This window comes from Eubalaena glacialis, chromosome 13, assembly GCF_028564815.1.
Source record: "Eubalaena glacialis isolate mEubGla1 chromosome 13, mEubGla1.1.hap2.+ XY, whole genome shotgun sequence".
NCBI lineage: Eukaryota > Metazoa > Chordata > Mammalia > Artiodactyla > Balaenidae > Eubalaena > Eubalaena glacialis.
The window spans coordinates 22,951,547-23,012,494 of NC_083728.1; the positions used below are offsets into that span (position 1 = coordinate 22,951,547).

The window sequence follows — 60,948 nt, forward strand, 5'->3', positions numbered from 1 at the left end:
AAAGGTGGCTAATATCAACTGAGATGTGCTTTAAGTGGATTTCAAAGACAGTATGAAAAAAGAATACAAAATATCTCAGTAATGTTTTTTGTATTAATTACATATTCAAATAATATTTTGAATAGATTGGGTTAAATAAAATATATTAAAATTGAATTTCACCTGTTTCTTACTTTTTTGTTATGGTTACTAGAAAATTTTAAATCACCTATGGGGCTTGCATTACATTTCTATTGGACAGCACTGGTAGAGACAATTCTTTGAAGAAGTTTTGCTAATAAAGGGAAGCAGAGAGCTGAAGCCACTGACCAGATGTACCTATGTCGGTGATTACCCAACTTTTTCTATTCATGAACAGTTTCACCTGGGCCAGATACCCACACACATCACCTACACCACCACACAGCACCCCACACATAGCCTCTTCTTAGACTCTGAACTTTCCGAGAGGGGATCAAAACATTCTATATTTTGACTTGGGTAATGGTTACACTAGCTATACACTTAAGATTTGTGCATCTTACTATAAGTAAATTAAATCTAAAAAAAAAAAAAGTGAAACGTCTGGATGATGGGATGTGTGTTTGGATTAAAAGTACGAGAAGATTTGTAGCATCTCAGAGTTGATGGGGACTCAGAGGTGAGCAGTCCCATCTCTGGCCTTTTCCGACCTGGCACACACAGTGCTGCACCCGCATCCCGTGGGCCCGTCTCCCACACCAGGGCTGTAAAGCCAGCTCGGGGCTTCACCCGCTTCAGACCACCTGCTCTGTCTGGGAGCCCCCAGTTTGCCCTCCAAGAAAGAATGTGAAGCGTGGGAAAGGCTCTGCGGGGGGCCACCGTGGCTCCGTGGAGGAGACAAAACCAACAATGGGGAACAAAAGCCCCCTTCAGAAGAGAAGGCTGGCCTTTGAGGGCCGCGGTCCACTTCAACCAAGCTGAGCGGGCTGGCCGAGAACCTGCCAAGGAAGGAGAACAAAGGAGGAGGCTGCTGAATGGTGGTTTCGCCAGGCCAGCCCGAGCCCCCCCTTCCTTCCCCCAGACCCACCTGCTCAGCTCTTTCCTCCGCCTGGCCCGACAAAAGCAAAGACTGAGGGCTCTCTCAACTTCCAATGAGTTTTTCAAATGAAATAACGACCACTGGGCCCCGCTGCTACTTGTGGTTTTCGAGGTGAATGCCATTATAAAGGAAAAGACCGTGATGGCAACAATTCCGGTGCTTTATCTCCATTAACTACAACACTAATGGCAGCTTACAGGACTTAAACCCTCCCCACAGAGGGACTGGGAGTTTCCCATTCCTTTGGGGGTCCCACTTAAGACGGAGTGCTATTATTTTTTTTTTCCCTAAAGAAATGCTCTAATCAATGGGGGACTTGTTGCTAATGATAATCCCTTATGTTTATATTAAAGTTCACAAAGGGGTTTCCTATCCATTGCTTCATGTGCTCCCTACCACAGCCCTTGGGGGAGGGCAGAGCAGAGGTAAGAGGTTGGGTCCTACAGCTCGGAGGGGGCAAAGCTCGGAACAGACTCCTGATTCCAGGACAGTGCTCCTGTGTTGTTTCAAGCCTCCAGGCCCTTCAGGAAATGACAGCTGGGGAAGCAAGCGAATTCAACCAACCAACAAAGAAACGTGGACCTGGTACAAACTGCTTACTGGGCTCCTGCCAACGACACACAGGAAATAACAATGGTAATATCTATACTAATCCAAGAAAACTCTGAGTCAATGTCAGTGTCACGCACTGTAGTCTGTGTTTTGGATGTGACCTCATTTAACCCTTATAAAGCCGTCAGAGGTATTATCACATTTTTACTGATAAGAAACTAAGGCCCAGGGGGTTGAAGAAAGGTCGGTTGGACTCTGACCTGCTGTGCTGAGTACTCTTTATAGAGAAGGCAAGGCCCAGGCACTACTGAGGTGTCAAATGAAAACCAGAGCTGCACAGCAGTTAAAGAGGTAAGAACAGATTTTATTCAGGACTACTGCAATAGGGGGAAAGAGACCTCGTATAGAAGTGGGCTCAATTCTGAATACAGCATGGTCTAGTGGGAACTGATAGCCAAGGAGCAGGGTGGGGATCAGTGGATGGAAACTTACCAAGAAGATACATCAGGGGTAAGGGGATTCTAGCTAAGCTGACCTAACAGGATTCTGGCTGAAGATAGGCCAGGAAGATCAGACATCACCTGGGAGATGGTGGAGGGTGAGGAATCTGACCACATATCAGGGTGATCAGACATGGAGGTGGGAGGGTCTGGTTAAACTGCTTAGCAGGGTTCTTGCTAAAACTAGATTTTAAAAGAAAGAGTACAGATGGGCGTAGGAGAAATTTCAGGATCCTGACTAAAGTTTGGTCAAGCAAAGGATCTTTGCTAGTAGCAAATAATTTGAGCAACAAATCCAGTGGATTTCATTAGGCCTGTTCTCAACTGCAGCCTCCCCAGACATACCACGAGGCTACAAGCAAGCAGACTCTCTCCTGCTGCCTTCAAGAGGCTTCTCCCAGTGGGTAGGGCCAGAAAGACAGCATACGAGCTGTTTCTGCCTCTGCTATATCTCAGCATAAAATTCAAGTTCCCTTAATTTGCTGTCAGTCTTAAAATAAAATCTATCCCCTTTACCACGGCCCTTAAAATCCATATTTGCTATGGCTTCCAAGGATACTCTCTTCCTTGCTAGCTCCGCCCTAGTTACCCTGGCCTGCTTTCAGTTCAGATACGCCAAGCTCTTGCCTCAGAACCTTTGCGTATGTTGCTTCTCTGCCTAGAATGTTCTTCCCCAGCTCTGCAAAGACTGCCTCTTTTCCTTCGATTGTCAGCTTAGCCTTCCCAACCCCTCTAGATAAATATTCCTTTTCAGATTTGTGATTACTCTGCTCCCTTTCCCTTGTCCCCTCCGGGATATAAGTGGACCAAGGGCAGGGAACAATCTGTCTTGCTCACTGCCACAGCTGGACCAAGCACAGAGCCTGGCATGTAGCAAATGTCTGCTGTGCTTTATTCCCCAGCTCCTCTAGGTCTGCAGGCCAGCCCTGAACCAGCCATGGCGCCCCTGAGCCCTGCCAGCCCCTTCTCCAGGAAGCCGTTTCCTGATCTCCTGCCCTCCAGCCACTGCACTTCTATGCTCAGGCCCTACTGTCTCTTCTCTACACCTCTGTCCAGCAGGCCTCAACCAGTCTGTCTTCCAGAACTATACAGGTCTGGTTACAGGTGCGACAGTACCAGGTGGGTGGGTCTCCTGCTCTCCTCCCTTCCCCACCACTCTGAGCTGCTGAGGTCGCAGCAGCCATAAGCAGGGACACTAGGAGCCACCCAACAGCAGTGGGAGACCAACATCACCTTTTCCCATCAGGGTGGGATAAGAAGCTAAAATTTAAAAGCAAGGCTTTCAAAGTCATACGTCTACAGGAGCCAGGCAGGTACCAATCGCGCAAAGTTGGTGGGAGGACCGATGCCAGAGTAGGTGGAACCCGTGGGGGCAGGACTGCGGCAGACTGGAGAGTGCAGGCCCAACCCCAAGGCAGCAGATGCTATTCAGCTTCAGCTGATTGTTGTCATACAGGAATCAGGCCCAATGTTGCCGGCTCTGATTTTCTTTTTCCAGAGAATCCCAAACCCCCAATTGGATTTTTTTTAAATAAATTTATTTATTTTACTTATTTTTATAAATTTATTTATCTTTGGCTGCGCTGGGTCTTCGTGGCTGCACACAGGCTTTCTCTAGCTGCGGCGAGCGGGGGCTAGTCTTTGCTGCGGTGCGTGGGCTTCTCATTGCGGTGGCTTCTCTTGTTGCGGAGCACGGGCTCTAGGCGTGCGGGCTTCAGTAGTTGTGGCACGCGGACTCAGTAGTTGTGGCTCGTGGGCTTAGTTGCTCCGTGGCACGTGGGATCCTCCCGGACCAGGGCTCGAACCCATGTCCCCTGCACTGGCAGGCGGATTCTTAACCACTGCGCCACCAGGAAAGTCCCCAAATTGGATTTTTATATGAATTTTCTCAATTTGTAAATGTTAGCAACTAACTCAATTAAAAAAACCCAAAAAACACTATGGATCAAATAAAATATGGGCCACCGGTTTGCAACCTCTGGGAAAGGTGAGGTCTCCTTCCTATCTTAAGAGGCACCCCTGTTATTGCCCATATCGGTCTCTCCCCTGCAGAGTCCCATTCAGAACTAGCCGAAGTTCCAGCATCTCCTTTCCTCTTTCCCCAATTAAAATCCCCATTTTGAAGGGGCAAGTCCAGCTACGTTGGAAAGCACTCGATTAAAATAATTTCTACCCCCCAAACTCAATAAATACTCCTAGGATTACCTGCATTTCAAAAGTTATCTACTATTATGTTTCAATTAATAGAAGTAGAGGCAATGAGCCAAAGTACATAACTATGGGCCAATTAGGACAGATGCCAAGCACTGAGCCAAGCATTTCAGATGCATGAAACTCTTTCAGCCATATGAGGAGGTACTGTTATTATCTTTTACGGAAGGAAAAAAAGGAGGCTTAGAGACATTAAGCCACTTGCCCAAAGTCCTTCAGCGTGTAAGTGGTAACAGTAGGCCTGCCCAACACTGAAGTCTGCACACATAAACACTGCTCAATATTACTTCTCTAAGTGATATCGTATAACCTCCATGTAATGGTCGTCCCGGGCACAACTTCCAAAGGGGCATTCTTGAGATGCATGTGTCCCTCTAAGAACCTAAGATAGCTCATGGGTTCAGCCTTCTTTTAAGATAATCCCTTCCCTTCCCCACTGCACGCCAAGACCAAACTTTCAAGGCAAAAGCAGAGGGGTCCTCAGATATCGACAGGACATAGTTGGTATCCAGTGCTGGAGATGAAGAAAGGATTCTGGCTTTTCCAGGTAATCCTCGGCTCTGCTAAGAAAGAGGTGACAGGGGGCACGAGTCCGATCCCTGGTCGGGGAACTAAGCTCCCACATGCCACGCGGCGCGGCCAAAAAAAAAAAAAAAAGGTGAGAAGGACCAGCGTAAAACGTCCTGGAGAAACACCCCGGCCACTGTGTCAAGCATACTTCCCAACGAAGGCCTCATGTTACGTGCCCCGGGGATCCAATCAGCCCCAAAGTACCGGAAGAAACTCTCAGGTCTTCATTCCTGTTATTCTCTTTATTCCATAACAGATTAATTACAGATTTCAACTTTTCAATGCAACATGTGGGTAAGTTGGAATATTCACAGCATCGTGCTAGGGCACCATGCCAAAGAAACAGAGTATCTGGGCTCACAGGTACCTGCTCTGTGTTGGGGAAACAGAAAAACAAGCAAAACGATTTTGACTTTTTTCTTTTTAAATAAAGGTTTTTTTTCATTCCTCTTCTCAAACTATGAATTATTCTTGACTCCTTTTCTTGATATTCACTTCAGCTTTCAGAATTTCCTTCGTTTTTCTGGAACTAATGTGCTGTTCTGAAAGAAAATGGAGACAACACAAAATTATTGAAGATTTCAATTCAGTGTTGCAGCTCCTAACTGGTGACAACAGAGAGACCAAGGTACTAGGAGATCCCATTTATAAGGGAACAATCATTCATCTATTAATTCTATTTATTTATGCCCCATCTCATTTCACAAAAGAATATAAGACAGATAGCTCGAACTAAAGCTGACAACATCTTAAATAAACAATGAAACACACCTGATGATACCTAAGTGTGGTATGTGAAAACACAAGATGAGGTAATTCCAGGCACACCTCTCACAGTACAAGGCCAAAAAGACACTGTACATTTCAACTAGATGAATAGAAGAATGCTCGTCTTCAATTTCCCGGACTCCAGGTCTGCCAAACAACACATGCCCTCACGTAGCTTGGAAGATGACATTCTGACCTTTCGGTACAGAAATCTGCACCACATTCCTACCATGTGGTCATGTTCTTGTCAGTGATCAGACTCGATGTCTAAACTTAAGAAAGAATGATTCTCAAAAACTGGACTCAGCTCACAGAAAAAGTTTAAGAGGGGATAAAAACACTAACTCTCTTTATTCCTTCTTTCTCCACGGCTGCCCCACCTAGACTCCAGGAAGTGACGGGGAAACACAAGAAGGGAAATGACAATCTGGACAGACACTGTGCAACCAGAGGGTGACAGCACCAAGTAAGTGATTCAGACGGTTCTGGTGAGCAGAAGCAAGGTGCTCACACACATGCCGTCCTCAGCAGACAGCTGTCCCCAGTGGTGAGGGCTGATGTGATGACAAGGCGGTCTTGCAGAATGGCAGGCTCCAAACCAATTAATCAACAGTTCCAAGCGGCACGCATGCACAGGCATGGAACTCATCCTGAGGACCAAAGTGAGTGCCCCTAATTCTCTGCCAGCATTCAGAGGTTCCCAGGTGTGTGTTCCAGGAATTCCGTGGCGGTCCAGTAGTTAGGACTCCGAGCTTCCACTGCAGGGGGCACGGGTTCGATCCCTGGTCGGGGAACTAAAATCCCACAAGCCACGTGGTGCAGCCAAAAAAGAAAAAAAGTGTGTGTGTTCCGAAACGTTCATGCAGAGAGGACAGCGTTAATTATGAAATAAGAACAGCAGAAAGGGTAGTGACCCACAAGCCTCCATCTTAGCTAAGAAATTAGCCCTCTGTTACGCCTGATCAAATCGACACCTGTTCTCAGATCAAAAACACTTGGCTACTAGGGACTTTCCTCTAAAAGACAAGGTCCCAACCTCAGGAAGTCCCAAATGTCCAAATGATCAAGTGACTTTCCTCTTTCTCAAGCAGTATGGTTTGGGGGTAGCAGGGTGGGGGCAGACTATCTAAAAATCAAGAAAAACAAAACCAATCCAGTTAGTTTTAAAGAATTAAAGAGCTCAATACTTAGCAGAAAGGACTAGTTCTGAAAGCAAATCTCAGCAAGAGCAACTATAATTCAGGACAAACACAAATAGATAAGGCTAAGGAATGGCGGGTGGGGAGAAGGGACAGACCACAAAGAGACACGGGAGCTCGTTGGAGTGTGGAAATAAGTTTGTACCTTGGCTGAGGTAGTGTTTACAAGACTGTCTACTACGTCTTTCTAGATTCACAGAATTGTACACTAACAAGGGTGAATTTTACTGTATATGAATTAATCCTGAAAAAACAAAACCAAAACAAATGTAGTCGCTTTCTGTGTTGAGAACTAGATGTTCCAGCTTATGTTCACACATCAGTGAAAAAGGCTCTACATTCTATGCTTTTGTTGATTACTCCTATTTTCAGAGGAGTGAAAATTAGATGGCTTTGTTGCTTTGGCAGGGAAAGCCATTTCCATGGCAAAGGACGAGAGGGAACATGACTTGAAAACTCAAATACCTCCCTCCTCTTTGTTGGTCTAGTACAGGGGTCAACAAACTGTGCCCCACGGGCCAGATGCAGCCCACCACCTGTTTTTGTAAACAAAGTTTCGTTGGAACATGGCCATGTGGGTTTGTTTACGTGGGCTATGGCTGCTCTCACATTATAGTGGCAGAGTTGAGTAGTTGTAACAGAGACCGTATGGCCTGCAAAGTCTAAAGTACTATCTGGCTCTTTCTAGAAAACTTTTGCCAATCCTTGGTCTAAAGGAGCTGATCAATGAAGCATCAGACACTCGCTTCTCCTTCCCTCCCTTCACCTTCCTCCACTCCCATCCTCATCCTAGGACTGACACAATGGAGAACGGGTGATATTTCACTTGACATTTTAGTCACACAGGGAGCTGCCCTGAACCATATATCCTGAGCTCTAGGAACCTGGGTTTTGATGATGCTGGCTTTAATCTGTGGCCATCAGTCTTCATAATTTAGTGTCTCACCAAACCACACTGTTTGGCCCAATCAGAGGTTAATATTACAAAAAGGCCTAGAACAGTGACAAGGTGTGCCAGGATTTGCCATGGGACCATCATTTAATGAATTTAGATGTCCTGAATGGGGGGGGGGGGAATGTGTGTCCCCTTTTAAGAAGTCCAAGGTTGAATCTGTCTATCCTCAACTCTGTTCTCCTATGAACACAGAGAGGGGCTGTGTCTATAAAGTACCCCGTGGGACACAAGGGAGGATGGAGCCTTACAGTCAAAGCCAGGTCAGAGCTGCTCTGCTGCAAAGTTACCATCAGCTAGGCTAACTCAGGGGGCTTTGGCTTTTGCCCTGGTCCAGTTACAGCTTGGTCCAGGAAGTGGGGAAATGGCCTCAGAATTCAGCTTCGGCTTAGGGAGGGATGGGGAGGAATAAGTGTGTTGAAAATCAGATAAATAACTGACATGCATGAGGTGGGCAAGATGGAAAGGGGCCCTGCTCCTGGGATGAGTCGCCCTTCATCTTTACCGTAGTGTCCTATATTTTGCCAATCTACTGCTCTGCTCTGCAGCGATCCTGCCAAAGGAAAGAGGGTTTGAGAGTCAAGAAAGGACAGTAAGAAGAGAAATAAGCTGAGGAAAGAAATGGCAAACACCCGACCAGAGCTTCTGTTAGAGTCACCGTTTTCCCCAGGGGCAGAGCTTGCTCTAGGACTCAGGAAGACGGCAACAGAGTGGGCTGTGACTTTCTATATAGGATGGAGGGTGGGATGAGAACCATGGTCTTCCTCCCCAGAAAGTGTACACAATGTTAGCCTTCCAGACTAGGGACTCCCGCTGAGCAGGATCTAAATCAAATGGTTTCCACTCCCATCTCTCCTTAATCTTGTTCGTCTTGTGTGGGCAACTTCCAGAAAAGAGTGAACTCAGCAGAGGACAGCCTTTTGGCTCCCTGGGGCCTGGACGGGCTGCTCTGAGGGAACAGGGCTCTGCTCAGAGAAAACAGCTGAGTCCTGGCTCTTTCTCAGACACAGTGCAGAGCCGCCAAGTTCAGGCTGCTGGAGGGGCAGAGAAGTGAGCCAGTGGCCACTGCTGGTGCTAAGGGAAGCTCTAGCGGAATCTGGACGACCACAGGCGGGGCAGGGAGCACGCTGGGGCCGGTATCCACGGTGAGGCACTCGGAGAGCTCCGTGGAGGCTCAGGCAGGGAGGAGACGTGGGGCTCCCCCGCCCACAACAGTCTCTGGGCAAGCCTCTCTCTGATCTGACCAACTTAACTGGCAGCCGCACTGGGGAGCTAACACTATCGTGTCACATTCTTCCAGCAAAAGTCCTGGAGACGAGAAACTAGGGCACGTCTGAAACTGTGAACTTCCAAAGGTGAAAGCAATTCTGACCTTTTCTTATTGACCTTTACGTGGCTGAAATCACCCAAGTTCTAATAAAGTCAAATCAATGAGAAACACCTACGTGACATTTAAATTTGCTTCTAATCCAGGTTCGAAAGTCAAGCTGCCAGCGAGCTGCCATTGCGGGGGGACCTGACCATTTGTGTGAACCTAAGTTTGTCTGGTTCTTGGGGACGTGATGCGGGCCACTGAGCAGTGCTCCCTGCTGGGGGCCTCTGTAAAGCCCGACGCGGTTTCTGGGGGGAAGAGCATGGACCTCATACTTAGGAGGAAGAGCTCCGGGAGGCTGCTGTGGTTGCAGAAGGGTCCTTCTCGGGGGCGTGGGAGGAGGGCAGAAAAGGGTTTTCTGCGGTAGCAGAGGAGAAAACTGTTACACAGCCAGCACACTAACAACAACCTTCTGCCACCTGTCCTAACCCATTTTAATCTTCATAAAGCAATTATTTTCTTCTCTTGTTTTAATGTGCCGGGGCATAAACTGTTGTGGTTTTAGCATATTTAAAACTTATCACCAAGGCTCTTTTCTGATTTAAAAAGGCTTCTGTATTGGGCTGGATTAAGGTGTCACACTGGCCCCTAAGGACATGAATCATTTTGCCACATACTGTTGTTCAAAGAGCTGGGTGGACAGAGCTGACAACAATATTTCTAATCCCACTCTGGGTCCCTAGCCCGTCCCCAACCTTACCTCTTGATTGCCTGCTGGGCCAGCATGCGATTGCCAGCCAAAAACGTCACGCTGCCCAAGATGGCCAGGTACTTCAGGGTCTGGAACATGTTGAGTTGCATCCAGTAGACATACATGAGCCCCAGCATAGCTACAAGGACAGGCGTCATGATAGCCAATTAAGTAAAACAGTGACATTGCCCTGAGCAGAGGACAGTTAGAAGCCAGAAACTGCAGATCCTAAGAGGTCTGTATTTATAGACCAGCTTGTTTTATTCCTTTTATCTGATGCCAGAAAATAAACAGCTCAATATACTTGCTTCTCAGCCTTGGCTACCAAGAAATCCAGAGGTAAAAACCAGATCTCAGCAACTTGGTTCCACGTTCCAGCTCGCATCTTTGTTCTTTAACGCAGGTTTTGTTGTTTGTTTTTTAAGTTATGTCATGTTATATTTGGGATTCAGTTGATTTTTTAAATTCTGAATGAAAGCCCATAGGATTAAAGAAATGAATCATTTTTCTTTTCATTAAAAAAATTTTTAGGGCTAATTTGCCACTGTGACTAGGAAGGAGGCAAGGAGGACAGAGGAGGAAGGTTTAGTCAAAGGGGCTCAGGTCTGGGCACTGAGAACCCTGGGTTCTGGCCCAGGCTCTGCCCTTCGCAGCCACTTAATTTCTCTGAGCCTAAATTCTCTCACCCATCAAACAAGGATCATAATTCCTACCCTGGTCACCCCCATCAGGGTTGTGATGAGAATCAAATGAGGGAATGTACACAAAAAGCACTCTGGCCAAAAAAGGTCATGGCTCTAAACAAATTTATATTCAGGTTTTGTTCTCAGCCTGACCTGGGAGGGCTATCACTCAAATTCAGTTAACTGGGCTGGAGAGAAAGGTCATCCTGTCAATTCTGTCCAGAAGGATGACAGATGAACTACAGCAGGGGTTCTTAGCCCTTTCTGAGGTCATGGACCATTGTTAGAATTTTGATCAAAGTTACAGACTCTCTCTTGCCCCAGGAAAACAGAGATACACATTTGCCTAGAGTTTCAAGGGATTCGTCTGTGGACCCCTACAGAATCAGCACACTATGGACACGGAGAGGGTGACTCCTGAAAGAGTCAAAGAAATCAGAAAAGAATATTAAAGTCTCAGTGAAATGCAAGGGTCACCAATTCAATAGAATCAAAAGTTTCTGAAATGCCTAACTGATTTGTGAATTTACTGTCTTGTAACATTTAGGTTCTAAGTTCTCAAGAGAACAATGCAGGACAGCATGTCTGACTGTGGAAGGGACTGTTTTCTACTACTGTCCAGACATAGCCGCTAGCAAATGTGAAGATCGATACGTTGGGGGAAGATAACCTTTGGAAACTGCATTAATGCTGTTCACTCAGGAAGATGGCTCAATGTAAAGATACAATAAGTGAGTCATCTCTGGAAATGAACAGAGCTATTAAATAAGGGTAAAACGGCCTGCCAACGGCAGCCTAGTACAATGAAACCCAATATAATGACAGCTGTTCTAAGCTGATGGGCCAAACAGGTTTATCATCATATTAACTGTCGTAAAAGGCCAGGAGGAAGAGGGAAATGTTATGCTATTAAGTCATTATAGTTAATAGGTTGTGGGTCTACTTAACAGGGCTTTTGCGTAGGCAGGCAAAATGTCAAAGGAGGTTAAATGGAATTAGCAGCCTGGGGCGCTTACCAGCATGTCCCAGGTGAAAGATAATCGTGCTAGGAGCAAAAGTGAAGTTGGAGACATTGGCACCAATCCGGATCCACTGAACGATGGGGAGAAATAAATTAAAAAGACATTAGAACTTGAAAGGGAGGCAACACATGCCATGCCAATGCTAATCCAATAAACAGCCCTAAGGGCTTAAAAGTTCATGCATACCTGAAGAACAGGGAATTTTTCCAAGTGACGACCACCCTATTATAAGTCCTCAGGAAAAACTGTTCCCTTTTTTCTTTAGAAAGGCATTCCAACACCTGCTCTCACATGCGCTTGGGTAACTCAAACCTGAACATCATTTTTAATGACAGCAAACTTTTCTATTTTAAAACAGGTGAAACCATGAGGCTGAAAGGTCAGAAACTGTATTTGTGATGAAGTAACTGGCACCGCTGCTAATTTCTCTAAGTATTGGTGAGATAAACCCACCGGCAGTTGGGAGGATGCACATGCTCTGGCTGTGGGTTCCATGCTTTTTGAAATTCTGATCGCTCAAAAGAACAGGTGCCCATACCCTAGGTCTGGTTTCTGAAAGCTTGTGGCATGCCTTCCAGATTTAGATTGACCAATAATTCTTTTATTAAAATCAATGAATGAATTAGGAACACAAGCAACTTTCCAAAAGTAAGATCTAATGAGTTTTCCATACAGTTCTCAAAATTCTCTGAACTTTGAGGATGTGCATCTATGCTTATAATTTTTTAAAAAGAGACAAGGGAAAAAAAAGTTGGTTAAAAAAAGAATTCAAACAGTACATTAAAGTATAAAACGTAAAAATGACCTTCTTCTATACTCCCTAAAAGGCCCCCTCCTTAGAGGTGACCAACACCTAATAGATGATGCCTTTTTAAGGTTTTTAAACAAAGAGCATTGTACTAAACATACTATCCTACCCCTTGCCTTCTTCACTCAATAGGACATCTTGGCAACCTTGTCATATCCGTTGACAAGTACATAAATCTACCCATTCTTTTAATGAGCTACATATTATTCCATTGTATGGATGTACATAATTTATTTAACACTTGCTTTTATGAGGACTTTAGGTTGTTTATAGTTTTATGCTCCAAACAGTGCTGAAATGCACAGCCTCTGTACACACTTTTTCTATAGCTATTAGCATCCGGTCTTGCTTTTTTCACACTTGACCTCATCTGAACGTTCCTACAGAGCATCCCCGTCTATACACTTTTACCATTTTTAATGGTTATTGGGTACTTTCTCAGGCCCCTTGATAATGGATCAGTTTTTCTGGTTGCTCCCCCATAATGGGGAATTTTAGTTATTCTAAAATTTTTTGACCATCGGTTTGGGTCACAGCTGCTGGACCCCTCTGGAGCTGTGCTGAGGCCAGAGCACAAAGCCTCCTTTGGAACAGCTACATCTGCTGAGTCTGGCGCCAGACACACGCTGCCCATGCTAATTACAGCTACTCACCAGAGCGAAGAGCAGGAGCAAGGGCGAGAGGATCAGGGCGGTGAACGTATTGGACACGACCGTGGGGGGCCTCTTCTCCGGCTCGCGGAACAGGTGCTGCCAAAAGAAGACAGGCCAGGAGTATTTCAAAATGTGCTCTTCCCAGCAGGGGCTGCCATGTATATGTACTAGGAACCAAACGCCAATGACAGTCAAGAAGAGGAAATGCCGCCCAGAGGCTGAAACCTCCTGGCCGTGAGTGGCCACTTGGCCTTTCGCCTCTTCTCAACACGGGCTTCCGCTTCCAGAGGTCTGCTTCTAAAGACACGACACCAGTTCACTACTCCTGACCAGCCCTCTTTTTCCCTCCAAGACATATTGCCATTTAGAGGTTGGAGAATGCAACCTATCAAGCAGCATTTGCCTAGTATCAAAGATGGTGCCCGGGTATTTGGATGGCTGGGGTGACACATCCAAGGCAGGACTCTGGATTTCATAATGCTTCTGGGTTCCTAGGGTAGCATTATCATATTTTGCTAACCAACTTAAATTAGCTAACTGGTGTATAATAATTTAAAATTTAAAAATTTTCTTGCTTGCCAATGTCCAGCCAACCCAGCTCCATAACAAGGCAGCTCCTCCACCTGAGACTCCTGCTCCCAACTTTTTAACCTCAGCTCCTCTTTGCTGCCACTGTCATGAAGGGACTCCTAACATTGCCTGTGGCAGTCACTGCTGCCTACTCCACCCTATAAATCAGTCAGCACCCTCTGTCATCATGCTTATACCTTCCACTATTTAACTGCATTTGACATTCTTAAACGATGCTATAGCAACATTAGGAGGATTTTAAAAAAGAAATCCTACTACTCTAGCTTTTGGGCCCTTGTCCTTTTTCTAACAGTGAAATCAGAGTAAGTAGTCTGCTTGGAACACTTCAACATTAATTCAAATGGGGATTTCCCCATTACTGCAGTATGATCATTTCTCACGATTGCACAACAGTCCACCGAGTGGCTCTACCTCAGTTTCTTTAACCAGTGCTCAAACTGTTTAATAATTATTGTTTATTCTGTAAACTGCTTTAGAAACTTTTCAAAGCTTTTCTTTCCTTATCTGTGAACTATTTTGATCCTCACAACAGTCCTATGGGCTGGGCTGGGCAGGGACTGCTAATATTTGTATGCAAGGAAAGTGAGTTCCGGGAGAGAGGAAGGGCTTGCCTAGGGGAGGAAAGCCCTGTTCTCCAGTTGAGTGGTCCACCTGTGGGCTCCATCAGCCCTGGTCTATGCAGCAGCAGAGAGGAACAAAGCCAAACCCATCTGTGCTGTAGTATCAAGCAGTGATCTGAGGGCTAAACCTCCTGCATGTTTAGGAAAAACAGATTTGGGTTCTGATTTTGTCTCCAAATATCTGTTTTCTGGGAGCTGGTCAGTGGGCAGCTTGAGCCTGTTTTTTCACTACTAGGATGGGGCTGATATTTGCCCTGCTTGATCCACAGGGTGGCAAAGACCAAACTATAAAATATCATATAAACAGGTTAAAGAAGGGACCAGAGCCAGTGTCCGGGGGTCTGCTGCCCTCTCTCACTGTGTCCATTTCACATTTCTCTTCAATGTTTAGTGAAGAACCCCTTTGGGATCTACCTGAATTTCCTGTTTGGGGGTGAAAAGGTTCTTGGACAGGACAGTCGACGGAGCATCTTCTTCAGGGAACCTGATGACCACATCAGCCTAGAAAAATAAATGCAGCCATTAAAAGGCACAGGGGCAGAGAAGGAGGTGAAACTCATCAGCAGGACAGTATCTCCTAACTCACGTCCAGGACCATAACTGAAAAAAGCTCCAAGCAGTCCAATCCCTTCTGATCCATTAGCCAACAAATTGAGGCAGTAAAAATTTCAAGAACAAAATAAGTATTTGTTGAAAATGCTTTTTAGAGCAAGAGTTCCAATTTTCTACTGGTCTGGTGAGCCCCACAGAGCTGCCTAATACAAAAATCCCAGCTGGTACTCAGGCTGTTACAGTTGCAATCAGAAACTGCTCCATGTCCCTGGGAAGTGTAATTTAGTCTCAGACCAAAAAAAAAAAAAAGAAATGAAAATGTGCTCTCATACAAAAAGCAGCCCGAAGTCCAAGAGAAGAAAAGGAGCTTTGAATACAACATAAGAAAATGCAGCTGCCCCTTTGTCTTGCAAAGGGAGCCAACCACCACTCAAGGCCTGCAATTTGGCCTCTGCTACCTTTCCAACCTCACCGCCTACTGCTCTTGACCAGATTCAGGTGCTCCAGCAAAATGGACCCAACTCATATCTCACTGAAAGCACCTCAAGCTTTTCTGGAGGCTGTTCCCCCAGCAATCAATCTATAGTCCCCCAGATACTATTCTGATAAACCCCTGCAATTCTTCCCTAGTCCAAATGCCATGTCTTTCAAGCTTTCTCTCAACACACCAGTCAAAAGTGAGTTATGTAAGTGAAACACACTATGTAAACTATTAATACACCTTGCAGATGTTGGTTATTAGTTAATTAGCATTTTGCATATCCCACAATTCACTGTCCCACACCATCCTGAATTGGAATTGGATTTCAAATCTTAGGCCCCTCCCTGGCCCACGCTGTGAGGCCACGCCATATCTCAAAGGCCAGAGCCTTTACCTCATATCTATGTACCCCCCCATAGTGCTTTGCTGTATTATGAAAACCTTCTTCTAGTACTACTTTTATAGAAATTTGCTAGAACCCATGAGGGTAAATCTATACATCATTCATTCCCTCAATCACTATATATTAAACCCCTAAGACGTGCCAGGCCATGTGCCTGCCCCTAAGACTACTAATGGGGACAGCACACAGCCCCTCACCTCACAATGCGTGCGCCCTGGGTGGCAGGGCGGGCCAGGGTAGGGAGCCCATGCCCTGGAGAGGAGCTGTCTGTGGCTGACTGCAGCACAGCCGCTCTTGCCTGGGTCAAGATACATGGAGGCACATACCACATTCCACAGGATTGGGTTCTTCAAAGTAGCATCTCCGATGATCAAGTAGAGAGTGTAGGTGCCGGATGCAGAGTCAAATTCGAGCTTTCTCTCAGAGGTATCCAGTTCAAACTTGTACACGTTCTTGCTGTCTGGCTCCGCAACAAATACCACCTCCTGGCCAGTCTTCTGGTTATGGAGTCGGACAAATGTCTGGATAGAACAATAACGCAACCCTTCATCTGATAATTTCAAAACTCCCTCCAGGCCCAACATCAAATCAACAAGGCAGCAGGCTGTCAGCTCTTTCGTTGCAGTGGGAGCTCTGGGATCTGCCAGGCCTGCCCGAGAAAGCAGGAGGAGTGGCCGTCCCACCCTGCTTACTAGCTCAGAGATCAGAGATAACTTTTTGGTAGTATAAGAAATTTAACTTAGGGGTCCAGCCAATTCTCAATGACTTGAAGGCCGAATGCCCAGTTTGTGGATGATTTAAGCCCTTTGCTGTTGCTGTAATTTCTTCTTTCTGCCAGCTTTTTGGCCACTTTGCTGCCCAATTAACTTCTTCACCAGAGGGTGAAAAGAAGGGAAATGAGGTGGAACTTTAAGAAGCTCATTTTCAATTTCCTAGTGCCTTCAGCTAAAGATTTAGGAGAGAAGGCTTGGGGATTGATAGCAAGGCAGAGTTCTAATGGAGCAGAGCAGCCCAGTGTCAGAGAGAGCATTGAAGACAAACAGATTTGGTTACACTATTTATTGGCTGAGCAGGTTACTTAACCTCCTTGAGCCTTGATTTCTGCATCTTTAAGACAGAAAGATTAACTTCTACATGTGGTATATCTGTGTGAAGAGTCACAATAACGTAGGCAAAGCATTTAGCGTAGGACCCACTATATACTAGCTAGTCAACAAACATTTATCAATGTATGAATCTAATCACCTTATCCCCCCAATGGCCTAAGAAACTAAGGTTTCTGCAAATTAGAACTGCAGCAAAACTTAATATCCACTCAGCTTTTCTTTCATGTGTTTCAAAATAAAGAATTCAACAAAGCAGGTAGATTGGTTCCATTTCACAGATCATAAGGCACGGAGTTTAAATGAGTTGCCATGGTCACAGAGCTAGTGCTGGATCCACAGAAAAAACATAAATCTCATTTGTTACTCTACACCTGGGCAACAAAGAACAACCATCAAAGTATTTAGGGAAAGAGGCCCAGAGCTGTGAAGCCTCCTGACTCCAGCAGTCTTGGCCAAGAATGGGATTTAGAAGCCTGGATGCCTGATCTTCCTCCTGTCACAGCCAAGCACAGGCAGCAGCCAGGCTCATCTACAAAATGTCATCTCTACCTAGGAGGTCTGTAAGCCAGGGTTTCCAAAACAGAATCTTGGATGAGACGAGTATTCAGTTAAAGTTACACTTCCTCACTAACTCTTCCTGCCCTAACCTTAATCCCACCAATTTTGTCTTGTAATTACTTCTCTTCATATTCTGTCTTCCCTTGTGCTGTTTCATTGGCAAATGCCATTCTGAGAAGGAGCTGGGAAGTGCTATAGGGCTGAAAAGTTAGTTGTGGCTAAGTGGCCTGACCGAGCTCTCTGGAGCTTGGGTGTGGAGGGAGGAGAAGCAGAGAAGGGCCAGGACGGCGGTGCTGGCGGCAGCCACTCTGGGCCTGGGCACAAGCACAGTAGCTACAGCTACAAGGAACAGAAAGCAAAAAGGTTTCCAAGTTAAGTCCACTCACCTCCATGGTCTGTTCTGAAGCTGCCCCTCAGCATGGACACAAGTCCACTAGCTCTTGCTAAAGTACTGCTACAAAGCACCTAAACCAAGGCCACTAGGTCCCACGTTCTTTCCTATCTTTCCACATTCAAAGTACTTCTCTGAATTTCCCTTTACAATACAACCATGGATGGGGCAGGGCTCAGAGCAGTTATTCTCAATCAAGTGGGATGACAGAGGCAGGAAAGGAGGTGTCTGAGAGGACAAGGGCCATATCAGACTCTCTGGGGAAAAGATATGGTTTGAAAGTCTTTTAAATAATAATTATCATTATGTTATATATGGAAAACAAAAATGAAGCCTATTGCTTTCATAACACAAAGCAGACACAAGTTAAAAAGTGCTAGTTTTCAGATTCCTACAAAATCTGCTTTGGCCAGAACAAAAGCATACTTTGGGCTCACTTCCTAGGTTTTCCTTTTTTCAAAATTATTTTAATATATGTTTTTTAGTCAGAAAGAAAAAAGCCTCAATTAAGTGTTAATCTGCCTTAAATATATCTTTTCTATGCCAGCTAATCTCTTTAAAAGAAGAGTGCATTCCAGGTTCAGGGTTATAACCAGTACAAGAGGGGCAGAGTGTCATGTGGGAGAACCCGATGGATTGTCAGGGTTCAGAGTGAAGATCTGAAAGCAGGAATTCGGAATTTTCTCGACTCAGTGTTATATACCACGTCAACAAGTATCGTGTACATCAATGTTTCAGGCCAAGAGAACTGTCTGCGCTTTTTCCTGACCTGGTGAGGGGTGAGTTCAGCACCAGTGTTCACATCTACCAGCTGGAAGAATAAAGCAAAGTTCTGGTGGCTGTCTGCGATGAATGTGCCCTTGGCTTTGGCTGGGTAGGTCACCCTGAAAGAGACATTTATACGGTAAGTTTTCAGAGAGGAGGATCTGCAGATCTCTGAGACAAGAGGGAAGAATACAAACTTCACTTCATTGCCTAATCCTCCCTCTCCCAATTGTAACACTTTTCTGTTGTGGACAGAGTGGAGAATTGTCTGTGGCCTGAGGGCAAATTGGATTGATAAAGCCAGGACTGAGAAAAGCACAGAAAAAACTTTCATCAGGGTCTGGGGAAAATGCTATGTGCAGATGCTCCAGGCTTTCACTTCAAGGACCTAAGGATATCAACTCAACCGAGTCAGGCACCAGTGGGGCTCACGTGTCCCCATGCAAGCTCACAGGCGGACTGGAGGGCTGTGCTGGCAAAACCACAAGGAGAAAAAAAAATCACAGGATCGACGTTAGCAGCATATGTGAGCAGGGTCGGGAGACTAGGAGGTAGGAGACGCAAAGGACAGAAGGGTATTTACAGTTTTTTCTTTTTTTAATGCTGCATTTTTTTTCCTGGACACTGTTTCAACTTATTTTTCTGCCTGAAATTGAGCTTTAAAAAGTCATTCTCTCAAAAGGCAGGCTTGATGAGAAAACTGTTCTTTTCACAGCTATCTCCTGGGATTTTAGGTTAAGACGGCCAGGGGATAAAAAACAAGCCAAATGATTATAGAGCTCACAATGGGCCATGTTTCATGCTTAGGCTTTATATTTACTTGAGTAATACCAACTCTTTATCTATGTAGAGTATTAAACTTTGCAAAGCACTCTTACAGACATTATTTCAGTGGATTCTCAACAGTGCTCTCATTTCCAATGTCACTATAAAAATATCCAAGCCAGAGGCAGAAAGCCTAGCCCTTCCACGTGACTTAAAAGGAATGAATGCTTGGCTTCTAGTCTTTGGCTAATATCCCATCTTCAAAACAGCCTCGAAGGTTCCCCTACTTTCTTTGGCATCTATAGCCACCCCAGTTGAGTAAATTTGGGGTCTGAACTACACCCAGATGTCTAGATGCCCCCTCCCCCCGCACCCAGTGAGGATCTGGGAGAAGGCTGAGAAATGGCTTCATACAATGTTCTGGCCTAACTCTGATCAATTACTAATGGTTACCTAGAAGTTTGTGTTAAAAAAGATTCTGAGGGACTTCCCTGGCAGTCCAGTGGTTAAGACTCTGTGCTCCCAATGCAAGGGGCACGGGTTCGATCCCTGGTCGGGGAACTAAGATCCCACATGCCACATGGCGCGGCCAGAAAAAAAAAAAAAAAGATTCTGAGTTCAGCAGGAACAAATGCTGTGACTGATCAGTGATGCCCTCCATGGACTTGAGAAAGGGACTCGGAGCCCTAACGCTGGGTATCTGCCATCTCACTTCTAAGGACCTGTGAGACGTACAACTGATTTCAGGCTCACTGTGGGCCGAAGAGAGTTGCCATGAGGCCCCTAAAAGCAAGTTCAAGACTGTGAAGATAAAGAGATGACATCAGAAAATAAGTTAATACACTGCTTCCTCCATTAAGAAAGTCTTGTTTTAGGGAACTCCCCGGTGGTCCAGTGGTTAAGACTCTGCACTTTCACTGTCAAAGGTAAGGGTTAGATCCCTGGTTGGGGACCTAAGATCCCAAAAGCCATGCAGTGCGGCCAAAAAAAAAAACCCAAAGAAAGTCTTGTTTTAAAAAGAATTGTCATCTGAACTAAATAATGTGCTTGGTAACACAGCTGACTGACGTAGACTTACATTCTGAGGTAAGCTCCTTACCTCGTTGTGGACTGTTAATAAACAGTTTGCTCAGGGACTGATCACTGATATAGACAACCCCCAAATTTGTCTGGATGCCAAGCAGCACCCCTGATGCAGTGCCAGAGGAATGACAGCCTCTTTAATTTGGAGTACAAGCTGGGTCACTGCTGACACAGAAATGACGTCTGGAGGGGCTCGGTGCCTAGGCATGCTCCTCCCAGCTCAAGCCTGGATTCTCCCTGTGCCCAGGAGGCATCCCACCTACCGCGTGGTTTTGGGTGCAATGCTCTGATCCTTATCCACAGTGGAGAGATCGACATTTGTGATGCCAACTTCAGTGGAAATCTTGACTCTGAGCTAGGGTGAAACACAGAAGAAAATCGCCAAGTCAGCTGGTGAGTATACCAGGAATTAATATACATATCCAAATTTTTCTCTTACTTGTGAGTAAAGGCATGAAAAAAATCCTAGGACAGGAGTCTTCAATGATTTTAGTAAAACTGACCCATCCAGGTAGTATTTCTACCTCTTCCATCTTGAGGCCTAAAGGTAACTCCTTGATTCTTATCCCTTCTTCCTTTCTTTGGCTTTGAATGAATGGTATATATTAAAAAAGAAACAAAAAGAAAAAAAGTAGGTATCTTCATGTGTACTTTAAAATAAATAAGGGAGAAACTCCTTAAGTCGTAACCTTCAAATAATTTAAATCAACAAGTACTCAATTCTAATGACAGCTAATGTTTATTGAGTGTTTACTATGTGAAAGACACTGGCCTTCTAAAGACGATCTCACCACAACTCTAAGGTAGTGCTATTTCAGATGAGGAAATTAAAGATTAGAGTGATGAAGCCGTTCACTCAAGTGCAGACAGCTAGTAAGGCAGAGCCAGGGTTCAGGCTCAGGCATCCTGACCTAGAGTCCATGTTCTTAGGCACCTTCCTGTCCAACTTCCCAGCCAACACTTAAGTTTGTGCCAAGCAGACTATAGGTCTGCCCAGGAAGATTTAAGAAGCTATGGCAATCATCTGTGCCATCCACCAAGTACTTCTGCTTCTCCTTCTGAGCGTGTGGCAGAAATGGACTTCCCTGCCCTCCTGGAGTCAGGTATGGCCATGTGACTGGCTCTGGCCAGAAGCATGTCACTTCCAAGTGGAAGCTTAAGAGTCGGTTTGTGATTCTCTTCTCCTCTGACATGGACATAGACGACCTACAGAGGGGCTTGCTACTTCAGCCTGGGTCCTGGAGTAAGGGCAACGTGAAGCAGAGTCTCCAGCTGACACATTAAAGATACCTTGCATGGGCAAAAAAGAAACTTTTTGTTTTAAGCCACTGAGATTTGGAATTTGTTACAAGCACAAACCAGTCCATCTTAACTCTTATGTTGCTTAAATTCTATACATTCCCTATAAACATTTTCACAAAGAGGGGCCAGCCAATGCTAGTAAACAAGAAATTTTTAAAAATTAGATTAAAATAAACGTAAAATTCCAAAAGAGACAGAAAACATGCTAAAAGTCTACTCGGGAAATTTTTTATTTTTTTTATTTAAATTTTTAATTTAAAATCTAAGTTTGAATGTGCAAATTATGCAATCCCAAGGCACTTTTAATGTGTAAACATATCTGTGAGACTTCCAAATATTTGATAAGCTTGAATGTAATGCTTAAAGAAATCCTTGCCAAATACACTGGTTTACAGTCTAAGTTAGGATCAAGGAATAGAGATAGAAGCCTGGGCAAATAATTGAAGGATAGCTTCAGCGTTTTTCTAAAATGCACTATCAAGGTGTGAGAACCTCAAATCAAGGGCAAAGAAGAAAAATTTAAAAGGGATAAAGACAGCTATCAAGTAATTCCTTTTAACAGCCTCCATAATAACTATTTTGTGACAACAACCTCAATTATCAGGTTGAATAGGGGTGTTCTGTTTTGCTTTAAAAAAAAAAAACCCTAAATGTAAAAGATTACCGAAGGCTATAAGCATATTATTACCTCCTACTTTTGAATACACAGCCGCCTATCGGCAGAATTATATTTAGCATCATAGCTTGTCACTGAATCTAGGCAACTGGGTGAACTACGGTGGGGGGTGGGCGAGGGAGGGGAACAAATGGCCTTCAAGTTGAATAAACCACCAAGGAGAGAGCTGGTATCCTCCACTTTGGCTCTTGGGCGCTCTGCTGAGCAAACAGCTTCACAACTCATACAGGGCTTGGAACCAGAGCCAACTTTGCTATTATAAAGCTCAACCCAGAGAGGCACTGACAGCACTTCCATATGAAGAAAAACTGGAGTGGAAGGCTCAAGCAAAGAAGTAGCCAAAGAGCTTTGATTTTTAGCAAGACACCCCACTGAGACCACTTCCCTATATGCCCCTAGAGCATCTGGAACACCTAGGTGCAGGGACAGACAGAGATGGCAAGATGCACTTCCTGTCCTAAAGGGAAGCATAAAGGCAAAGCTAAATTATAACAGACCAGGCTGCTGCTTTAATGCAGGGATGGACAAAGTGCTATGGAAGCACAGCATAAGGAACTGTGACCCAAGTCAGCCTCGGGCAGCCCTTGTTTGGGGAGTGGGAAATGTGTAGCAGGAGGGCTTAGGCAGTCCTCCAATTTCAGGAGAAGCAGGAGTTTAGCAATACTCCATGCTATAAAAATAATCTGTTTTCACGGGTAATTACTCTGCAATCTTCATCAACATTAACTAGATAATTCCCTCTTCACTTCTGCGACTCATTCTCTTAAGGACTCACTCATTTAATTTGTAAATGTGATTTTAAAATCATCATCCCACCTAAATGTCCATAAAGAGGAGACTAGTTAGAGAAATAATGATATATACACATACACTCTGAACTACTATGGAGCAATTAAAAAGAACAACGTAGGTGTCTATGGACTGATATGGAGATACCACCTCCTACTTTTGAATACACAGCAATCTATTGGCAGAATTATATTTAACATCGCCTGTCACTGAGTCCAGGCAACTGGGTGAATTATGGCAGGGGAGTGGGGGGGTGAGGGGTGGGGGGAGGCCATCAAGTTGAATAGACCCCAAGGGGAAAGCTGGGAGCCTCTACTTTGTAACAAAAGCAAAGAATACAACTGTTCATAGAATGATCACTTTTGTGTAAATAAGAAAGGATATGCATACATTCAATGATATGGGCATCCTTCTTTTTCAAAGTATACACAGTTAACTGTTACTAATGGATTCCTCTAAGGCAGCGGTCCCCAACCATTTGGCACCAGGGACCAGTTTCATGGAAGACAATTTCTCCACAAACGGGGGTGGGGGTGGGGGTGGGGGAGTGGGCGGGTGGATGGCGTGGCTCAGGCGGTAATGCGAACGATGGGGAGCGGCAGATGAAGCCTCGCTTGCTCGCCTCATCAGCCGCTCACCTCCTGCTGTGCGGCCTGGCTCCTAACAGGCTGCGGAGTGGTACTGGCGGTGGGGGACCCCTGCTCTAAGGAGAGGCACTGGACTGAAGGGATGAGAGAAGGCTCTAATGTTTCATTATATACCTTTTTGCAGTTTGAATTTTTTTAACTACATGCATATTTTACTCCTATTTTTTTTTAAATAGGGATTGGGACTTCCCGGGTGGCGCAGTGGTTAAGAATCTGCCTGCCCGTGCAGGGGACACAGGTTCAAGCCCTGGTCCAGGAAGACCCCACACACTGCGGAGCAACTAAGCCCGTGCGCCGCAACTACTGAGCCTGCGCTCTAGAGCCCACAAGCCACAACTACTGAGCCTGTGCTCTAGAGCCCACGAGCCACAACTACTGAAGCCAGCGCACCCTAGAGCCCGTGCTCCACAAGAGAAGCCACTGCAATGAGAAGCCCGTGCACTGCAACAAAGAGTAGCCCCTGCTCGTCGCAACTAGAGAAAGCCCGCGCACAGCAGTGAAGACCCAACGCAGCCAAAAAATAATAATAAATAAATAAATAAAAGTAAAATAGGGATTATCTGAGCAATGGCATTGTGTGACAAATACTTTCTTCTTTATAAACGATTTTGTATCAAAAAGTACCACTCAGGGACTTCCCTTGTGGCCAGCGGTTGAGACTCCACACTTCCAATGCTGGGGACGCAGGTTGGATCCCTGGTGAGGGAACTAAGATCCCACATGCCATGCAGTACGGCCAAGAAAAAAGTACCACCCAATAAATATGATTTAAAAGACAATCACTCTCCCTTTCAACAGATGGATAAACACAAACATGTTTTAAGACTAGCGTAAGGCTCCTCAGTGTATCCTAATTATAGTGATAAGGAAGCCATCAACTTGCGGGTTTTTACTTAGAATCCTGACTATAAACTTTCAATAATAACACGGTCACTAAAGCCTGCTAATCAAGATTCAACTGTATGTTTGTTCTGAAGACATTATAAGCATTCACAATACAGACACATGGAATAATGAAAGGGCAAACTGCAGGGAACTCAAGTCATTTTGGGTTTGCTCTCAGCCCTAATTTTAAAAGGCCTCCTAAGTTACAGCTTTCTGTGTTGCACAGAAACACCGTAGGGCTGTTCCTAAATAAGGAACCATTTAAAACAAGTCCTTCCGCTCCTAAAATCTTACTACAAATGGGGCTCTGGAAACACTGAAAAGAAAAGCATTTTTATGCTACTCTCTTAAAGCAAATTGAGGTTTTTTCAAAACCCTGTTGTAAAGAGTTCAGAGTAGGATCCCTGTTGGTTAGCTGCTTCTTCCTTCAAACTAACACTGCAGGATTAGTTTTTATAATAAGAAAGGGACTTGTTTAGCCACTTTAAATGCAGCTAAGCCTGCTTTACAGTGAATCAACTAGTCCTTCTTTTGCCTGTACTGCACGCCACATACACCTCAAAAAATGTTTTAACGCCAGGAAATGCAGTCTTTCTGCTGAGAGTAATAACCTCCCTGTTTAGCTCATTACTGTCAAAAATGATAGTGCATTACGGGCAATTAATGCTAATGACAGCTTCTAAAACCCATGCTTCCCCTGACAGCAAGTCCAATGTCAATGAGTGCTATTACAGGCCCTCCACACCAAACCACCATTAATGCACTCTGACCAATGTCAAGCATCTCTCAGGAGAGTAAACAGGACCTGCTGACCCGCTCTGAGGCTCTAAGCATGACTATTACTGAAATTACAAAGTAAAGTTGCATATGTGACAGAGGTCAGAGCATGCACGTGCACATAGGCAGGCATACACACACACACACACGCATAAAGCTTAACATAATGAAGAGAGATTTTTAACGCTTACTCCATCACTGGGAAGGAAAAGGACAGCAATGGCCTCGATGGGAGCTTATTATCATTGCATGAGTAACAGCTATTAGCCATTTCTGTTATTTTGTACTTATTTAATTTTTCCAACGACCATAGAAACACTTGTGCAAACACCAAATTTGATGTAACAAAAAGCCAAGCTGTTACAACAATCAAGACAGCATAGTATTGGTATAAGGATAAAAATATAGATTAATGGAATATAACTGCAACCATTTATGGTCACACTGATTTTTTTTTTTTTTTTTTTTTTTTTTTGCAGCTGGCACGAAAATAGTTTATTGGGGGAGCCCCGGAAAGGGAAAGGGATCGGGGGGAAAGGGCTAGAATGTGGGGACTCTGCCCTATTCTCTTCAGGAACTAGAGCAAATGGGGAGCTGTCAAACAGTAACTGGGGTGCCAAGACAAGTCAATAGGGAAAGAACAGTCTTTTTGACAAATGGTGCTGGGACAACGGCACATCCACATGTAAAAGGAGGAAGCTGAACCCCTACCTCACAGCACATACAAAAATTAACTCAAAATTGATCAGAAACCTAAATGTAAGAGCTAAAATTATAAAATTCTTATAAGAAAACATAAGAGTAAATCTTCATGCTCTCAGATTAGGCAACGGTTTATTAGATATGGCACTTAAATCACAATCAATGAAAGAAAAATAAAGATACTGGACTTCATCAAAATTAAAACCTTTTGTGCTTCAGAAGACAACATCAAGAAAGGGAAAAGACAACCTACAGACTATGAGAAAATACCTGTGAATCATATATCTGATAAAGAACTTGTATTAAAAATATATACAGAACTCTTATAACTCAAGAACATAAAAAGACAAACAATGTAATAAGAAAAGGAAAAAAGAAGTATATAGATTAGGAAGGAAGAAATAGAGACAAAATAAAATATTTTTAACGGGGAAAAGACCTAAGTAGACATTTCTCCAAAAAAGATATATAAATGACCAAATAGCACATAAAAAGATGCTCAATATCATTAGCCATCAGAGAAATGCAAGTCAAATCACAACGAGATACCATTTCACACCCATCTAGGATGGCCAAAATGAAACAGACAGATAATAAATAACAAGAGTTGGTAAGGATATAGAGAAACTGGAACCCTCACACATTGCTGGTGGAGATGTAAAATGGTGCAGCTTCTTTGAGAAAGAGTTTGCCAGTTCCTCAAAAAGTTAAACATAGAGTTATCATATGACTCAGCAATTCCATTCCTAGGCATAAACCTGAAAGAACTGAAAACAGGTGTTCAAACAAAAACCTGTACATGAATGTAAATAGCAGCATTATTTATAATATCCAAAACATGGAAATACCCCAAATGTCCATCAAGTGATGAATGGATAAACAAAATGAGGTATATCCACACGATGGAATACTAAATTATTTAGCCATAAAAAGGAATAAAGTACTGATACATGCTACAGCATGAATGAACCTTAAAAATATTACGCTAAGTTAAAAACACAAACGGCTACATATTTTATTATTCCAGTTACATGAAATGTCCCAAATAGGCAAACCATAGAGACAAAAAGTAGGTTAGTAGTTGCCAGGACTGGGAGAAGGATATATTCCTATAGCATAAGGAGTGTCTACAAATAGACACAGGGTTGCTTTTTGGCGGTGGTAAAAATGCTCTGGAATTAGATGGTGGTAGTGGTTGCACAACTCTCATCTAAATATACTAAATATGCTGAATTATATACTTTTACTGGGTAATTTTATGGTATGTGAATTACATATATCCTCAGTAAAGCTGTTATTTGAAAGAAAAAAGAAAGTTACTTTGTGTAGGGTAAAAGGCTCACCCCTAGAAGATGAATTACCATAGTTCTAAGGGCCTTGGAATGTGGGGAAACATCTTTAATGTTTAGACCACTCCATCCTTTTCTTCTTTTAAGTGGTCTGAGATGGAAGCTAAGCACTGAAAAAAAGATTTGGTCTCTGCCCATAGGGAGCACCCAGCCCAATGAAAGAGCAACACTTATAAGCAAACAATGGTAATACAATGCAGTAAGAACAATTATGGACAGGGTGTAAAATACTACAGCAACAAAAATAAACCAAGTAGACAAGCCCTAAATATACGGGGAAAAAAACTTTAAAACTGTTAGAAGACAATATTAGAGAATATCTTTTTGATCTTGGAGCAGTGTAGAATTTTTTAAAGACACAAAAAGTACAATCTAGGGAAAAAAAGACTTTTAAATTAGGCTTCACTGAAATGAACTTCAGTGCATTGAAAGATGCCATAAAGCAACACTGAGGGACAATATCTGATGCTTATAACTAGGGATTTACTAATATATATAGCTCCAGAATATATGTAGCTCCTAAAAATCAATAATTAAAAGACTAACAAACCAAAAGAAAAAGACAAAAGATACACAATTCACAAAAGAAGAAACCTAAATGGCCCATAGACACAAGAAAAGATGCTCAATCTCACTAGAAACCAAAGAAAAACACTGAAACAACAAGATACCATTTCCTATCCATCAGATTATCCAAACTCATAATAGCAAATACTGGTACAAATATGAAGAAAAGAGCAATTTGGCAAAACCTAATAAAGCTGGAAGATGAACATACCCTACGATCCCACAACTTCATTCTAGATAAACAAAATGTGCATAAGCAAACGTACTAGGATATTCACAGCAGCATTGTCTGTAACAGTGAAAGTCTAAATGTCCAACAACAGAAAATGAATTAATAAATCTGATGCATTAATAAAAGGAAGACAAATTTATGAAAATTATTCATATTTATGCATATAGCTCTAGTTCTACGTGCATAAATATGGCTAGTTGTCTTTAATATTGAGTGAAAACAAGCAAATTGCAAGAGGATACATATAGTATAATGAAGCATATAAATTTTGGTAAGATGCAAATCAATGCAATAAATTGCTTAAAAATACATATGTAGCAGAAATATAAAAACTGGCATTGGAACATACACCTCAAATCTCGGGAAAGAGGAAGAAAAAGTGAGGAATACACAGAGAGCTTAAATTCAATCTATAGGGCTTTATTTCTTACCAAAATAAAACAAAGGAGAAAAATATAGCAAAATGTTAGGGTTTGAGGGAGATGAGTGGCCACTAGGTATATGACAATCATTATATTGTTCTTTGTTCTTTTCTGTATTTTTTAAATAGTCCAAAATAAAAAATAAAATAAAACTAAACTCCTATGGGAGCACAGATGAAGGAGGAATATTTGAACTAGACCTTACAGAATGAGTAGTTCAGCAAGGGAGGGGAAGAACATTCCCCATGGAAGAAACAAGAGAAGTCCAAAGGCTTTACGTGTACTGGGCACGTAAAATGTATATGAGGACGAGTATGTGGTCAAGAGCAGCTAGAGCTGAGGGGATGGGGATGCAGCCACAATGAAGGATGCCCATGTGCTCTGTGGAGGACCTTCTAAAGCCACAATGAGGAGTCTAGACCTTATTCACAGGCAATAGAGAACCAAAGAAATGTTAACTAGGGGAACACTGTGATTTTATCATTCTAGTGGTGTTTACGGTGCTTATTAAATGGAAGGGGCAGAGACTGAAGACAGTGAAACTGGCTGGAAACTACCTATCTACCTACTTGGGATCTACCCAAGTAGGAAAACTGGGGCTGAAAAACAAAGGAATCATGCAAAAGACACTTAAAGGTGGAATCAACAGGGCATGGTGACTGACCAGAAGTCAGAAGTGGAAAGAAAGGAAGGGTTAAGAACGGCTGTGATGTATGGGTATGGCACTTATACTGGATATGTTGTTATCAAGATTGTATAGGTAGAAGGAAGGAGGTTTCAGGCCAAAAAAAAAAAAGTCTGCCTTTCAATGTGTTCAGTTGCAAATAAGGCCCCTTAATGCAGGAAACTAAAATTGAAAGAATCTGGATTTTCAAGGTTCAATAATTTCTATCCAAATCTTGTGTTAGTGAATGGACTAGGATCAGATGTCTCCTGCCCAAAAAGGTCAGACATGAGTTAGAGAAAAGGCAGAGAGACTAGACTTCCAGAAAATATCCTCCTTTCTGCCAAACTTTTAATATAAATGTTTGATCTAACTATGTTAAGTAATGCTCTACTTTTGAAAAGGTCAAACTTTCTAGCTGCCTTGTCCTTTCAGTAAAAGAAAGTGACACAGGGGCCAACCTGAGGAGCTCTCCAAAGGCCAAATTTGGGATAATATGAGCAAAAAAAATAAATGATGACAGTAATGGATTATAACCTACAGAGTAAAATAAGTATCCATGAATCCAAAGTATTGTAAGTAACTGAATAACTAAATGCAGGGGAAGGGGGACAGCTTTTTCTTACAGTAGAATTCCAATTAATAAATGTAGAAAGAATGAAAGAGAAAATCACCTCTTGGCAAACACCACATTAATAACTCTTACAGGCAAGATCATCAGGATATTTGCAGAGTCTTAAAATATCACTCCACCAGACACTTAATTATAAAGCAGATAAACAGCAACTTTACAATGGAGAAACCTAGCAGACACCACCTTAACAAGTGATCAAGGTTAACATCACCAGCAATGAGACATATCAACAGCATATACTTCCTAATAGGATACACTGAGAAGGGGCATCACTTTTGGTGTATTCTCGCCAAAAATGAACGACCTGAATTTAATTATGAGGAAACATCAGACAAACCCAAAGTGAGGGACATTCTACAAACTAACTGGCCAGTACTCTTCAAAAGTGTCAAGGTCACAAAAGACAAACGATCCTAAATTGGAGGAGAGTAAAAGGGCATGACAACTAAAGGAATATGTGATCCCAGGTTGAATCTGGGACCAGAAAAGGGACATTAGTAAGATACCTAGTGGAATTGGAATTAAGGCTATATAGATTAATTAATAGTATTGTATCATTGTTAATTTCCTTGTATTGACAATAATATTACAGTTACATAAGATGTTAACATTTGGGGAAGCTGTGTAAAGGGTATACAGGAATTCTTCATACTATTTTTACAACTTAAGATTGAAATTATTTCAAGATGAAAAAGAAAAGTGAGGGCTTCCCTGGTGGCGCAGTGGTTGAGAATCTGCCTGCCAATGCAGGGGACACGGGTTCAAGCCCTGGTCTGGGAAGATCCCACATGCCGCGGAGCAACTAGGCCTGTGAGCCACAATTACTGAGCCTGCGCGTCTGGAGCCTGTGCTCCGCAACAAGAGAGGCCGCGATAATGAGAGGCCCGCGCACCGCGATGAAGAGTGGCCCCCACTTGCCGCAACTAGAGAAAGCCCTCGCACAGAAACGAAGACCCAACACAGCCATAAATAAATAAATAAAGTCAATAAACAAAAAAAAAAAAAAAAAAGAAAAGTGAGTGGAAAATGACATTTGAATAGTGAAGAAAATAGCTGTCACAAACAGCATATATTTAATTATTCGGGAAAGGCACTGTACTACTTCAAGTTCCCCTGACCCAACAGAATGCGTGACAATGTGGTCAAGTAGGTGCAACAAAGACACAGTGGCAGAGACATTGAGAAATGACAGCAGTAAGGACAAAGTAATATTATAAATAGACCAGCGGCTGGAGCTGCACACAGCTCTGCAGCCTCTAAGCTAGCTCAATATTCACTAAGGCACAGTGACTAAACCAGTATTGTGCAGGGGATCCACCCAAGCACAGACAGGCTGGAGGTTTTGGACAAGTTACTCTACCCCTCTGGGTCTCGTCTGTGAAACGAAGAGGACTCCACGCATCTGCTAGGATTGTTGTAAGAATAAAATAAGCAAAAGCACATAGAACTGTACTGTTCATGTCACAGGCTTTCAATAAAGGGTTCATACTTATGATCCTAAGCCAGAATAAGAGGTTAAACCATATCCCATAGTTTAAAAAAGTAGGAAAATATGTAATTCATCTTAAATAAACTTCTACCCAAAAAGGTTAAAATGAAAGCCACAGTGCCTGAAGGGGCAAACTTCAATTAGCTAGAAAAACCACTAATGTGAAATACCACATTCCCACAAAGCATCAGATAAATGAGGCATAGCTTTCCATCCTTAAAACCACGTGGATCTTCAACAAAACTAGAGTCAGCTAAACATCTGAAACATAGTTCATTAGGAAGGATTACCAATTTCCTTTTGTACTTTACCCAGACAGACTCACTATGGTGCTACAGGTCACTTGATGCTTTTGGTCCCCTAATTAGCATCAAGCACTTTTCTAAATCTATCATGGGGAATAATAAAACAAAAAAAATTTTTTTAATTAAAAATAAATAAATAAATAAATCTATCAAGGCCAACCACAAAAAACATCTCAAGAATATTTGTATCTCAGTGGAATTATGGGTGATTTTAATTTTTTCTACTTCCTAAATTTTATGTAAGATAGTAATGCTAAATTATAATGGAAAATGAACAATTTACAAATAAAAGAAAACTTGCTATGATCAAGTTCTTGGCTAAGTCAGTCAAACAGCATAGTTCAAACCTATCCCTCTCAACATTTTCACGTTAACTTGGTCATAAGTGAAGTCAATATACCAGATGGTTAATGCTATGTGCCTGTTTGGTCATTTCCTTGTGTATATTAACATGGCGATGGGGACGACAAGAAAAGCACTTACCTCTACAGTATTTGCAATATAACGGTTGTCACCTTCAACTTTGACAGAGAAGTCATAATAGCCACTGGAAAATTTGACATTCACAAAGTTTAGCTCAAAAACATCCCTGTTAAGAATGACAGTGGGGTTAGCAAGAACTCACACAGGAAAGTCACAAATATAACAAACGGCCTACGAAGTGAGGCATTCCTTGAGATGGTCCAGGGTTGCACCACTTCTTCACTTTTCAACTTCCCACCCGCCTTGGGCCACCTCCTGCTCAGTTACAGATTATAATGAGGGGCAAACTTCAAAACAATCTAAAATGACCTCCTTTTTCAAGTCTCGAAAGTCTTCTTTTCATTTTTTCCCCCTCTCAGCTCCTAAAAATCCCACCTCCTTCGGGTAAGTCTTCCACAATTAAATGCAAAATAGCTAAGTCTACGGTAGGATACCAATTACGTTAAAAAAAAAAAAAAAAAAAGTAGAAATGTTCAAAGAGGTTGGTGTAGGGTAGTATAATTGTAGGTAATTTTCTGCATTATTTCTACTTTCCTGTGCTTTGTGAATTTCCTAAAAAGGGCACATCTTACTTTTAATTTTAAAATATTAATAATTTTTATTTTAAAGGGGAAAAAAAAGGTACAGAATTCTTAACTCTAACTACATCGCAAAACCCCCAATGTCATTTACCATTTTACTGATCATTCGTAAAAATGATTTTGCTTTTTAATTTCACATATTGCCTGTGTATCTTTACGACTGTGTAAGAAATGCATTTTCTCTCTAAAACTCACAGTTCCCAATCTCATTAACTTACTAATTTAATACTTAACAAAGTTTCATATAAAAATTGACCCTCAATTTTTTTTAAAATTTACATAACAATAACACAGCCACTGAAGATAAGACTACAGAAGAATATTAATCCTATGGGGGAAATGTTCACATTATTATAAATAAAGCATAATCCTAAATTTAGGTAAATTTGGTTTTATGATTTTGGTAATAACCACATAAATCTGGGTTATATTGGCTGCAGGCTAACTTTCCAAAACAAGTATATTGGCACCCTACAGAGATGTGCTCAGTTCTTACCCCACAAGGGTGAACGATGTCTTCTGGAGGACTGTGGCTCTGGAGGCAACGGATTTAGCGTGTTCTAGTTTAACAGTGGCCTGAGTCAGAGGCTGGGACAGAACATTGGTGACCTGCAACTGGAAATAAATTTTAAAATTATCTGTAGCAACAAAAGCTGAGGAAGTACAGATTTTGCTTCTAGGGTGGGTGCTTTATCCACAGGGAGCAAGCTCTGCCAGGAAAGAACCATCTTGTTTTAGGAAACCATCACTGACCTTTGGTCTACTATCTATGGGAAATCAAATACAGGAAAACACAATTAGTTTGAGAATGGGACAGATTACAGAATGTTAGAGGTGGGGAAGATCTTAAAGATGATCTTACCCAATGATCTCATTTTTCAGATGAGGAAACCAGAGCCCAGAGAAAGAAAATGACTGGCTCCAGATCACACAGTTAATGTTTCCTTCTCTCTGATCCCCTGATCTACCCACTCTACTTCACTACTACGGTATCTTTAAAAAAAAAATTATTAGCAAGAAAAATACTTTAGGAAGGTATGGGCAATGGGAAAACTGAAGTAATATGGACAACAGTAATAACACTCATTTGTTGAAAGTCGACTATTTGCCAGATACCAGGCTAGGCCCTTATATATATCCTCCCACCGATCGTCTGAGACATAGCATAATCTATCTCTATTTTACAGATGAAGAAACTGAGGCCACGAAGAGGTTACGAGACTGCCAAAGGCCATATGGCTAAGGACTCAAACCCCAGCCTACCTAGCTTCAAAAGCCAGTATTTTTTTCTACTTTGCTCTCTTAGCTCCCCCTAACTCATGGTGAACTATGTTAATCAGGTTAGTTCTCACCCCAGTCTTTGATGAGGGGATGTGACTTGTAGGTAGGGAGAGAAGAGGCAACTTTGGAATACGGGGCACTTCTTCAGGAGAGTATCTGTAGGGTCCTCTGAAGCAGAAGAACTTAGGGGACACATGGAACTGTCCTATGTGGAACCCATGTGTTTAGACATAAATAAAATGCTAATTTTTTATAAAGATTTTAGCTTATACCTGGTTTCCAAACAATAGCAACAAATGCCTCATTATGACGAATGGAAAACTCTAAACGTGTGCATTTTGCTCTGTTCAGAGAGTTAACACACCAAAACAGTCCGTGCTTATTGCTGAGTGAGAGGGATGGCTATGCTCTGAAGAGGCAGAAAGATACACTGTCGGCTCCAAGGAAGAAGAGACCTGATATTGATTTTAACAACTATAAGTACCAGAATTACCTGGGAATTTAAAACGCTGTCTTAAAATAACGTTATCGTGAAAGTCTGGGTACTGGAAAACACATTTTAGAAGTAAGACTTCTCTATACATCTGGACTTACAAATCCAGAAATGCAATTTTCTAGCACTTAATTTAGTGAGAGCTATACTATTTGAAATACTCTGATGGTAATTCCCTGGCCGTCCAGTGGTTAGGACTCCACACTTTTGCTTGAAGGATTCTGTGACTAGTTCACCCAGTGGCCATCCCCATTTGCTCTTCATTTAAGGGGTCTGTCCTCACGGGGGTTACAGTCAGCTGTATACCAGTCTTTGGATTTCTGGAAGCCTTACACTGGAAATGGCAATCGAAGCAGCGCATGTGGGGCATGGAAGTCATACCCGTAGGACAGCCTGTTCCTGAGTGTAGGAAGGAGAGCCCTCAGGCACAACCACAACGGGCACATGGCAGCGATTCTGGGAGAGTGCAGCGGCAGCAGAGGCCACACTGAAGGCTTCTGAGAGTGACTCAAAGTTCTTCTTGCTGAAGATGGCATTCATTAGCTGGATGACCTGATCCTGAAAGAAAAGGGAAATGCAGCAGTCAGGCAGGTGGGACAACCACCCCTCCCTCCCTACCTGGCTCAAGTCATTCCTTATCTGTTTCTAGGCGTTCACTTGGAAGGTCTTTTAGCCATTAACCCAAATTTGTAGGGCTGGGGGGAGCACATATTCTGCATTTAAGCGTAAAACTTGAATTTGGTTGGTTTTTTCCATCTTCTAGTACAAACTGAAATTAATGCATTTATTTGTCAACCATTTATGGATGCTTACTATACAAATGCAAGGTACTTCTAGATAACTACTGAGATACGAAACTATATTATAAAACACCTATAGCAGTACCCATTTGTTCCATACCTATATGTGCCAGGCACTGTGACAGGTGCTTTACAAGCACTAACTCAAATCTTGACAAAAATCCTGAAAAGACTGATAATCAATCCTTTCCAAATAAGGAAACTGAGGCTAAAGGAAGTTAAGTAACTCCTACAAGTTACGATGGAAAGAAAAAAAGAAGCAGGACCAAAATTCACATGTAGGTCTGTTTGTCTCCAAAGTCCTTCCACAATAAAATATGTCCTTTCTTGATTCCCCTCACCCTCCCACCCAAGCTCCCTTTCTTGCCAACCCACCTCTAAGCAGTATGCTGGGGCTAAGTTGGTGTTTACAAGACCAAACTTCACAGCCAAAGTGTACATTAGAAAGAAACTAAAATAACTCTCCATTAAGAACTAATGGGCTGCTTAGAGGGGAAAACTGAAAGCAATTTTTTAAAAAAGTAGAACCTAAAAGGCATTATTAAAATTCTAGAGGTTGTTTGCTTAAGAGGAAACATTTTCCACTTCAATCAGTTTTGTTTTTTAAAATCTACCATCTAACAAAAGAGTTCCCTGTTCCCGACAGTGTTATTCACAGTCGACATGAAATAATTTTCTTTAATTGTACCAATTACATTTTCCATCAGTAAGCTGTTGACATGTTAAAATGGGGGACTGTTCACCAGAATCGTTATGTCAAAAGCAGTGACAGCAAAATTATCCCAGCCAAATACCTGGTTAGTAGCAGCTTGGGAATAAAGCAAGAAAAAGTTTAAGTTGTTTTATGTAGAATATCGCCAATTCATGTACTGTACTGTGTATAGGAGAATCCCAAAATGATTTGTACCATAAGACCCACATTCTTGCACTTTCACCCATAACAGAAATTTAAATAGAACGTGGTATCTCTAGGTCTCCTAAACTTAGGATGAAGGAAAAGACAACAGAAAAATGCCAATACATGAATAAATTATTAGATCATATCCTCCAGAGAAAATACGAAATTAATTCAAATTACTCAAGACAGGTAATTATTTACTGTTTACTTGAAACTCGGCACAGAACTCACAATGCATTCATAATTCACAAAAGAAGTGAAAGTTCTGACTTGGAACCCAAATCTTTCCTCCTAAAATTAAAACAGCAGCAGCTTGTATTTTAAGTCCTTTAGATCAAGGGATGGTAACCTTACAAACAAGTGGTACAAAGAGGGTCCTACTCACAAGACTTCCCACACACATTCCAACTAAAGGTTCTTTCAGGTTAACAAGCTCCTCTTGAAAGAAAGAAAGAAAAGAATTAACTCTTGGTGGATGTCTGGTAGACACACATGCCTCTGAGTGAACTACGTCAATCAGCACAGATTAGCTCAGACTTAGGCACTGCTGAGGGTCAGTGGGGAGAGAGGAGAACAGGCAATTTTGAAGTACAGAGCACTTCTCAAGAGAAAGAGGATTTGCACAGGCCACCAGCATGGAAAGCATTCATGAGACAGCAGTAAGGAGCATCAGGAAGGAATGGGAGGTGGATCGAGAGTAATACACTTGGCCTTCTTGCCACTACCTCATGACATGTCCGTACCCCATTTAAAGCAAGTATAACAATTTCTTTACATGTCTATCCCACTGACAACCAGTTTCTCAGGAACAGGCTTTACATTTTTCTGTTTCTCATTCTCAATGCCTAACCCAAGACACCCCAAAGCTAACTGAATTGCCCTCTCTGAAAAAAGCTACCCTTAGCAGATAAAGCCAACAATGCCTTTGGTTTTCACGCCCGAGAACTGCTATATAGACAGGCACCTCCTTAATGGATGGCTCGGTGCCCACGTGGTCCATGAGCTTGTAGGTGGCAGCCACAAACAATGCTGTTGTTTCCAGTCCCTCTTCAAACTGAAGATACACACCTCCCAGTTCATCCAGGCGAGCAACAAGGTCCTGTCACAACAAAACAGAGGCAGATTGGAAGTCAAGTGATAACAGAGATGAGATGTACAAACCACTGTCACCCCAGTGCGGACACAGTTTTGAGAAATCTCACTCTAAGTCCGCAGACCACCTCAGTCACTTAGTGCTTTCTCAAAAAAGGTGCTTAGGCAGAGAGTAAAGTATATCATATAGGCATTTGAAGAGAACAGTATCTTCTGCAGCTCTGGGAGTGCTCCTTCCCTGACCCCTTCGACTCAAGCCCAAGCCCAGGAGTCATGGCACTGAAGGCACCAACTGCTCTGGGCAGAAGGCCAGCAGGCCCAGCCACAGTTCACCCTGGAAGCATCGTGACACAGATGGATTCGATGGCCATCCATTTGGATACAACCTCCAGAGCAGAGCATTTCTCTTTCTTACTCAATGCTCTAAAGGATGGAGAGAGACATACTGCTCCTCTGGGCAACGTGACGAGGCAGCTAATGTGCCTGTGGGGCATCCAGCGATGACACTGTCAGAGTGCCTGTCATCCCTGGCTCTGCGGTCCATGGAAGCAGTCTCTGAGCAGCAGGAGGTCGTGGGCAGTGGAAAGGGTAGTGGAATAGCAAAAACCACAGTGACCACTTGCTGAGCACCAATTCTGTACTAGGCACTTTGGAACTTCGCTTGTTCCTAACCACCACCACGTAAGGAAACTGAGGCTCAGACATTAATAATTTGCCTGAGATTACAAAGTAGTAAGAAGTAGAATAAAATTTGAATTTCAGGTTTGTTAGGCTCTAAAATCTGTAGACTATGAGACTGTACCTACAAAAGACTGAAGTGGTTTGTTGCCTAACTGATGGTGTAACTATACGAGCCTAACAAATATTCCCTAGGAAATATTGCTCTGATACAAAGAACAAAAGTGTGCCACGGATATGAAAAGAAAGGTAACTGGCCATAACAAATCATTCATGTCTATCTGCAAGACTCTTCTAAAGGGTTTCAAAGACAGAAGCTGGGAAATTCACTTGCCAAAATAAATTTGTACCTCAATCTCCTCCACGATGCTTCTCAGGTCAGCCTGCTGGGACAGGTAGGATGCCGTCTGTAGAGCCTGGACTGTTCTAAAAGGTAGAGAGTAGACCCCCAATGAATGGCAAGTCTCCATTTCCCCTTCCTGTATTGGGATACCTACACAAATATCCCGCTCTTGTTCTTTAGAACTATAAGACAGCCTCGGCCCCGAAGGAGCTTGTTTACAATCTAGGGAAAGATGTAACAGAGGCCATTACATTACAGGGAATTCCCTGGTGGTCCAGTGGTTAGGAATCTGCACTCTCATTGCCAGGGCCCCAGGTTCGATCCCTGGTCAGGTAACTAACATTTTATAAGCCGCGTGACGCAGCGCCCCCCGCCCCCCAAAAAAGACCATTACATTACAAAGTTCACTACAGCTAGAGAGAAGGCAATCGGGGCAGCAGGATCCACATAAGTACTGAGGGCGGAGAGAAGAGAGGGTGCACCAGGTCACTCCCCTCTGAAAATCTGTTTGGTTCCTAATGGCACCACATATTGAACACCAGACTAAGACTTAATTAGATTTAGAAGAGATATACTTTGAGGGAGAAGAGGAGTCAATTCATCGAATGAAGGTATATTTGGCATCCCCATGTTGTAAGAGGCACTGTGCTGGGCAGAGGTTGGCTGCCTCTTTTCTACTTTTCTTACTCCAAAACCAAAGAAGCACTGTGGAATCTACATATGTAGGTTGTTGGGTAGAATTTGGAGCAACTTTTCTGAAACCAGATTAATGCACTATAAACAGGAAGCATTAGGTAAACACTCAGCTAACGCTTGTGCTGTCACCATCCTGCTCGGAGACCTGAAAGCCACCCGTCCTTTAGGTATTAAATAAGATGAAAGGAATAGAAGATCTGGTTCTCAAACCAGCGTCTATTCTTTTTCTCTTTTCCTACTATTTACTCCTGATTATAAAAGTACATATTTGTCAAAAATTCAAATACATTACTAAAGGAGAAAGTTAAAATTCCTGTAATGCCTACCCCTAAAAGATAACTGTCCTGCAATTTATTTAGATTGTACAGATCTTTCCGTGAGGACATATAAATATATTTCATCCTTATTAACAACGACATAATATTGCACTGCTTAGATGAACCATAATTTACTCACTTAATCTCCAATTGATGAACATTATGTTTTACTAGGTCATACAATGCTGTAACTGTTAACCCTTATTCATGGCTGTATATGTATATATACATTTTAATTTGCTGAAGTGAATTCACATAAAGTTAGCCATTTGAAAGTGAACAATTCAGTGGCATTTAGTATATTTCACAATGTTGTGCAATCACCACCTCTATCTAGTCCTAAAACATTTCCATCAGTCCAAAATAAAACCCCATACCCCTTAAAACAGCTTCATTCCATTTCCCATCCCCTGCCCTCTCCCCTCCCCAATAGCCCCTGGCAACCTGTGTTCTGTCTCTATGGATTTACCTATTCTGGATATTTCATATAAATGGAATCATACAAATGTGACCCTTTGTGTCTAGCTTCTTTCACTTAGCATAACATTTTCAAGCCTCATCCATTCTGTAACATGTATCAATACCTCATTCTTTTTTATGGTTTATTCATATATTTTTATCCACTTATGAGTGTATTTCTGTAAGATAAACTTTTTAAGGCGGAATGTAGTAAGTACGTCCACATAAGATTTTTTATTAGGTTCTATTCTCTTAATGTGGATAACTTGAAAAATAGAAATGGTGCTTCTCAGGGTGGAAAGGAGAAAGCTGAGGACCCCTGGTGGTTAAGCCGACTGCCGGTCAACCCCAGAAAGGTTCCCTAATTCCCAAGAGATGACCGGGCCTTTGTGTAAAACCACCATTTATCAAGTCAGTGTGTTGGGGAATGTAGAGCGAGAATTTGTCTGCTTTCGTCACAATCAGAGCAATTTAGATTCCCTCCATGGAAAACGAATTCCATTAAGATGGTAAGCTGGTAAACAGAGGAGTCACAATTCACAGAGAGGGAAGCCCCAGAGTGTTCAATGACCCCTCTGGGATGCTTGTTGTTAGAACAGACTTGAGAAAATGAAACCTGAATTTCCAAACAAGATAAAAATCCCACATCTGCCCGTGATAAATGCTGAGCCCAGAAAAGGCTGCTAGGATAGCCTAGAAAGAACTTTTCAATTAAGATATCATTTTTCTCTTCTTTGGAACGAGTGAGCGTCATGCTGGTAACAACCTCAGAAGTTTTTAGAATGAAATTAATCCACTTAGCTTTTGAAAAGTTTTGTCATTGGCTTTAATTACTTATACTCCAGTCAGCAATTTCTCTCCCTCTGGAGCACTATATTCAAACCCTAAGAAAGCAGATCCTGTCTTGCTAATAAACAGCAGATGATTCAAAGAAATTGGGTTATGAGAGACCACAAAAGCATCTTTTCAAATTGTTCATTCAAAGCTACTAATGTTTTTTACCATTCTAGACAAGTTTATGAACATTTGTTTCCCAGAATAAGTCCAGTTAAATGTAGAAGGCCCATTTAGAAGAGTCCTAATCTATATCAGATTTGCTTAAATAGGGCAAATTAGTAGTAATATTATATAAGGCATCCTGTTTGATCTTCACAATAACCCTATGAGACAGATATCATTCTCCCTGTTTTACATATGGAAACACTGAGGTTTAGGGAGGTTAAACACCCTGCTCATGGCCACAGAGGTATTAAGTAGAAGAGTCTGGACACAGTTCTCTCACCCCAAGCGTGTGGTCTTTCTACCTGAAGCTTTTTACAAGAGGATAGAATAGAAACACAAAAGTATAGTTTCAGCCTTTATTAACTCCTTCTTGGGCATCTACCATGTGCCAGGCTCTCTGAGCACTATAAGTAAAGAAGCTTAAAATCTAATACAGAAAAAACTACAATACAACCAAGGAAGTAACCAGCTCCCTAAGAAAGGGACCTAAGAAGGAAATGCTCTGGAGAGCACAAACTCCATTTGTCCCATGCCCACTAAGACCAGGCACTGCACTAGGCTCATCACATGTATTATCTTACTTAATCTTGACATTTGTTCTATGATGTAAGGATTGTTGGTAATGTTTTACAGATGAGGCTCAGAGAGGTTACTAACTTGCCCAAAGTCGCACAGCAAGGAAGAAACAGAGCTGGTGTTCAAACCCAAGTCTAACTGACTCCAAAATGGATGTACTTTCTTTGTACTTCTTTCTGTTCTGGGGTTTAGAGGAGGGAGATTTTCCTTTTTGCTCAGAGGGAAAGGGAAAGATTTTTCTGTAGAAGGTGGCATCAGAGTAACGCACTGACAGTGATCTCATGACAGGAGATATGGGATATGGTAGTGGTTGCAGAGGCATTCCACAAGGGATTATGGGACGAGATCAAAGTAATGTAACCTGAAACAGGAGGACCACAAGGGCCAAGCACTGGGCAAAGGGTGCGCAAAATGTCATTCCTGAGAAACGTACCAGCCCCAAAGTCACTGATTACTGACCACGTGAATATGAGTAGGGCATGAGAGTGACAGGGAGAAAGTCAACTGACTGTGAGCCCTGCCCTTAACAAAGCTTCAAGTTTAGAAACATTTTGGTTCTTAGCAAAAACAAGAAAAAACCCTGGGAAACAACTGAACTATTCTGCAGTAGGGAACTGGTGTCACTAACATCTTGCTGAAAAATGAACAGGAGTCCAGGTGCTCCAATCTGTCTCAGGGTTGCAGTTAAACGGGGGACACATAGAAAACAAAAAATACATATACTGTGTTAAATGAGGAGTTTCAGTGTCAAAGGAAAAAAAAAACAAACTACGTATACTATTACTTTTAACTTTAGTAAACATCCTTAAGTCAGTTGCAACATTTAAATGTATAGTTCCTTCCTATAAGGTGCTTCTCCTTCGCCTGAGCCTTTTGCAGAGGAGCAGGGTCTGATCCCTAGAATACTCTCCCCTCTGACGCCCTACTTCCCCCACCAGGTGTTGTCTCCCACTCCTCCAAGGGACCCTGTGAGCTCTCCTCCAGGGCGGAGCCTCCAATGCCAACATCTCACCATGGCCTGGCCAAGCCGCAGTAAGAGACGCACGTGGCTCTCTGGCCTCACTCTCCCTCGGTCACCCCTACCCTTGCTTCAGCCCTAACCTCAAAGGCAGTCATGTCTCTGTGGCAGTGTGTTTATTCTCAGACTCAGTATTTGCCTCTGCTGGAGCAGCTTGAGGGAGACCGTGTCTTGGTGAGCTGCACGAGGACACGGACCTTACCTGCCTTAGCACAATACGACGTCTGCAGTGCCAGCAGAGCACCTGGCACAGAGCAGGTGCCCAGACAATACCTGTGGAACCAGTGGATGAAGCCTCTCAGGATAGTAGCCTGAGAAGCGCTCAAGATTGTGACTTACGCGAGCACGGTCTCCTCCTTGCTGAGGCGAGAGGTAAGGGCACCGAGCACTTCTTGGGAAGCCAGAGGAAGGCCAAAGCCACTTACGGCTGCAACTGCGTGGTAGATCTGGGCCACGGAGGAGTCTTCACTGACAGCTGCCAGAAGCAGATCTTTGGTCTCATTTGAAATAGAGATCTAAGAAAGGATGGGTAGACACAGAGTTTAGAACATGTGCTGCCAGCCTGCAGTAGGCACACCAAAGACGGCAGGCAGAGCAACTGCCGAGGTCACACCACCCACCTGGGCTGTGATCACCCCTCTTCGACATCTCAGATGCCAGAATTAAATATCTGTAAAACCTCAGCATAACACTTTTGAAAAGATTCTGGCAAGTCACTTGTCTACTGATAGGGTTCTTCTCCTGTGTTCAAAAAAATGGATTTCCAGAAATCTGGCATGGGGGCATTCTTCTTTTGCTTTAAACACTTTTAAATGTTAAAGGGAGACTGAAAGAAAAAAATAAGATTTCCCAGAAGAGAGGCAACTATAGGAAAAAGTTATTTAAAATTCATGAAAAGTGAAAACTTGGGAAAAATAAAAAGTCTATTTCTTTAAGAAAAAAAAAATCACAAGAATGGAATTCCCACCCACACTTAATGGGGTCTCACTGCTAAAAATAAAATATTCTGACATGACTTTCCCTTTATAAAAATACACTTTACAGTTTAAAGTAAATGTAAATGTAAGAAGCTGGACTCACCTCACACCCTGAGAGGGCCTGGCTGGACTGGGCAGCATAGAAAAGGGAATCCACGTTGCTCGGATCAAGGTTTGATTTAATGAAGGTGCATGCTTGCTAAACGGGAGAAAGTCAATGATAAGTGGTGAAGTACACAGTGATTAGGAAAACTGTACGTGTTTTTTGGGTGACAAATAAAATTCTCAGCAATCCATGATGGCTTAAAGTATGAGAGCTACACAAGATTTCAATTTTCAAGCAGATATTTTCCACAGAACACTGTATTATCCCGAAATGCTAACTTCATAGAAAGAGCAACAAACCTGAAGGCACTCGTGTCCTTCTGAACCTAGAAAAGGAAGGAAAGGAACCACTTCCACTGATCACCTGCTCTGGCCATAACCTGTATGGGGTGTTTATGATGCTCTTCCTTTTAATGAACATAAGGACCCTGTGGTAGATACTATCATCCCCATTTAACAGAATAAGAAACTGATGCTTGGAGTTGGTAAGTAATGTAATGAAGGTGACGAAGCTAATAAATGGCAGGGTCTCCACTTCGATGTCTCCAAAGCTAAGTCAGGTTCAACACATCTAACATAAGCTAGAAACCTTCTATTTCTTCATCTGGACCTTCTGGCTCATGTACGGGCATCACCATGCACCTACTACCTAAATCAGAAACCTAGGACTCATTCTCGACTTTTCCCTCACCCTCCAAGCCTATCGAGTCTCTCAAACCCGATCCCCACTCTCTGGCTTCCCTCCTTGCCTTATGTCAGGCCCCTGCCATTTCTCATGGAGACTGTTACACTCATCTCCTAACTGGTCTCAAGTCATGCAATCCATTCTGCATACTGCTTCAAGAGTGATCTTTACAAGGTGCAAAAGTGTAATAGGGAAGAACCTTTTGTATCCTATTACAAGTTAATCACTAAAGGGATGCTGACTGTAAGCTTAAATTATACATGATGACCCAACTCTGGGAATGACCTCCCAGGTAATGAGCATTAAGCTAAAATATCTCTGTTTAGCTCACAGGAAATATCCTGACCAGGCCCACCTGTGAATGACTGCAGGGAGGAAGAAATTAACACAACCCCTCTGGAGGCTGATGGGAACCGGGAAGTGTTTGACTTTACTCCCACCCCTTTTACTATAAAAGGAACCTGAATCCTAACTCAGGCAAGATAGATCTTTGGGGCACGAGCCCACCATCTTCTCGGTCTGCCGGCTTTCTGAACAAAGTCGTTATTCCTTGCCCCAACACCTCATCTCTCGATTATTGGCCTGTCATGCAGCCAGCAGCACAAGCGTCGTCTTGGTAACAAGTGTATCCACCTTACTCTGCTATTAAAACCCTTGGGTGGTTCCTTATCCTTCTCAGAACAAGACTCAAAGTTTCTGATCTGACATAAAATGCCCTCATGACTGGGACTTCCCTGGTGGCACAGTGGTTGAGAATCCGCCTGCCAATGCAGGGAACACGGGTTCGAGCCCTGGTCCGGGAAGATCCCACATGCCGCGGAGCAACTAAGCCCGTGCGCCACAACTACTGAGCCTGCGCTCTAGAGCCTGCGAGCCCCAATTACTGAGCCTGCACACCACAAATGCTGAAGCCTGCGCGCCTAGAGCCCATGCTCTGCAACAAGAGAAGCCACCGCAATGAGAAGCCCGTGCACCACAACAAAGAGCAGCCCCTGCTCGCCGCAAATAGAGAAAGCCGCGTGCAGCAACGAAGACCTAACAGAGCCAAAAATAAATAAATAAATAAATAAATAAATTTATATATATATAAAAAAAAATGCCCTCATGACTGACCCTCACTCTCTGTGCCAGCTTCCTCACCACAGCCCCACCTCCAACTCCAAAATCTTACCCTCCACCCCACTGCAGCTCCCCAGACATAACATGCTCTCACCATGTATATTCCTGACCCTGCTACCCCCGACCTCGTGCCAGGAGCACCTCTCCCTTGTTCTTCTTGCCTGCCAAACCAGGTCCCATCTTCATCTCTGCTCAGATGTCACCTTTTCCAGAGAACCTTCACTGACATTTATCCAGGACAGGCCAGGTGCCTTCCCTCCCAAGCACTCCCCCAAAGCACTTACCACACTGTACTACCTCCCTCCCCACCAGGGACTAGTTACTTGAGAGCAGAGACTTTGAGGAACTCCCACCACAGTGCCTGGCACAGAGTGGGCACATAAGAAAACCCATGCTATTCCTACTATATCAAGAAATAACATTTAATAGCTAGTTATAGCACTAAATACTTTGGTTGAGGTAACATAAAATTCAGCTATTCAAAATTAAATGGTAATAAAAACAGTTAAAAGTGGGTGCTTCCCAGGAGTAGGACAAGGTGGGCCACGGGATGGATGGTTGCTTTTCACTAATAGCTGTTCTGTATTATCTGGTATTTTACTGTATGCATGCGCTACTTCAACCAAAAAACTTGTTTTTAATTTTATGAATAACACTTAAATAAGAGTCTCAAACAAATGAGTTTCAACGAGAAGTCTGAAAGAATCCAAAGAGAAAAAGAAAAGAAACAAAATACTTCATACTGCACAAATTAGGGATCTGAAGAAAACAACCTATTCAAGGAATCCTTTCAGCAGAATGTGGGCAAGCTTAAGACGTGTGCTTTGTCGCCATCTGGTGCTTTAGCAATAGAACAACACCCAAGGCCCCAAACAATGATTATGGTCATTGTTACCAATTTTTGGGCACTTAAAATGTGCCAAGCACTGTTGACAAGTTCTGTATATGCATTTCTCATTTAATAAAGGGATCTATGCATTAGGTCCTCCTATTACCTTAAGTTTACAGACAAGAAAACGGGGGCATTAGAGAGGAAACTGACTTGTCCAAGGTCACTTAGCTCTTAATGGAGGAGCTGGAATACAGACCCAGGTCAGCCTGGCTCCAGAGTCTGAGCTATACAACCTGTCTCTCTCTCTCAAGGGACTATTAAAAACGACCTGTTCCTGAATAAAACCAGCATCATGCCTACTCGTTTGCACAGACAGATCTAGGTAAACAGTACCAAGGGTCTGTGGCTTCAAAGCTCAAAATGTCGACAGCTTAGTTTTAATAGCGGCAAAAATGAGGGACCTCACAAAACATACTCTGGACCCTCAGGAAGCCCACCCAGATCTGAAGCTTCAGCTGGCCGCTTGCAGGGGATCTGTAACTCCAACTCCTGCTGCCCTAGTTCCACACTCACCCTCGCAAGTGAAGGCTGAAAATCGCCTCCTAAACGTCCATCCCCTATCTGTTCCCCTCCAACTTTCTGTGCCCAACTATCTAAATATCCTGAATGAAGGACATCAGTGCTTTTCTCAGTCCATTCTTCCCCACAACTCCCCAGCCCGAATCAGCAACCAAGAAGACAGTAAATCTCTCTCTCATCTGCCCTTTCCTCTCCAGTAGCAGCCCCCAACTCCTGTCTCCTCTCAGCCTAGGCTTTGTAATCTCACCAGACTCTGTGTCAGGCTACTGCGGCACACGCTGGCGACAGCTTCCGTCCACACCAGGTCTTGGTAGCTGGGCCGGCTTTTTCCACATGCGCTCTGACCACCCCTCTGCTCCAACCAACTCACGGCCCCCACAACACAACAAGCACTTCTAAGCCTCTAGGCTTAGTACGGGCTGTTCTCTCCATCAGGAAGCCCATCCATCTCGTCAGTTCAGCTTCTCCCTCTCGACTGGTAACTCCTAACGTATCCACAAAACTCAAGACTGATTTGAAAGCAAAACTTACCTTGATCCTTCTCTCCCCTCCAGCTGCTACCTTCTCCCTCTTCCCACCAGTGACCTCCAAATTATGGAAGCCAAAGGACATTTTCCAATGCTCATGCCCTTAACACTGGATAGAACCTTCCCTGTTCTAAAACATTCCCTTCCCTTCGCTTCCAGGATTCCCCTGCCCTCCCCTGGCTCTCTTCCTCCTTCTCAGCTGCTCCTCAAGTTTCATCCTCTTCTGCCTGACCATTTAACACTGGAGTTTTTCAACTCCTAGGCCAACTTCTCATCCATCCCCTCTCTTCCTAGGCGATCTCAATCATGCCCATGGCTTCATCCAGAACCGCTATGCAGATAATTCTCAGATTTGTACCCCCAGCCCAGACTTCTCTCAAAGGCCACTTACATGATTCAAAGGCATTTTAAGCTCAACATCTTTAAGATCGAATTTATGATCTTTCCTGCACAAACATAATTCTCTTCCTGTGTTCCTATCCTAAGGAATGGCCCAACCATCCATCCATGTGGCAAAAGTCAGAAGTCCAGGTGTTATCTTTTGTACCCCGCCAGCATTCAATCTTGACCCATATTCCCCTGCGAAAGTCTGTCCTCCACAAGGCAGGAGAGAAACCTTTCCAAAATGAAAACTAGATCCTGATACTTGCTGCTTAAAATCAACTTCTCTTTAGAGAAAAAGCAAAATCTTCCCTCTGACTACCAAGGCACGGAGGCTTAGCCCCAGCCTTCCTCTCTAGCTTTTTCGCATTCTCTGTTCTTACACAACCTCCTCTCAGTCTCTCAAATGTAATCTGCTCCCTAACTGCACAGGTCCTTTGTACATGCTATTTCCTCTGGCTAAAGTCCCTTCCCTCCCCGTCTCCTGGTTAAGTCCTACTTTCCCTTTAGAATTCAGATCCATCATACCTTCCTTCATTTAATAAACAGCTATTGAGTACTACCACCTGCCAGGTGCTCTCTAGGTACTGGAAATACACAACAAATGAAATCAACAAAGTTCCTGCTCTCAAGGAGTTGTAATTTAGGGGTATATAGAGTGAGATTTAAGTTCAGAGATTTCTTTAGAAGTGCCTTCCCTGACCAGGTCAAAGTCCCCTATTTCACACCTATAACACCATACATCTCACCTTCATAAAACTTACCATTGTTATAAATATTCATGTATGTATTTATTACACGACTAATGCTTGTCTCCACTATTAGAGGATACATTCCAAAAGGCAGACGCTCTTTTTGTTGTTCAATACTGAATCCCCGGTGCCTAGCATCATGCTCAGCACACAGCAGAAACTCACTAGACATCTGATGAATGACTAAAGGAATCGTGTAGCAGCCAGCACAGACGGTAATTCCCCCTGTACAAGGTTAGGACTAAGAGTAAGTGTTCTCAGCAGACGGGGTGAGTGAGCAGCTCCCTCTTCTGGACTCCCCTGGCACTTTCCACGCACTACACGTTACATGTGTCTCTGTACTCACACCTGGTCTCTCTGTTATGGTTCCTCTCTCTCACTAGATAATGAGCTACTCTGCACTTAGCATAATACCTTGCACATAGCAGATGCTCCATAAAATGATTACTGCCTGAAGGAGTGCCTGCTTCTCTGCTATTCCCAGTAACTGGCTGAGTGCCTGGCCCTCAACAAGCACTCAGTACTTGTTGAATGGATACAGATATACTTACCTTGCACTCACCATGTGCCAGATACTGAGCTAAACACTTTACACTTAATATCACATTTAATTCTCACAACAACTCTATAAGGTAGATATTCTTATCCCCTTTCACAGATCAGGAAAGTGCCTGATTGACTGACAACCTGTGAACACTGTCTAATGTGTCCTGATTTCAGTCATTAGAATCTAATCTACCATCACAATTTTTGCATAGTATGTCTCCCATTTACTTAATATTTTCATTAAAACAAATACAAAATAACCCTCAATGTTCCTAAGTCTTATAAAAAGCTAAGCAATAATATCTATAGGGACTTCCCTGGTGGCACAGTGGTTAAGAATCCGCCTGTGGGGATTCTTAACCCCACAAGGTAACATAGGTTTGGGAAGATCCCTGGTCTGGGAAGATCCCACATGCCACGGAGCAACTAAGCCCGTGCACCACACCTACTGAGCCTGCGCTCTAGAGCCCGAGAGCCACAACTGCTGGGCCCATGTGCCACAGCTGCTGAAGCTGCGTGCCTGGAGCCCATGCTCCACAACAGGGGAGGCCGCCACAATGAGAGACCAGCACACCGCAACGAAGAGTGGCCCCCGCTCACAGCAGCTAGAGAGGGCCCGCGTGCAGCAGCGAAGACCCAACACAGCCAAAAAATAAATAAATAAAATAAATTTATTTTTTAAAAAAATCTATAAAATCGCCGTTCTCATGTGCTTATGTTTTTAAAATATACATACACAGTACTTGATACCAAAATGAAAGATGTTCAGTCTTCATAACACCTAAAATCAACTCTCATTCCACACTCCACTGTTCCCAGAGCTGCACTCTACTCTCATATTCTTATTAGACCCCCATTCCTCTCAGTTCTGCTGCTGAGTCTCTTTTGACAAAATAACCAAAATCTCCCCTAATGATCTATCTGTGAGAACAACCAACTCAGTGCATCTAGCAGAACTGAGGGAGTTCTCTCTACTCAGCTGAAAGCAACAACAGCTGAGCAGGACACGTCCCACTACATGGAAGTGACAGTAACAGAGACTCTCTCTCAATGGATTTCTTTAGTGTGCACCTCTAATAAGGAAATTCACCAGCTCCAAAATGTCCATACAACTCCCTTCCTTCCACTGCTTACAATGTACACATCACACCATCACCACAGCACATTTCATAAGTGATTAGAATGAAGTACGTGATTAACCCATTTATTTTCCGATTAAGAGGCACATTTAGAGAGCTTTCATTTCTATTAAGCTAAAGTTTACAATTCATTCATTCAACAAATATTTGTGGAACACCCTCTTCATTAGGCATTAAGCAATGGGGATGACAGTAGGAGAAAAAATAAAATGTCAATCAACATATATTTACCGCTACTACCATGTAATAGTACTACTAAGAGCTAATACTGATTACACCCATTACTACATGCCATCACCATGCCAACCAACCTACATCCATCACTTGTGAGCTGAGTACTATAACTATCTCCATCTTACAGACGAGAAAACAAAGATTCTGAAAGGTTCGGTAAGCTGCACAGGTTACTCAGTGGTGTAGTTGTGAAGTCAAGATCTTGAAGCCAACCAATGTGACTTTAGAGCCTGTATTATGAACAAAAAGCCCACAGCTAATCACGCAATTACCACCAAATCACACTGCACTGCAGCTGTCTGGATGGCTTCAGCCTACGTCTTCAGCCCTGACCAACGTGCCCTCAAACTCATTACATCAGCGGAGAACATCTATAGGGGCATGAGTTCAACCTAAATCCACGTGCAGCTCTAAATCATGAGACAGATAAAAAGGCATCATTTGAGGCTTCCCTGGTGGCACAGTGATTAAGAATCGGCCTGCCAATGCAGGGGACACGGGTTCAAGCCCTGGTCCGGGAAGATCCCACACACCGCGAAGCAACTAAGCCCATACGCCACAGCTACTGAAGCCTGTGCTCTAGAGCCAGCGAGCCACAACTACTGAGCCCGCGTACCACAACTACTGAAGCCCGTGCGCCTAGAGCCCATGCTCTGCAACAAGAGAAGCCACTGCAATGAGAAGCCCATGCACCGCAACAAAGAGTAGCCCCCGCTCACCGCAACTAGAGAAAGCCCACATGCAGCAACGAAGACCCAGCGCAGCCAAAAATTAATTAATTAACTGATTGATTGATTAATTAATTTTAAAAAGTATCATTTCAGTTAGAGTGAGAGCGCCTCACTCCTCACTCCTCCAGGAGGCCCCTGGACGGAATCCTATGGTCCCACAGAATTTTGAAACAGACCAGCAGAAAACTCTCATCCTGCATTCAGATCTGCCAAAATTTAACATTAGCCTAATATTCCAATTTTATCTCCTACACCTTCCGATACAAAACCTCTACTGGTCAAGACTGCTCCACCCTATGTCTCCCAATTGTCTGTTCTCTCTCTTTCCCAAGCCCTTTACAGACACTGTGGGCCTTCCATACAGTATCTGCAGCAGCATTGTCTGAACTCACCTGAATAAATTATAAATAGAAGCAAAACTTTTAAAATATTAATTATAATAATAGCTACCATTCAAAGGGCCTTTCGTGGGCCAGTCACTTACTAGGCATAATATGATTTCACTTTATCTTTACAATGATCCCATGAGGAAGGCATCACAACTCCCATTTTACAGAGAGATGGAGCCAGAATTAAAAACTTGGGCTAGCGACTCTGCTGCCTGTACTCCTTTCTCTTGAACAAAACTAATTTTATTAGGAGGTACATTGACCTGGAGGGTTCAAAACAACATGAGGGGGGCTTCCCTGGTGGCGCAGTGGTTGAGAGTCTGCCTGCCAATGCAGGGGACACGGGTTCGAGCCCTGGTCCGGGAAGATCCCACATGCCGCGGAGCAACTGGGCCCGTGAGCCACAACTACTGAGCCTGCGCGTCTGGAGCCTGTGCTCCGCAACAAGGGAGGCCGCGACAGTGAGAGGCCCGCGCACCGCGATGAAAAGTGGCCCCCACTTGCCGCAACTAGAGAAAGCCCTCGCACAGAAACGAAGACCCAACACAGTCAAAAATAAATAAAATAAATAAAAAAATAATAAAAATCAAGTGTTAAAACAACAACAACAACAACAACATGAGGGAAGTCTGTTTCATTAACAGTCACACACAGGAAGGAAATATTGGGCAGCAACAAGAGATAGCTGTCAGGAAGAAATCTGAATAAGCACAGCTCTCATATAGCAGGGATTAGCAAACTTTCTGTAAAGGGCCAGAGAGTAAATGTTAGGCTTTTGGGGCCAGATAAGTCTCTTCAGTAATTACTCAACTCTACCTTTAAAGTGCAAAAGCAGCCATAGCAATATGTGAGTGATGGGCGTGGCTGTGTTCCAGTAAACTTTTATTTACAAAAACAGGCTTCAAGCTGGATTTGACCCTGGGGGCCATTATTCAGATGATGGTTGGCAGACACTGGACAATTTTCTTAACCTTTCTGAGCTTGCATTTCCTCCTCTATTACAGGATAATATTTCTGACCATATAGAATGAAGACAACTCAAGATAACATATCCAGGGTACCTGGCACATATGAGACATTCAATAAATAATAACAATTACTGATTCTAGTCTCGGCCAGAAAATATTTAAGCCAAGGACATCAGAAACTCTCAGACTACTGGATTACATAGAAACAAACAAAACACACACACAGAGACATTCTGGCCCACTGGCAAAAATGGGACATTTTGAGCATCAAAAACAATAACAATTGCAATGGATTGCAAGACATCAACAGGTACTACCAGTTCTGACCAGGACAGAAATAAACGTACTGAATTTACCAGCCTGTCATAAATAACTGTAAAACTGAACAAAATAGATGAAGCTGAGATGCTGGACAACAGACAGAACAAGGCGTGACCCTTGAAAGAATGTAAAAAGTATGACAATAGTACAAATGATGGGAGTCTAAAGAGAAATATATTGTTATAAGGTCCCTTCCTTATTCGTGATGTGGCAAAATAATAATTCAAAGTATACTGTGATAAGTTAAGATGCATATTACAATCTCTAGAGCAACCTCTAAAAAAATAAGTAAGCTAAAAAGCCAATAGAAGAGATAAACTGGAATATTTTTTAAAAAAAGATTCAATCTAAGACAGGAAAGGAGGAGGAAAAAAATGGATAAACAAATAGAAAACAAGATGGTAAACTTAAACCCAACAGTATAGTTACAAAAAAATATAAATGAACTAAATCCCCAATTAAAAGACAGAGATTGCCAGAATGGATAAAAAACAAGTCCCTACTATACACTGTGTACAACAGATAGATTAGTGTGACAACACCTGAATCCACTGATTCAACTTTATCATAACTAAAAATGAAACAATCAGATATTATGCATCCACTGATAGGAAGCACACAGCACTGCCTATGAACTATTTCTGCCAAGAAAACTGACCCTGATTATAATTAAGCCTCAAGAGCTAACTATCAGTTTATAGGAATTAAAGAGATAAGGAAATATGTTCAAAAACAGCATGAGGATGCAATCAATCAAAAGCAGAATGTGGAAAATTCTCCAGGACAAGTGACCTGGCTTGTTCCATAAATAAAAGATGGGGGCGGGGATTGTTATAGATGAAAAGGGTCTTGAGAAACATCAACAAATGCAATGTGTGGACCTTGTTTAGACCCTGATTCAAACCAACATTTTTTGTTAGCTCAAGATGACTAAACACAGACTGGGAATTAAATGACATTAAAGAATTATTATTAATCTTGCTAGGTGAAATAAAAGGACTGTCATGTTAAAAAAAGTATAGATGTAAGTCAAATATGTCTGGTATTTGCTATAAAACACACCAGCAAAAAAATAAAATAAATAAGCAGAGGGAGAGTAAATGCAATAAAAATGGCAAAATGTGAACACTTGTTCAAACTGGCAAATGGTATGAGAAGAGCTCATTATATGTTCCCACCACTTTTGTGAATGTTTGCAAACTTCCATAATAAAAGATTGAAACAAAAAGAGCTGTTGTTCTTTTAACTCGCACTAGACTGTAAGCTCTCTGAAGGCAGTGATTTTGACTAGTTGATCCATCACTGCATGCCCAGGGCCTAGCCCAGGGCAGTAAACAACCTAGCAATAGTAGTTCATACAAAAGTGGGCTAAACTGTCAATCCAGTGGGTCAGGTACTCACCACCCTCCTCACAAGAAGAACCACTGATCTTGAAGGAAGCAAAGGGCAGGAGCTTTGAGAGCCAGGGAGGATCCCAGGACAGGCCTGAGGCAAAGGGACTAAGCGGCTAATTAGACAAGTTACTGCTCACTAAAATGCACTGTCCTCTGCAGAAGATTACATTTCCCTAACCTGTTGAACCCAGGCATGGCCAAGGGACTTGCTTTAGGCAAAGAAATAAAGATAAAAGAAGTGGCAAGTATCTCTTCTGAGCAGAAGTTTTAAAAGCTATGCTTTCATTTGTACACAGTCCAGAAAGAGACTCCTCCATCAGGCTAAATCCCTTTTTTTTTTCCTTTGGTGGGGGTGGTGCCCACGCCCTGTGGCATGCGGAATCTTAGTTCTCTGACCAGTGATCAAACCCGCGCACCCTGTATTGGGAGTGTGGAGTCTTAACCACTGGACCGCCAGCGAAGTCCCCAGGCTAAATCTTAGACTGAAGAAACATGGAGCAAAGCCCCAGCTGACCCTTGATGGCCATAGAGTAAGAGCAAAAAATAAACTTTAGTCATAAGTCATTCAGATTTGGGGTCATTTCTACACTAATACAAGAAAGGAGAGGCAGAATTCTAAAGATGCCATCTTTAGATATCCATCTACTGATTATTTATTTAAACTAATAGACAACTGCCATGAAGGGATTTTGCAGGTGTAATTAAAGCCCCAAATCAGCTGACCTTAAAATTTAGAGATTATCCAGGTAGGCCTGACCCAAGCAGGTAAGTCCTTTAACAGCAGAGTTTTCTCCGACTGGGAGCAGGAGGTCAGAGAGACTTGAAGAGTAAGAAGGACTCGACATGCCATTACTGACTTAAATGGGGAGGGGGAAGATGAGAAGAAATTCGGTGCCTTGAGGAGCAGAGAGCAGTCCTTGGCTTCACAGCCAGCAAGAAAACGGGGACCTGAGACCTACAACCACAAGGAAGTGGATTCTGCCAACCACCTGAAGGAGCTTGAAGTAGATTCTTCCCCAGAGCCTCCAGGTAAGAGCCCAGCCTGGCCAACACCTTCATTTCGACCCATGAGACACTAAGCAGAGAGCCTGGCCAAGCCTGCCTGGACTTCTGACCTACGGAACTATCCAGTCATAAATGAATGTTGTTTTAAATCACTAAGTTTACAGTAATTTGTTACACAACCTTAGAAAACTAATACACAAGGTTTATGTGAGAAACCTGGCGCTAATTCCTTACCCTAGCTGTCTGTGCTGCTGTAATGAATAAAATGTAAATTCACAGTTTAAGACTGTTCCTAAATCCAAGAAAGGTTTCAGTTATGATGCATTTTCCTCCTCAAAGGTCCAAAAAGTATATCTAAATGCCTGATGCTGTGACTGTCAGTGTTCAATAAAGGTGAATGCTCCCCATCTTGAACTCCTTTATTATTTATTAGGGACACACATAGGACACTTAACAAGTACAGTCTCACTGTAAACGTTTCAGTAAAAGCTACAGTAAAAGTTTCTAAAGAATCTATGACTTGCTTTCCTTTATATTCTACTAAAACACCTGGCATGGTCCTAACATATATTAGGCATTCAAAAAACAAAAAAAAAGGGATCTGTCAGATTGATATAAATATTAATTATATTGGGTCAGCCTTGGTTATCCTCAAATGACCAAGAGTTAGTTTTGAAGTACACAAAAGGAATCCAGTGAAGGGATGAGACCACCAAGACAAAAGTGGTCTTTACCTTTACATCTGGCACCTGGGCACCAAGGCTGCTGAGTCCCACGATGGAGTAGAAAGCAGATTCCAAACTTGTGAAAGGGCGATCCAGCGAGGCTTTCAGTCTCTCCACATCATGCCTAGTGAGGTAGTGAGTGGGCGTCAGAGCATGGGCGCTGGCTATGATTGTCAGGGCCAACAGGAAGGCAGTGCTTGAACCTTGGGGGGAAACGACTATTAAATAAATACACTCCACACTATTCCAAAGTTCTATACAAAGTTCCAATGATGAGGCACACCAAGGTCTGGGAACCAAATTATGTGAGGAAGCGTGAGGGAACTGGGAGGTTCAACCTGGAGACATGCCTTGGGGAAGTGGTGGGCATGGTCTTCAACTCTCTGAACGAGTCCTCCCAGCAGCCTCTGTGCTTCTAAAGCAAGGGACTCATCATGGCATTCCCGTCTCAAGTACATTTGTAACTCGTATGCCTCTTAGGACAAACCCAATCCTGAATCCTCCCCGTGGCCTTGCCCGTCTCCCAACCAGATCTCCTCCCCCACTCTTTCATCTGTTGCTCTCTGCCCTCCTCTCTGTTCCTCTAAGTAGTCGTGTTCTTTCCCACCCAGCTCTTTTGCATGCCTTCTCCTGCTTAATTTCGACTTTCAGATTTCGAGTATCTCTTCCTTAAGAAGCCTCCCAACAGCCCTCCTTTGGATGAGGTCCCAGTACTATAAAGTAGCAAAGAACGAGGTTTCTGGGGCCAGGTTTAAATCCTAGCTCTGTCACTTCTTAGCAAGGTGGCCATGGCAGTTACAATGTGACCAGCTGTGCCTCAGTTTTCTCAAGTGTAAAGTGGGATAATAACAGTATCCACCTCAGGGTTGTTAGGATTACATGCGTTAATACAGAAAATGTTAGTGACTGGCACATATAGAGATCAGTGCTATATAAATGTTAGCTACTCCTTCTATTACATTATTGTTGTTGTTGTTCCTATATCCGCTCACAGCAACCTGCACTTCTATGTAGACTTTTTCACAACTAAAATTAGTAATGTCTGATTCCTCTGCTAAACTGTAAGCTTCATGAGGATAGAGACCGTTGCTTTTATTCATCCCAGTAATTCCAGGTCTTGCACATTGCTTGGCACATAGCAGTACTGAATTAATATTTGCTGAATAAATGGAAAAAAAAATCAATCCTCATCCATTATGCCCCAGGGGACAGACAGAAATCATAGGAGTGGAACATTTCTACTTTTCATTTGGAAAAAACACTTTCAAATGGGCAGCTTCATGAACAGTCTGCCTTCCAAGTAACAGTAATCACAAGGTTAACATTAATGATTAATGTTCCTTTGCCTATAGCATCAAATTTAGTTTGAACTAGAACCCCTTAAAAAAGGTATTTTATAAATAAAAAAACTGAGGACCAGAACAGCTTGGAGATAGCCAATCTTGGACTCAAACCCAGGTCTATCTATGGAGTTCGCACTCCACTATTTTTTACAGAATGTTGTAGAAGAGATGCCTACACTAGGGGCATGAGTGTTAGTGCTATTTAAGTCCTCGTGTGTGTTAAATAACCTAAAGAATGCAAAAGCTCTTGAAAAAAACTAGAAAGAGATCTTATAATGTGGATCATCATTCATCAAATATTTATTAAAAACCTACTATGTACCAAGCACTATTTTTGGTGTTAAAAACACAACAGGAGGGCTTCCCTGGTGGCGCAGTGGTTGAGAATCTGCCTGCCAATGCAGGGGACACGGGTTCGAGCCCTGGTCTAGGAAGATCCCACATGCCGCGGAGCAACTGGGCCCCTGAGCCACAATTACTGAGCCTGCGCGTCTGGAGCCTGTGCTCCGCAACAAGAGAGGCCGCGATAGTGAGAGGCCCGCGCACCGCGATGAAGAGTGGCCCCCGCTTGCCCCAACTAGAGAAAGCCCTCGCACAGAAACGAAGAACAAACACAGCCATAAAATAAAAAAAAAACAAACAAAAAAAATAAAACACAACAGGAAACAGAACAAAAACCCCTAAACTCATGGAGCTTACATTCTAGTTGGAAAAGAAAGACATTACACAAAATAATTATGAAACATGATTTATCATCTTAGAAGGTGAAAAGTGCTATGGAGAAAAATAAAGCACAGAAGGAATATCCGGGAAGAGCTGTAATTTTAAATATGGTAGCCTGTGAAGCCCTAAGAAATAAAGATATTGTGTGTAAACCTGAAGGAAAAGAAGGAGCAAGTCATAAAGATATTTGGAGGGAAACTATCCCAAGAAAAGCAAGGGGAAATACCCTGAATCAGGAGTGCAGATGGTGTTTTCTGCATTAGCAAAGAGAACAATATGGCTGGAGAGAATTAAGCAAGGGGTGAGAAGTAGGGAGAGGTAACAGACGTAGCAGAGGCCAAATCCAGAGGGCATTATAGGGACTTTGGCTTTTATAAAGTGAGACGGGAGCCACGGGAAAATCTTGAGCAGAGGAGTGACTCGACTTACATTTTAAAAGGAACTTTGTGTTGAGAATAAACAGTACTGTGTTGAGATTATAGAGAAGTAAGGATAGAAGACTACTGCCATAACCCAGGAAAAAAGATGTTGGTGGTCTAAGCCAGCGTGACAGCAATGGAGGTACTGAGAAGTGGTTGAAGTCTGGCTAGAATTCAAAGTTAAAACCAGAATTGATAATGGGTCGAAAGATGTAAAAGAGGAATCAAGATACTTATGCTGAATCCCCAGTGCCTTGAATATATGCACGCACTCAATACCTTAAGATCTAGTGAGTAACTATGACTAGCTTTTGCCAGCTCGACTGTAAGTTCCCCTAACACAGCATCTGTGCCAGAATCCTGATATTCCCACCTCATATTAATCATAACAACTGCGGGGTCTAAAATTTGAGCACTTAACATGTGTACGGTATGCCCACACTATGCTAAGTAGTTTGCATCCATTTGGTCATTAAATCCCCACAACAGCCGAGTGCGGTTTACAGACCATGAAATTGAGTCTCAGAAATAGTTACCTACCCTAAGACAAACAACTAGCTGAGAACCAAACTGTAGGAACTCTATTATCCTCAACCTCTCAAATAATGGAGCAGTGAGCTCACTGACTTATTCACTGTTACCTGCGGCAAGTTACTTCCCTTCTCTGATATTCCGTTTGTCAAATGGAAATAATAACAGTACACATTTCCCAAGTTGTTGTGAGACTACATGAGGTTCCATCCTGCACAGTGCCCACTAAATACCTAGCAATATAGTTAAGCTTACTGAGTGCTTACTTAGTGCCGCACTGCTCTACGCTATGCAAGGAGATTATCTGATTTAACACTCACCGTAATTCATGAGGTAGATAAGCTGACTAACCTATTTTACAGATGAGAAACTGAGGGGCAGAGAAGTTAAGCAACTTTCACAGGGTCACATTAACGAATACGTGGCAGACTGCAAGTCTGTACCGGAGACTCTTAACTTCAGGACTCAGGCTCTAAGCTCCCAAGCAGAGGTGACTGATTGTCTTGCCCCTTTCATTAAAGAGGAAACCATGGTCCAAAAAAAGGACGATTTGGCCAAAAGCTCACTCTTACGCCTCCTGGCCCAGAAGCCCGCGCAAGTCAAATGAATGAGTTATGCCAGCCCGAACGTTATCCGCGGCCGCGGTCCCTGGCTGGGCCTCGGGGGGACCCGTAGCTCCGCGCCGCACCCGTACCCAACCCCTCCTCCGCGGCAGTCCCACCCGCTGGCCAACCCTTCGTCAGACCCTCCACCCCAAGAGCCCGAGCCCGAGCCCGAGCCCGAGCCCGTGCCCATGCCCATGCCCCTGCCCCTGCCCCTGCCCCGCAGGGGAAGGGGTTCCCGCCTAGCTGGCTCCTGCGTGGCGAGCACTAGTCTCCCGCGGGCGAGGGCCCATTCGCCAAGGCCTGCGGGCCGCGGGACCCCGTTGCCGAGCCATGCGCAACGCCTCACCCGGCGGCGCCATTCCTCCTAGCAGGTCCCACCAGGGCCCGAGACACAGGCGGACTTCCGCTCGGGAAAGTGGCTCCAAGAGTGCGCCGGAGGGGACGCCAGGGATTCGCGTCAGACCCCGCGTGCTGGGATGGGCTCTAGGCACAGGTCAGTCCCCGCCGTTCCGCTGGGCCGGGCCGCTCCCAGCAACTGCGGCCGGAATTCCAGTCCTCGCGCGCACAGTGCGCTGCAGTCCTCGAGTACAGGCCCGCTTCCCCCCCGCGCCCTGGCCCACTTGGAACCGACCGCCTTGCAACAGTCCCATTCCGGGCGCTGCCGGCACGCGGTTGGACGAGGCCTTGGGGCGGGCTTCATACGTGGCCTCCTGTGATTGGCCAATTACACTGTCACTCAGTCGTCTCTCTGCAGCCCGGCCGATTTTAAAGGAATAGGAAGGGTCCGGTGGGGAAGGGCCAGCAACGTTCGAGGGGTTTTGGGTTTTGTTAGAAAATTTAAAATTATGGCAACTTTTCATTAGAAAATTATGGCAACTTTCTCCAAAGATTGTTTCGGTTCTTAATAACTGACCTACGAGTGATTTTTTACTGATTTGCACAGCATTTGTATGAGGAGAGTATTAGCCCAATTTTACAGACGAAGTAACAGGCTCAAAAAAGGAAATGACTTATCTAAGAACTCAGTAATAGCTAACTCCGATTATTGGGCGTTTACGAGATAGCCCGACAGTGTACTGAGCACTCCACGTACACTATTTCATTTACTCCTCATCACCATTCTGTGAAATATGCACTATTTGTATTCCCATTTTATAGAGAAGGAAACTAAAATATTTGAACCCGGACAGTCTGACTCCATAATCTGTGCTTTTAACTATTATGACCATATAAAGTATTCACTATGCGATAACTCTTACTATAATTAGTGTCCCGGAAATTACTATCCCAAATAAGGGAGAGTCAGTTCTTTCTATGTCTGGTACTGTGCTGTTGGGTATGGTATACTAGCCATTAAATATGTGGATATTTTAATTTGAATTTAAATTAATTAAAATTAAAAATT

General features: G+C 43.2%; 1 protein-coding gene across 2 annotated transcripts; it reads right to left on the reverse strand.

Moving 5' to 3' along the window:
- Positions 1–5,116: 5,116 nt before the first annotated feature.
- Positions 5,117–60,122, reverse strand: RPN2 (ribophorin II). Of its 2 annotated transcripts, none has more exons than XM_061207886.1 (17): positions 59,890–60,122; positions 55,932–56,125; positions 43,594–43,689; positions 42,853–43,028; positions 38,453–38,528; positions 37,297–37,431; positions 35,016–35,192; positions 33,357–33,475; positions 32,280–32,385; positions 20,620–20,711; positions 18,513–18,627; positions 16,015–16,209; positions 14,667–14,753; positions 13,042–13,137; positions 11,575–11,650; positions 9,885–10,014; positions 5,117–5,435 (listed from the first exon to the last, which is right to left on the reverse strand). In XM_061207886.1, the coding sequence occupies exons 1-17, from the start codon at positions 59,900–59,902 to the stop codon at positions 5,423–5,425; spliced, it is 1,896 nt and encodes a 631-aa protein (XP_061063869.1). In that variant the 5' UTR covers positions 59,903–60,122; the 3' UTR covers positions 5,117–5,422. The 2 variants fall into 2 exon arrangements, with proteins under 2 accessions (XP_061063869.1, XP_061063870.1); XM_061207887.1 differs by lacking the exon at positions 59,890–60,122 and adding an exon at positions 59,259–59,452.
- Positions 60,123–60,948: the final 826 nt, after the last annotated feature.

Bases quoted from the DNA above. Each gene is read 5' to 3' on its own strand.
- RPN2 (XM_061207886.1), bottom strand. The intron at 16,210-18,512 runs GTCAGGAAAAAG...TGTTCTATCCAG, and splicing joins CTGAACTCACCCCTCACCAG to ACATTTGTCCGACTCCATAA. The intron at 13,138-14,666 runs GTAGATCCCAAA...TTCTTTTGGCAG, and splicing joins CCCCCAAACAGGAAATTCAG to CACCTGTTCCGCGAGCCGGA.